Source organism: Phascolarctos cinereus, unplaced genomic scaffold (genome assembly GCF_003287225.1).
Source record: "Phascolarctos cinereus isolate Bilbo 61053 unplaced genomic scaffold, phaCin_HiC Scaffold_4;HRSCAF=312, whole genome shotgun sequence".
In the NCBI taxonomy this organism is placed as follows: Eukaryota; Metazoa; Chordata; class Mammalia; order Diprotodontia; family Phascolarctidae; genus Phascolarctos; species Phascolarctos cinereus.
This window is the reverse complement of record NW_027555847.1, coordinates 688362345-688434433: the sequence shown is the minus strand read 5'-3', so window position 1 is coordinate 688434433 and position 72089 is coordinate 688362345. Positions and strand designations below refer to the sequence as shown.

General features: G+C 40.8%; 1 protein-coding gene across 3 annotated transcripts; it reads right to left on the bottom strand.

The window, feature by feature from the left end:
• Positions 1–23138: 23138 nt before the first annotated feature.
• On the bottom strand, positions 23139–70964 carry STX2 (syntaxin 2). Of its 3 annotated transcripts, XM_021004349.2 has the most exons (11): positions 70813–70963; positions 50850–50924; positions 46946–47045; positions 39883–39957; positions 35793–35866; positions 35130–35238; positions 34800–34873; positions 34553–34690; positions 32555–32665; positions 29547–29674; positions 23139–25420 (listed from the first exon to the last, which is right to left on the bottom strand). In XM_021004349.2, the coding sequence occupies exons 1-10, from the start codon at positions 70840–70842 to the stop codon at positions 29594–29596; spliced, it is 867 nt and encodes a 288-aa protein (XP_020860008.1). In that variant the 5' UTR covers positions 70843–70963; the 3' UTR covers positions 23139–25420; positions 29547–29593. The 3 variants fall into 3 exon arrangements, with proteins under 3 accessions (XP_020860008.1, XP_020860009.1, XP_020860010.1); XM_021004350.2 differs by lacking the exon at positions 29547–29674 and having other exon boundaries at positions 70813–70962; XM_021004351.2 differs by lacking the exons at positions 23139–25420; positions 29547–29674 and adding an exon at positions 33202–33229 and having other exon boundaries at positions 70813–70964.
• Positions 70965–72089: the final 1125 nt, after the last annotated feature.

Sequence of the window (72089 nt, the reverse complement as noted above, 5' to 3'; positions counted from 1 at the left end):
CCATTTCCTGGATCTCTGGAAGCGTCTCCGGTCGACTGGCAATTATTGATCTCGCCAAGGCCGGATTCTTTGCTAATGCAGGCCTGGGAAGCCAATGATCCCTCCAGAGCCTTGTTTGTTTGTTTCCTGCACTTGCTTTTCTCGGGGGAGATGAGTACGAGGTTGCATGCTAAGACTGGATCTATACTGGTATGGTTCCCTTTCCCCTCTCCACTAGCCATGGCCACATCCTCTGCACCAATCCAAGAAAGACCCCAGACCTAATGAAACACTGAAATAAACCCATGTCCTAAATGGGGCTTACTCTGATTTAAACTGAGTGTGTGGCTATAACTAGGGCAGGGCAGGTAAGGTTTATTCTCCAGGGAACCAGTATCTAGTGGGGCCGGCTTCCTTTCCACCATTCACAAGACTGATGAACCCAAGCTACATTGGTCTGCTACCAGTGTTCATCCCTAGAAGGGGTGGATGGGAAGATAGGCACTGGGGGAGGGAAAAGATTGGGGTTTGGGACCCATGAAGGATGGAGGATGAATGGAAAAATTAGGCTGTTCCTCTCAGTGCAATAGGAGCTGTGGTCAGAGGGTGCCCTATGCCATTACTATACTCTATACTCCAGGTTGCCCAGTGTGCCATCACTGCCCCCATACACAACAATAACAACTGCTTTTAACCCATATTAAAACAATATTCCTAGCTGTGCCTCTTCAAGGGCTTAAGGAGTAAGTAATAAATCCATCCTGATTATCAAAGGAGTTAGTCTACAATGTAGAGATGGAAAGGGACCTTTACTCATCACACCATTGTTGTGGTTGTTCAGTCATGTCCAACTTTTCCTGACCCCATTTGGGGTTTTCTTGGCAAAGATACTAGAGTGATTTGCCATTTCCTACTCCAGCTCATTTTACAGATGAGGAAACTGAGGCAAACAGGGTTAATTGACTTGCCTAGGGTCACACAGCTAGTAAGGATCTGAGGCTAGATTTGAGCTCAGGTCTTACTGAGTCCAGGCCCGGCACTCTATCCACTGCATCCCCCAGCTGCCTCTTTTTTCAATAGATAAAACTGAGACCCAGTTAAGTGAAGTGACTTAGCCAAAGTCACACAGATGAGAAGAGAAAGATCCAGAGCATAAAGTCAGATTTCCTAACTCAGATTCTAGTTCTGTGGTCGTCACCATCACATGGAGCAGCAAACCTACATGGTGACTTCTTTTCCTGTAGGGAAAGCATATTTAGAGTTATCATTACCACTTCAGTAAATGGGCACCCAAAATAGCCTGCTCATAGTCAGCCTTTCAAATCCCATCTGCCAAAGTCAAATACTCTGACCATCAAAGAGGATGCGATGGCATGAAGTGTGAGTCATAGCCCTTAGGAGGAAGCAGGTTGCTGCTTCAGATCTCCTACGACAGGCAGTGTGGACGTCCTACTCAGGAAGAGGCACCCGAGGAGTCCTTGAAGCTAAAACACCAGGAGCATGAAATAATGACGTTCCCACCCCAGGTCTCTTCTAGCCCTCAAATTGAGAACAAACTATGTGGCACAGTGAATAGAGTCCTGCACCTGGAGCCAGAAAAACCTGAGTTCAAATCCAGTCCCAGTCACATCCTAGCTGTGTGATCCTGGACAAGTCACTTAACTTCTGTCTGCCTCAGTTTGCCCATCTGTAAAATGGACAAAATAACAATAGCACCCTTCCAAAGTTATTGTGAGGATAAAATGAGATAATATTTGTGCAGTAGATAGAATGCTGGACCTGGAATCAGAAGGGCCTCAGTTCAAATCCAGCCTCAGAATCTTCCTAGCTGTGTGATCCTGGCAAGTCGATTAACCTCTGCCTCAGTTTTCTCAACTGTAAAATGGTGATAATAATGCTACCTACCTCACAAGGTTGTTGTGAAGATCAAATGAGATAATATTTGTAAAGTGCTTAGCACATTTTTGATGTTATTATTCAGTCCTGTCAGCTTGTTCGTGACCCCATTTGGGGTTTTCTTGGCCAAGATATTAGAGTATTTTGCCATTTCCTTCTCCAGTTCATTTTACAGATGAGGAAACTGAGGAAAACAGGGTGAAGTGACTTGCCCAGGGTCACACAGTGAGGAAGTGTCTGAGGCCAGATTTGAACTCAGGTCTTCCTGACTCCAGGTCTGGTGGTCTACCCATTATACCACCTACCTGCCTGACACATAACAGTTGTTATATAAATATTTATTCCTTTTCCTTCCTCTTCCTCTCTCCTGTTTGTGAAGCATTTTACAGATTTCAAAGTGCTACATAAATGCTACTATTATTAAATTCTGTGATTCCGAATTAAAGATACAAAGGACCTTAGAAGGGAAGGGGAAGTGGAAAAGCAGGGAAGGGGAGGATAAGCATATATATCGTATCATAAGCATATACATATATATATATATATATATATACATATATATATATATATATATATATACATATATATATATATATATATATATATATGTGTGTGTGTGTGTGTGTGTGTGTGTGTGTGTATATCACCTATTATATGCCAGGCACTAGGTTAAGTGCTCTTTACAAGTGCCGGGGATACAAGTAGAGAAATTAGTCCCTGCTCTTAGGCGCTCCCATTCTGATGGGGGAGACAACATCTATAAGCGGGTCCAGCCACAAGTCATATGGGAAGTCTCACTGGGAAGCACCAAAGTGGATGGTCATGTATCTTCCTCAGTGTCATTTCCACTCTCTACAAATCTATTTCTGATGTTGAACCACTCGCCATTTCCAAGGACTGTAGTGTCAAGAATAAGGATTTTACGGCTGTTGCTGTTTCTGCATAATGTAAAACAAGACACATTGACTGGATGTGTACCTGCCTCTCTAAAAGGGTCCTTTTCATTCTATGATTATCTCACTAACCTGTGCCACTAACAGTGGCAGTGTGGCTAGAGTGGAGTGGGGAAGACCTTGAATTCAAATTCTCCCTCTGAGGCTCCCTAGTTGTAGGACCATGGACAAGTCCTTTAGCCTGTCAAAACTTGTTTCCTCCTCTGAGATCTCACAGATAAGATGAAAGGCTAAGAGAGTCAGGATGGCACGTATCAGTGAATAGAAAACTGGCCTCAAAGTCTGGATGACGTGGGTTCAAGTACCATTTCTGGTCATCCTGATAGAGTGATATTGGGCAAGCCCCCAAAGCAACTCTAAAAATCCAACAGCTGCAGGCTAGGGACTAATCTGTATTGGAAGTTCCCTGAACTAATGAAGCCACAGATATGGACAAAAATGAATGGATGAATGAATGAATGAATAGATAAATAAAATATTAAATAGATGAATGAAGATAGATGAGTAAACAATTAAATGAATAAATAAAAACAAATAAATAATATGAGAGTGTGGGATTAGAAGATATCTAATGTTCATTTTCAGTTTAACTCTTTTGACTCTATGAATAAATAAATGGATGAAGGTCATTCGATTTTACAGCTAGGATAGACTTTATAGAATATATAGTTTTACTGCTTCATTTTACAGGTTAAATTTACTCCAACAGGTACTAATTAAGTACCCACTGTGTTCAAGGCACCATGCTAGATGCTTGAGATACAAAAGAAAAAAAAATAAAAACAGTCCCTACTGGAATATATTATAATAATAATGTCTGATATTTTAAAGCATTTTTTACATCAGTTATCTCCTCAAAGTATTCTTGGGCACTCTAGGCAAAATTATCTCCATTTTGGATCTCAGAAAACAGAGACACTGGGTGGTTAAGTGATTTATCGATGGTTCCATAGTGTGGGACTGTCAGAGGGGGGACCTGAACCCAGGATCTCCTCTCTGAGTCAAGCACCCCAAGGTCCTGGAAGGGGAAGCAATTTCTCCAACATACCCACAAACACATCACAATTTCTCCAACATACCCACAATGTCTCCAATGTACCCACAAATACATCACAAAGTGAGGTTGCTTAGGATCATAGATCTAGGGTTAGACAAGACCTTAGAGGTCATCCAGTTTGACCCCCTCATTTTATAGATCAGCAAATGGAAGCTCTGAGAGTTTAGATGTCCTTCCCAAGGTCACAGAAGTAGTAAGGGTCATAAATGGAATTTGAACTCAGGTCTTCCCTTCTCCAAGTTCAGCATTCTATCTACCACACCATGCATCACATCTAGTGCCTTCCCTCAGTAGATAAAGGTAGATAATGAATTAAGAGTTTTGTTTCATGAGGATTTCTGAAATCCTATGATTTTAGTAACCAGATAACCAAACATTTCCAGAATCCCCACAGAGCCAAACTTAATGTTTTGGGCATCTGACCAAGACTGTTTTACTTTGACATGTCATGTGGTCTCAGATCTGGACAAGCCTACAGAAGTACAAGCATCACTCAGTCACCCACCTTCTTTTCCTGCCATGAACACCAGGGCCCCTGCCCCATTCAGAGGGTAAGGGTCAGAGAGCAGCTGCCTTGGCAAGATCACTGAGTTGCCCTTGCTCCAATCACAGTTCCCAGAAGCCAGCCCTCTACTTCTTCCTTCAGGAACCGTGAGTACAAAAAGCCTCAGGGTCACCTTGCTTTTAGAAAACTTGCTTTCTCAGAACCTAAGTTCCTTCAGAGATGCCCGAAGCTGTGTAAGGATAGAAACTCCGTGGTCTGCTTTGCTGGGAGCCTGGATCCTGGTATCTCCCTCCTCTTGCCCCGACCACATACACACATGCATACACACACCTCTTCTGGGTTTCTTTGGATGCTCCAATATCCTTGAACGGAAGAACAGTGACCAGTCTTTGAGGGATCCCCTTGGGTCCACAAGCCAAACGATCTGGCCCATCCAAAGTCCTACGGAGGCAATGCTACTCAGAAAGAACAAGATGAGCTGTTTTCCATAGCCTCCTGCTGAACAGCAGCGATGTCTCAGGCAGAATGGGAAAAATTATCCCTCTGGCTCTCATTGACAAATGGAAAAACACTCAAGTCTCTCACCCACAGGAGTGCCACCAGGAATTCTGATCCCCCCTCCAGCATCATCGGCTACAGAATGCCCAGCTTCCCTGGGGGGAGTCCAGATGCCCTAAGAGTGATAAGAGTCAGCCCAGTGGGGGAGTCAATGGAGCTCCTAGGGGCAGGAGAAATGTCAGGTACAGGACAGGAGTTTTCCTGGAGAGCGCATGATCCTGCCCACATCCACATGGGTGGGAGAAGCTGGTATCTGAAGATTATCCATTAGACTCCCAAGCAGAGGAGATCTGTTTGCCAGTGCCCATCTAGGCAGCGAATTCCCTCCCCCCAAGCCGTTCAGAGAAATGTGTCATGCCTTTCCTGATTGCCCAGCTCCTAGTGCCTTGTAGTTATTCTTTACATATTTATGTGAGAGATCATAGAATCATAGAGCTGGAGGTGGAAAGGAGCTCTAATTCAACTGCAGATGAGGAAACTGAGGCACAAGGTGGTTGAGTGGCATCAAAAGTAGAATCTGAACCCAGATCTTCTGACTCCCACTTTACCCTGCTGTCTCTCCCCATGTGCCTGCTGCCTCCTCCAATAGAATGTAAACTCCTTGGGAGCAGGGACCATTTCCTTTTTTTGGGGGGTGGGGGTGTTGCATTCCTAGCACCTGACAGAGTCACATAGCATAAATGCTTGGTGATTGATTCGGGTCTGAGCCCATTCTCATCCCTGTCCAAGTTAGAAAAATGGAGAGTGCGTGGTGTCATAGCTTAGATTTAGGGTTATAAGGGCCCTTTAAGTCTATTGAGTCGAATCCTCCTCATGTTACAGTTGAGGAACAGAGAGGTTAATGATTTGCCCAAGGCCACACCGAGAGTGAGGTAGCAGAGCTGAGATTCTGACCCTGGTTCTCTACCTTCAAAGGCAATGTCCTTTCTACTTATATGAAAGTCATTCAGTTTACCTAGTCCAATCCATAACCAATCTCCACTAAAAACATAGTCATACAGCCTTCATTTCCAATAAATTGGAACCCACTGTCTCCAGAGGTAGCCTGCTCTGCTTTGAGCCAGCTCCTGTTATTGGGAAATTCCTGACATCAAGCTTAAATCTGCCTCTTTGCATTTCTCCCAGTTCTACGCTCCCAGGGTCCCAACAGAAAAAAATTCTGATCCTTCTTCTAAACGACAGTCACTCAAAATGCAAAGACAACTATCGTTTTCCCCCTGAATGCTCTCTTTTTCAAACTAAGCATCCTACTTCCTTCAACCAGTGTTCTTATGCTAGAGGTCAATGATAAAAGGAAAGGAACCATACATACCAAAATATTTATAGGAACACATTTTTCGAGAGTAAAGATCTGGAAACAAAGTAGTTGCACCATTGATTGTGGAATGGCCAAGCAAGTTGTAGTGTGTTAACATAATAGAATAATACCCTACTGGAGGAAACGCTGAATATGATGAACATGGAAAAGCATAGGAAGATTTGTGAACTGATGCAAAGCAAAGCAAGCATAAACAGGAAAAAACAACATACTCAATGACTATAGCAATATACTTAAAATTTACAGCCAAGTAATGGAAAGAACAACCACAAAATAATGGATGCCGAATGCTGCAAAATTATGACAAAAGATCTTGTCCTCAAAGGAGAGCTAGAAGACGGCACATCCCTTCCTTCTTCACCAAGGTGGAAGCCTGTGGGTATGGAATACTACAGATAATGTCAGACTTTTTCCCATATGATAGTTAGTTTTGCTGAATTGTTTTCCTTTACTTTTTATTCTTTGTTATAAGGAAAAGAGGCATACGTTAATAAATGTGAGTAATTAAGAACAAATGATATCGATAAAAATTAATTTTAAAACTATGACAGCATGGTGGGGACTGGTTAGTGTACTACCCACTTAGTATAAGACAAAAGTGTGACATAGGAAGCCCAAAGCAAACAAATATTATTCTTTCTTATTGTTGTTCAGTTGTATCTGTCTCTTCATGACCCCGTGGGGTTTTCTTGGCAAAGATACTGGAGTGGTTTGCCATTTCCTTCTCCAGCTCATTTGACAGATGAGGAAACTGAGGCAATCAGGGTTAAGCAAATTGCCCAGGGTCACAAGGCTAGTAAGTATCTGAGGCCAGATTTGAACTTGAGTCATCCGAGCCATCTAGCTGCCCCAAAATACACTGAAATGGTTTACCATTTCCTTCTCCAATGGATTAAGGCAAACAGAGGTTAAGTGACTTGCCCAGGGTCATACAGCTAGTGCGTGTCTGAGGCCAAACTTTACTCAGGTCTTCCTGACTCCAGGCCCAGCTCTCTATGCACTACATCACCTAGCTGTCTAAATACTGTCCTACACTGCATTAAAAGAGGCACAGTACCCAAAGCAAGGTATATGGTATACTTCCTGCAGACCACACATAGCATATTGCATTTAATTCTGGGCTGAACACTTTAGGAAAGACAGACACATGCAGGAGAGGAAGGAGGATGGCCAGAGGACCAGAGACTTTGCCATGTGAGGACAAGTTGAAAAGAAAACTCACTGTTCTGCCTTTCTTTCTATCCTCAGTGCTTAGCACAATGTCTGGCACATAGGAAGGACTTCATAAATGCCTACTGATTGATTGATTAGCCTAGAGAAAAGAAGACTGAGTGGAGAGGGGGGCACATTAAAAAGGACTTTGTTTCATTAATGAGGCAGCCTGTCATCGTGTGTAGGGCACCAGGCTCAGACTCAGAACTGGATTCAAATCTTGCCTCCAGATCCTAGGCAAGTTACAGAAAATCTTTCAGCCTCAGTTTCCTCAGATGTAAAATGGGGATAATAACAGCACTTATCTCCCAAGGTTGTTGGGAGGCTGATGATGAAATGAGATATTATATACAAAGTGCTTTGCAAACCTTAAAGTGATATATAAATGCTAGCTATTGTTATTAATTTGTGTGATTCTGGGCAAGTCACTTAATCTCTCTCAGCCTCAGCTACCTTATCCATAAAGTGGGGATAATAATAGCTCTTGTCTCATAGGATTGTTGGATCAAATGAGATAATATATGTGAACTTTGAAAACTTTAAAATGCTATATAAGTGCTATTATTGTTATCAATAATAATAACTAATCATCTGTGTGGCCCTGGGCAGCTTACTTGTCTGTGCCGCAGGAGGCTCCCACCAGCTAGTTATAATCAGAACTCTTCAGTCATTATTAGTCCTATATTTCCAGTGATGAAACTCTCCAGCCCTGCTCACAGTCAAAGACTTTTTTGAGGAAAACTGCCTAAGGATGTGTCAAATCAGGAAACTATTCATTCCTCCAACCCATCTGGAGAAACAAGAGCAACTGTCATGAGTCTGAAATTAAGTGGGGAAAAACAGGGCCACCATGGTGTTGCAAGCAGAGTTCATGTGCTGAAATAGAGTTGGGGGTCATGGAGTCTCTGTTCTGTCCAGTCCAAATCCATTGCCTTCTTCTTGATCCAGATTTGGGATCCTCCCTGTCTTTTAGAACCATAAGAATCCCAGAATGTCAGAAGTGATAGGGACATCAGAGGCTATCCTGTCAGACCTTCGCCTATACAAGAATCCTGTATAAGAGGTCTGGTTTTGGAGTCAGGGGACATGGGTTCAAATTCTGACTGTTACTACCTGTGTGAAACTGGGCAAGTCCCTGAACCTTTCTGTGACTCGGTTTCCTCCTACATAAGAGGAAGGGCCTGCTAAGTCCCTTCCAGCTCTGATGCTAGAATTCTTTGACTTAACTTCTTTGAAACTCAGTGTCCTCATCTGTAAAATGATGTGGTTGGATATATAGCTTCTAAAGTCCCTTCCAGCTCTAAACCTACATGTTTATGATTCTATGATAATAATCAGCTGAAGTAAAGCATTTTACACACATGAACTCATTTGATCCTTGTAACAATGCTATCCTTCCTCTCACTTTATAGAAGAGGAAACAGGCTGACATGCATGGTAAGGTCAAAGACATGGAGAAGGATGGGACCTTAGAGGTGAACCATTTCACCTCGTTTTTTACAGGTGAGGAAACTGAGGCTCAGAGGAGTGAAGTGTTTTACCTAAATTCAAGCAGGTAGTAAGTGGTGGACGTGGGATTCAAACCTCGGTCCTCTGACTCTGAAACTCTTCCCACTGCACCAGGGCACTCTCAGTACTAATGAGGGCTAGTAGCACTTTAAGGTTTGTGAAGCACAATAGATAGCTAGGCTGACTCCTGAGTCTCGGCTTTCTGAGGCAGCTAAGTGGCAAAGTGGGCCTGGAGTTGGGAAGATCTGAGCTCAGATCAGCCTCAGACTAGCTGTGTGACCCCAGCCAAGTCGCTTAACCTCTGCCTCAGTTTCTCCATCTGTGATACAGGAATAATCATAGCATCTACCTCCCAGGATTGTTGTGAGGATAAAATGAAATGAAATGTGTGAAGTGATTGCATATAGTAGGTGCTTAATAAATGCTTGTTTCCTTCCTTCCTGACTCCAAGTCCAGCCCTCACCTAGCTGCCTCCGAAGTACAAATCTGACCATATTCATATCTCTCCTGCTCAAGAAATTTCAGTGGTTCCTCATCTCCCTTAGCATAAAACACAAACTCCTCTGTTTGGCATTTAAAGCCCACGCCAATCTGTCTCTATGTATCCTTTAGATCATAAGCTCCTCGAGGGCAGGGACTGTCTTTTTATTAACTGTATCCCTAGTGCCTGGCACACAGTAGGTGATTAATAAATGTTTATTGGATTGCATTCCTGGATGATTACATGTTATTCTCCCTGACATACTTGAAGCCCTTCAGAACCTGCCCCCCCTTCCAGTGCTTTGTTTTGGTTTGGTTTGGGCTTTTTGAGGCATTGGGGGTTAAATGACTTGCTCAGGGTCACACAGCTAATAAGTATCCAAGGCTGGATTTGAACTCAGGTCCTCCTGACTCCAGGGCCAAGCTCTATTCACTGCACCACCTAGCTGTCCTTCCCAGTCTTCTTATATCTTACTTATTTGTTGTTTAGTTGTGTCCAACCCTTCCTGACCCCATTTCGGGTTTTCTTGGCAAAGATACTGGAGTGGCTTGCCATTTCCTTCTTCAGATCATTTTACAAATGAGGAAACTGAGGCAAACTGGGTTAAGTGACTTGCCCAAGGTCATACAACTAGAAAGTATCTGAGGCCAGATTTGAACTCAGGGAAATGGGTCTTCCTGACTCCAAGCCCAGCACTCTACGCATCTAGCTGCTCTCTTACTTGCTCATGCCTCCAGCTAACTTTTCAAGCTAGTGACACTGGCTTCCTGGCTATTCCACAAGCAAGACCCTCCATCTCTCAGCTCTAGGGAATTTTCTCTGGCTGTCACCCTGCCTAGAATGCTCCCCCTCCTCCTCCCCACCTCCTAGTGTCCTTGGCTTTCTTTATGTCCCAACTAAAATCTCACCATCGATAGGACACCTTTCCCAATCCCCTTTATTGCTAGTGCCTTCCCTCTGAGGTAAAGTGCTTCCTCTTTTGAGAGGCCTCCCAAGTGTTAGAGATTCACCCAAATCACTGTGCATATGTGTGTGTATGTATGTGTGTATGTCTATACACACACACACATACATACATACGTGTACTTATCTATGAACATGTATATCCCCCTGGTAAATTATAAACACTTTGAAGAGACTAATAATATGATAATTTAAATATACTTAATCATGTAATATACAAACATAAAGTTACAATAAATATAATAGTAGTAACAGCTAATAATAATAACTCACTTTTATATTTGCATCCCAAACTTAGAGCTGGGAGGGATCTGAGAGGTTTTCTAATCCAGCCCCTTCATTTTACAGATGAGGAAACAGAGGCTCAGAAGAGGAAAGGAACTCATTCAAAGTCATGCAGCTAGTAAACAGCAGATCAAGGATTTGAACCCAGGCCCTTGGACCCCAAATCTAGCATTATTCTCACTGCAAGGGAAATATGTCTTGGAGAGACTGTGGAGCATGCTCAGCCTCGGCTTCTTCATCTGTAAGTGTGTACACATTTGATAACTGGCTCTGGTTGGCTGGCCATACGGTTGGGAGGAGCCTTGTTCAGTTGGCTGTGAAGCTGGAATCACTGGCATCTTCCAAAGGCCTGAGTCAGCTCTAACCATTTTGGTTTCATTCAGGGATTCCTTCCCCAAGAGCATCTGGGGAGAGACTATGTAATAAGGGGAAAGGCCCTTGAGCTTTCCTGCCCTGTGGACCCAATGGTCCCTCAGAAATGCACTTCAGTCCTTTTTTTCCTGTTCTAGGAGAAGAAAGTACAGTCTCTGACCTTGGAAGTTTCAACAGTCAGAACCACAGAAATCTGGAAGCTGGAGTCCAGGCTGAGTTCTGAAGCCAATGAAGCACCATTACTCCAAGGAGCAATCTTCAGGAGTGACCTTCAGGACTCTAGCCTCCAGGAGAAAGATTCAGCCCACAGTCGTGACATCTCTGAATTTAGTGGGACCAATGCCGGGTAGGAAGTGAGCTAAATTTTGAGTCTATACTCCCCCAGAGACCAAGATGCTGCCAGGGGACAGCAGACTGCAGAGGTTTGGGGCAAAATGCTTGTATGTTTTTTCTATACATCTGAAGTAAACAACCCTTTATTGAAACTAATTGATGCCAAATGGTTAAATGGAAATGGGGCATCAGTAGCTGGCCCTAACAATGGGGGGAACACTGGTGGGGGCTCAAGCCAATGGTGTTGGAGAAGAAGGTCCTTTATAGAACCCTGAGGGTTGATGTGAAAGGCCTTGCTCTGAGATAGCGGGCCAGAGCATACTTGTTACACGTGAAAATGGAAGAAACTACTGTGATTGTTGTCGAGTAGACCTGAACTAGAGCCAAGCTGAAATCCATGAGATGGGTGAGGTTTAGACACAACCGAGATCAACCCTGCATCCCTCTCATAACAGGGTAACGCAGGCCCAGTTAACGATTTGACAGCTGCTCCTGTGATGAGTAATACATTGGCCAAGACGCCTCACTGGAGTTGACTCTGCAAAGTTATTTTTAAATGTATTGTAGCGTGGACGCCTGAAAGCTGCTGGTGGCATTTCAGAGCACTGATAACATAGGAATATGAGGCATTGCAGCGTCAGGTGGCCCAGTGATTTCAGCAGGGCAGCACCTTCCCACTCCAGGTTTGGGGAAGGGGATGAGGGCTTGCGGAATGCTCCTAATAGCATATCATGCTATCAGCAGGTCTTATGGCAAATCCTGTCTCAGATACTCACTAGCTGTGTGACCCTCGGCAAGTCTCTGCCTCAGTTTCCTCATCTGTAAAATTGAGATGATAATAATAGCACCTATTTCACAGGGTTGTTGTGAGGACCAAATGAGTCAAGATACGGAAAGGATTATGTAAATATTTGTTACTTTTATTATTAAAGTCTCAGAACCTGGGTTCGAATACCGGCTCTGCCCACTTATCACCCGTGTAATGTTGGACAAGGACCAGTCATGGCAGCTTACTCTCTGTTTCTAGCACAGGTCCCTCTTTGCAACGGCTATCTCCCATACCTGCAATGCCCTCCCTCCTCACCGGAATACCTGGTTTCCTTCAAGACAGCCCAAACTCTACTTTCTATTGAAACCTTTCCTAATTCCTTCAGATGGGAGCGCCCACCCTCTCTCCCAAAACTACCTTGTATTCATTTTGCCTACATAATTTAACATGGCAGCACTGTCCATTAGAATGTAAGCTTCTTGAGGGCAAGGTCTATTTTACTTCTGTCTTGGTTTCCCAAGTGCTTAGCCCAATGCCTGACACATACTTGGAACTTAACAATTGTTTGTTGATTGACTGATTAAAATCACTTTACCACTCTGGGCTTCAGTCTCTGCATTTATAAAATGAGGGGGTTAGATGGCCCCTAAGGTCCCTCCCACCTGTAAATGTGTGATCCTAAATTAGGGTGGCCTTAAGCTTTGTTTCCAGGCTTGAGATTATATTCCCTGGGAACCAGTCTCCCCTGGCTCCCACTCTCTTCCCCTTCTGAGACACGCACATACTACTTCTCTCTCCTTCCTTCATCCCCCCAAGACCCAGTCTTGATGCTTCACCTTAAAGAGGACTCTAAGGCCATCTCAGAACAGGTAAGTCATGTACTCATGCTGAGATGGACTTACTGGAACCCATGCCTACCACTAGAATTGTCCATGAACACCTGTTTCAGATGGTGGGTTGTGTGACATGCGTTACTTCTCTTAGGAAGAACTCACAATCTGTTCATTAGTAACCACAGAATTGTTGCATGCACCTACTGGGCTTTCCAGAACCCAAGAGGAGAGGATCCCACCTCTACTCATTGGCCTAGGGATCTAAATACATGCTGCTCATCGGCCTAACAGAGAGTAGCTACAAAAGTATAAGGTTCAAAAGCATGGGTTGTTTGAAGACTGACCAATCATCACTGCACCTAATGATCTGGACTCTTTGATACCACCTTCATGGAGGCTTCCTTCCCCAGTAAGACTCAAAGACAGTTGCTTTAACAAAGGGAAATGGGTAAGGCAATGCCTTGACACACATTTAGTAACATCCTAGAATACCCCAGGAGTGCAGGAAGCTGGGGCCCAAGGTTAACCAATCAATGAGAAATTATAAAGCTCCAGGCATTGGGTTCAGCATTAGGGATATAGGGACAGAAGTGGAAAAAGCCCTGATCTCAGGGAGCTCACATTCTAATGGAGAGCTACCCCTTTAGGATTGCTGGAATGGAGCACATAACTGTGATTTCCACCTGGACCTATATATCCTTCAATAAATATTTCTAGGATTTAAATTGTTAATCCTTATTCTCATGTGACAGCTAGGTGGTGTAGGAGATTGAGCACTAGATCTGGAATCAGGAAGCCCTGAGTTCAAATTTGGCCTCAGTTACGTACTACCTGTGTGTCTCTGGAAAAGTCACTTAACTTCTGTCTGCCTCAGTTTCCCCTTATGTAAAATGGGGGAAATAACAGCACCTATCTCCCAAGGCAAGGATAAAATGAGATAATATTTGTAAATCATTTTGCACGCCTTAAAGAACTATGTAAATGTTAGCTATAATTATTATGCAGCTATTTCCAGCACCATATAATTCAAACCCAAGCACTGATTGGCTGTTCTGTCAGGCTAATAAAGGAATGGAGAAGTCATTTTGTTTTCTTTTTTCCTTCTTCTATCACTCTCTTTTAAACCCTCTGAAATCTGGCCCATTCAACAGAAATCAGTCACTCCAAAATCACCACTGATCTCTTAATGGCCAAATCTTTTGGGTTGTTTTCTTTTCCCCATCCTTATTCTTCCAGAAATCTCTACAATCTTTGACACATTGATCACCCCATTCTCCTGGATAATCTCTCCTCTTCAGGTGTTCCTGGCAATGATCCTCCTCTGCTTCTCTCCTACATGCCTGGCCTCTCCTTTTCATTCTCCTTTGCTGATTCTTCATCTAAGTCATGACCACTAATAGTAGACACCCATCTCCCAAGACTCCTGGTCATTTTTCTCTTCCTCTCTATCCAATGCCACTTAGGGATCTCATCATTTCCCTCAGGTTCAATTATCATCTCTATGGAAACCATCCCTAGATCTTTAGCTCCTTCCCTGGACTATCTCTTGAGCTATGGTTCCATATTACCAATTTTAAACATCACCTGGATATCCCAGGGTAACTCAAATATATCACGTCTAAAACACAAATCAGTATCTTTTTCTCCCCACAACCCCACTCTTTCGAACTTCCCTGTTATTAGGAGGGGCAGTTACCCACTTCAAGGTCAGCCTCAATTCCTCACTCTCACTAACCCTACATATACAATTTGTTGTCAAGTCTTACTGTTTCTACCTGCTTTTTCCCTCCCTCTAGTTTTATACTTTTAAATGATGCTTTCCCTTGGGCCTTCTGTACTCTCTTCACCTCACTCCCCTCTCCCTTCCAAGAGAATCAGTTAAAAAGCTCTTGAAAAGGATTCCCCCAAATGAGATCCAAGATCCACGGCCCCACACCCTGTTACATTTCTGCTCCTGAAATAGTTTTAACTTCTAATTTCAGATCAGTGGGGGTGTCCATCTCTTTAGCCTTCATTTCCGTCAATGTTCACTGTTTCTTCCTATTATATTTCAGACTTCCTTCCACTGAGAAAACCCAGGAAGGACTTCTACATCGACATCTGACCCAAGACTTCACAAATTAAATCCCAAACTCTTTCAGATAAGCCTGCCTCTAGACAATTAGAATGTTGAGCAAGAATTAACCAATTGATAAGCATTTATTAAGCACCCACTGTGTGCCAGGCACTGAAGATAGCAAATACAAAGAATGAAATAATCCCTACTCACAAGGAAGTCTAAAGAGGAGTGGATGAATGAATGAATGAATGAGAGAAGCATTTAAGACTTATGAACAAAGTACTGTGCTAAGCACCACGAATACAGATTGAAAAGGGGAAATAATTACACATAGATAAGAGTAATGGGAGGGCTGGGCCCCTTATTGCTAAAGTACATAGCATCTAACTATAAGAGAATAAATTGTAATTAAGTACGAGGGAAAGGGGGAAGGGAGGCAAGCATTTGGGAGGCCTAGGAAAGGCTCCATGAAGAAAGTGGCACTTGGCCTATGTCTTGAAGGCAGAGGGATTTTGTAAGGCAGAGTGGAGAAAGGAGGGCATTCCCCACATGGAGGATGGTCAGCGTAAAGGAAAAGAGATGGGAAATGGAATATCCTCTGTAAAGAACAGAGCTGGAAATGCTGTTTGTGGACAAGTTGTGAAAGGCTCTGAAGGCTAAACAAAGGAGACTGGTTGATTGATTGATTGACCGATCCTAGAGGCAATAGGGAGTGAGTTTATAGAGTCGAAGAGTGACGTGGTCATATCTGCTCTTAAGGAGGATCACTTTGGCAACAACATGGAGAATGGATCAGGGAAAGACTTGGGGCAGGGGGACCCATTAGCAGGTGGTTGCAATCATCTAAGAGAGGTGATGAGGGCCTGAACTAAGGTGAGAGGTACAGTAGAGGGAAGAGGTAATTTGGAAAAGATAAATAATTAGATATGTGAGGCGAGGAAGAGTGAGCAATCAGGCATAAGACCCAAGCAATGAACCCTGCAGACTAGAGGAATGAAGGTGCTAACAGAAAAATTGAGGATATAAACACTGAAGTCAAATCCACCCCCTGCTGAAAGCCAACAATACTGTTTTCAACCCATCATCTGTGTATTACAATTAAAAATAACTAACTCTAGAAAAAGTGTTTTATAAAAAGAATATTCAGAAAAGATTCAATGTATATTCCTTTTTCCTCAGTATAAACCATAACCAAATACACATGTATACTTTAGGGTAGTGACAATATCTCGTAGTTTCTAAAACACAGAACACTTTTTGTCTCTGCACCTTAGCATGGGCTATCCTCTGTGCTTGGAATGGAATCCCAACTTCATCTCCACCTCTTGGAACCCCTATAAGCTTTTGCTCAGACTCAGCTCAGGTGTTATAGCATACCTGAAGCCCTGTCTGATCCCTCCATCCCCATCCCTACCCCCAATTCCTGACCCGACACTCTCCCCTCTCCCCCACAGCCAGTACAACATAAGCTCTTTGAGGGCAGAGAATGATTTGTATTATATATTACATTCTCTTCCCTCTCCCCCACACCCACTAGAACATAAGCTCTTTAAGGGAAGAAAATGATTTGGTTTTGACTCTATCCTACACCAGAAACGTCAAACATGCAGATGGTATGTGGCTCACAACACTTAAGTATAGCTGAATCAGATTAAAACATATTTCCTGATTTTAATATGGTGATGTATTAATAATAATAAAAAAGAAATATACAAATGTGGGTTTTTCTGTCAATATGAGGCCCACAGGGATATACATAGTAGCCCACCATTTCTATTTGAGGCAGTTAGGTGGCGCCATAGTGCACAGAGCGCTGGCCTTGGAGTCTGGAAGGTTCATCTTCATGAGTTCAAATCTGGCCTCAGACACTTCTTAGCTGGGCGACCCCGGGAAAGTTGCTTCACCCTGACTACCTCAGTTTCTTCATCTGTAAAATGAGCAGTAGAAGGAAATGGCAAATCACTCCATTATTTCTGCCAAGATCCCAAATAGGGTCATGAAGAGTACAGAACACATTTCTATTTGAGTCTGACGCCCCTGTCCTTCACTATCAAAGTAGTTGTCAACCAACTTTTGTTTGGAGTAGACTGGATTTTGCTGTTTCACTTATTCAATATTTAGGATTTAAGCTATTGGTGAACAGGGATCGTGCCATTCATTGTCTTTCTAGCAGGGGTTTAAAGATGCCTCCATCCACAAGCAACTCGGATGAGTTCCTTACCCAAAGTCACACAAGTAAGAAGTCCAGGATTTAAACCCAGATCTTCAAACACAAAATCTAGAACAGGAATGGGGAAACTGCGGCCTCGAGGTCACATGCGGCCTTCTAGGTCCTTGGGCGCAGCCTTTTGATTGAATCCAAGTTTTACGGAACAAATCCTTTCATCAGGGGAATTTGTTCTGTAAAGTTTGGATTCAGCTAGAGAGCCACATGTGGACTCAAGGCCACAGGCTCCCCACCCCTGAGATAGAGCATGTCCTTTCTAAGAACGCATCTGTGCACATCAGGGAAACCCTCAGCCAGTGCTTAGACACCTACTGACATTGCTTGTTTAACACCACCAATTTTAGATCAGAGATTTAGATTTTAGATTGGAAGGTAGGGCTAGGGTCAAAGAAAGAGCATGGTATTTGGAATCAGGAAAGGTCTGAGTTCAAATCCCTCCTCTGACTTTTCAAATCCAAGAGGCCCTCAAAATTACAGCAAGAGTTGCTATTCACTTGACAAAAGAAAGAGCCATTTTGCAGAAGTATACTTCAAATAATTTTCCTTGGACAAGGGCTAATTAAATTAAATTGCAACTTTCTCAGAACTAGCATATTTCACAAAGTAAGCATACTGGGATCAGATCACCTATAGATCAGATCAGATCTCCAATTAATTTTGCTTTCTTGCAAGAAGACCCAAGCAATGGGACTGGGGTGGAGCAGGTGGGAGAATAGGGATTGGGGTATGTCAGGCATTGCTCTAAATTTCATCTCACAGGACAGCTAGGTGACGCAGTGGATAGAACACCAGCCCTGAAGTCAGAAGGACCTGAGTTCAAATCCACCCTCAGATCAAACACTTGCCACTTGCCACTTACTAGCTGTGTGACCCTGAGTAAGTCACTTAACCCCAAATGCCTAAAAATAAAAAAAAATATTAATTAAATTTAATCTCACTTAACAGCCAAAGTAAAAGGACAGCAAGATGTCACATTAATTAAATTATCTGCTAGTCTTTCTTCCTGGACACTATGAACATGTCAAATCCATTTCCATAATCACTCCTAATGGCAAACAGACAATTAGCCACCAAATTCAGCTCCGTACCCCACTACAATCAACCCTTTGCTGACTGATGAATGTGACCAAAACTGTAAAAACTTAGCATTTAACACGAAGATAACAGCTCTCTGTTGAGGCCTGCTGGCACTTACCACGTCCATTTTGTTCCTCGTAAAACCAATCCTGTTCCCCAACAACAGCTGAGAAGAACAACAAAACTCAACATCCAAGTAACACTTGTGTTTCCCAGTGCTTGAAGACTGCCTTTTGTTTTCAGGAACTGTATTTTTCCTTAAAGAAACTTGGCCTCGGGGAGTCCAGTTTTCTCTTAGGTTGAGACTGTTCTGTAGGCACAGACTTAGCATGCTTTCCTATGTTCTCTAAAATAGAGCCAGTGACTTCGTAGCAAAGGAACCAATCACCGTATGTAGGGGAAGGAAAAAAAAAAACCCGAGCCGCTTTCCCAGGTGCAAGGATTGGCCCACTGACCCAAGTCAGAAGAACCCCTGCATGTTTATATTTAGCCTGGCACATGAGTCACATAGAAGAATATCAGAGCACATTTAATACCAACTCATAGCTGTTTCTGAAGCTTTTCCAGAAGGCCAAACCTTATTAAATATCCTGTGGCTATTCTTTTTATCACTCACCAGAATGATTTTCTAAAATAAGCCCGCTGAGTGTATTTTTTCCCCAACGCCTTATGAAATTCCTCCCCCCAAAACTCTCACTCCTTCTCCTTGCCCGATATCATAAGATCATAAGATTTTAAGCTCAAAGGAACCTTAGAGATCGGCACATACAACCCCCTCATTGTTAGGATGAGGAAAGAAGAGGCCCACACTGTGGAGTTTACAATCTTTTAAATCTGCACAGTTTTCAAAATTCTAGGAAAGATAGGGGTCTGTTCTTAATGAAACATGGGTAAAAAAAAAAGGTATCTAAGTGATCACCAGCAAGTCACTTGAACCTCATAGTATTCCAAGCAACTCCTAATGATGCTGAGTTGAAGAAGAGTTGTTGATCTCCATTGGTGGACGGATTTCTACGTAGGGAGTCCCCTAAACCAGAAGTATCGAACACCCCACTTAGACATGCTGCCAGGCGACACTCCCAGATTAAAATGTAATTGAGATGAAGTAGAACATAGATAATGCTAAAATGTGGTTTTCTAAGTCAATATATGGCCTGCCCAGTTCAGTGCCCCTCCCTTTTTCTATGAGTTTGATACCACTACCCTAAACCAAATAAATAAAAGGGACAAAATTCACCCCCCTCACTCTACCCCCCCCAAAAAAAATACCTTATTTTAATTTTCTTTTAAAAACGTGAACAAGGGACCCAATGATTTTGGAACTCTATATTAAGGTTCAGATTGGAAATATTATCAAAATTTTTAATCTAGATATGTAAGAATTTCTTGGTCCTGAATGACTTTGCACCACATTGTCTCATTTTTTTCTCTAACGTTAGTTTTGCCAAAATGCTTTTCAACATTGTTGGAATTTTGTCTCATTTTTTTTCTCTCTTTAATGTCAGTTTTGACAAAATACTTTCCATGATGTTGGAATTTTTTTTAAATGTTAAATAATGATAAGGGTGGAAGAAATATTTGGGGTGGGCGGGACACTAATAACTAATGACACAGTTGATAAACGATGATAAATGATTATTCTACTTTCACTGCCAAAGAGAATGGTCTTTAGACTGGAAAGGACTGAACAGAAATAGCTAACGGGGAACAGTTATCCAAGTTGAGTCACTGGGAGCACCAAACTGCCCCTGATGAGCCCATCACCTGGCCCAGGTACACTGCATCTTTGGGTACCAATGATCTCTTAGTTGACAAATCCAATGGCTTTTTCTCAATCCTCATCTTTCTTGACCTCTCTGTGCATGATGCTGTCAATCATCCTCTCTTCCTTGATATTCTGTCCTCTCTAGGTTTTCAGGTCACCACTCTCACCTGTTTATCCTCTTACCCATCTGACTCCTCCTTCTTGGTCTCCTTTTGTGAATCTTCATGCAACTCATCCCTACCAACCTTAGGTGTCCTACAGGGATGTGTCCTGGGCCCTGTTCTCTTCTCCAACTATTCTATTTTACTTGGTAATCTCATCAGTTCCCATGGATTCAATTATCATTTTCATGCTGTTAATTCTCAGGTGCATTTATCCAGCCTTAGACTCTGTTCTGACCTCTACTCTTACATCACTAACTGCCTATTTAGACATCTCAAGTTGGATTTCCCATTGACATCTTCAACTCAGCATGTTGAAAACTCAATTACCTTTCCTCCAAAACCTTCTTTCTAATTTCCATACTTCTATGGAGGGCATCACCATTCTCATTCACCCAAGCTTGCAACCTATGCACTACACTTGAATCTTTGCTCTCTGCCCCACCCTCTGCCCTGGACCCCATCAGTTGCTACAGCTCATTAATTCAATTTTTTTAACATCACTTGGATAATGTCCCCTTCTCTCTCTAACCACTCTGTTGTAGGTCCTCATCACCTCCTGCCTGAACTCTACAAAAACCTGCTGGTGGATCTGCCTGCTTCAGTCTCTCCCTACTCAACTTCATCCACTCAGCTATTAAGAGTGCAGGTCTCAGCCCTCAGCCCTTCTATCCAGTAAACTCCAGTGGCTTCTTATTACCTACCTCCAGGATAGGGTAGGAAAACTGGCCCCTATTATTACCTTTCCAGTCTTCTTACACCTTACTCCACTCCACTCTGCAATCCAGTGACATTGGCCTCCTGGCTGTTCTTCACACTCAATACTTCATCTCCCAACTCCAAGTATTTTCTCTGGCTGTCTCCCATGCCTGTAATGCTCCCCCTCCTCATCCCTGCCTCCTGCCTTCCTTGGATTCCTTCATGTCTCTGCTAAAATCCTACCTTCTGTAAAAAGCCTTTCCCAATTCTCCTTAATACTAATACCTTCTAAGAATAACTTGAATTTATTTTGTACATATTTTGTTTATACACATTTTTTTTTCATGGCATCTTCCCATATAAGATAGTAAACTCCTTGAGGGCAAAGACCATTTTGGGGGTTTGGGGGTTTTTTGTTTGCTTTTCTTTGAATCCTCAGTACTTAGCACAGTGCCTGGCACACAGATGGTGCTTAATAAATGCTTGTTGAAAATGACTAATATGTAAATGCTTTACATGACTGCACGTGTATAACACATCAGATTGCTTACTTGTCTTGAGGAGAGAAGAATAGATTTTGGAACTCAAAACTTTAAAAAAAGCATTAAAAATTGTTTTTACATGTAATTGGGGAAAAATAAAATAATTTTTAAAAATTAAAATAAATAAATGCTTGTTGACTTGGCTTGATTAAAAGAATTAGCAGTTTTGATGACCAAGCCACAGTGACCTTTGAAAGATTGTGGAAAGTGAAGTAAATTCTACAAGACGGGAGAAGGGCAACTGTTCTGATTTTTCAAAATGGAGAAGAGGGATGAGCCTTGTTCTGCTCAGTCCCAGAAGTGGAAGTAGGAGGAATGGGTAGATCATGCACAGAGATAATTTTAGGTTAGATCTCAGGAGAAAACACATACACAGAAACAAAAACAAAAACAAAACCTTCTCCCAAGGCAGCATGGACTCCCTGAGGTGGTAGTGAACTTTCCCTCCCTGGAAGTCTTCAGGCAAGGGTCTAGTCACCACTTGGGTGTGTGGTAGACAGCAAGCTTATTCAGGCATGGGTTGGGCTCAACATTGCGGACTAAGACTGCGATTGCAGGGTGAAATCAAGAACCACGGAAGATGCAACAGCACATCGAAGGTCGATATTTCTAGTATAAATGTTTAAGTACCAAAATGGTCCAATGTAGAGCTATGCATTTATATAAAATGGTTGCAGATTTGCAAAGAGCTTTTTATGAGTCATCTTGTTTGGTCTTCCCAATCACCCTGTGAGGGAGGTGCTTCTATTGTCCCACTTCACAGATGGAGAAACTGAGGCTTAAAGAGGTTAAATGAGTTGTCCAGGGTCACACAGTGAGTAAATAGCCGGGGCAGAACTCAAACTCAGGTCTTTCTGACACCAAGTGGTCCAGCCTTTCTGGGATGTAGCCCCAACAATCTGGTGAAAACTATCTGTGACTAGTAAGATCTCTCCAAAGAACCCAAAACATGGCACTGACTTCTAGGATGTGAAAATGCCAGAGAAGCGAGTTCACCCCTCTCTTCTGCCACTTCCAACCAAACACACATATCACTTGAGTCATGAACACTGTTCACTGTGAGCACCAGCGGTGTCAAACCCAAACAGAAAACAGATCCCTGCTAGTCCCATACTGACTCAGAAAGCCACAAATTAATATTATCTATATTGTGCTGTTTTTATTTTATCAAATGTTTCCCAGTTATATTTTAATATGGCTTCTTGCTGGGTGGTCTGTAAGCTTGACGCCTCATTATCCAACTCTCCATAAGCCCTTAGTAAGGAGGTCCAGATGAGTTATGGTTGTGATATTAGGGATAAGCACTTTAAAGGCTCATAGATATATTTTAAAATTAATAAAAACAAAAATGCAAATTCACAGGATCATAGATTTTTAGCTAGAAAGGGTCTAAAACATGACTTGGTCCAAACCAAGGGGTCATTGTCCAAATAAGGAAACTGAGGCCAAAGAAGTGATATGTCCTAGTTGACACAAGTAGTCAATAGCAGATACCGGATTCCAACCCAGCTCCTCTCTTTCCAAACGTAGGGCTCTCTCCGCTGTTACTAACTTCCAGATATGTAATAATGGCCACAGACAAAAGTATTTTTCTTTAACAGAACAATTTATTAATGCAGATGCAATAAAATATTTCTCCCATACAGCTTTCCAGAAATAAGAATGCAAGCACAAATTTCATGTGTGACCTTCTGCAAACTTTTTTTTTAATAGAAACATGCAACATTTAGGGAACAATGCAAACTACAAAAAGTCACAAAGAAATCTACAAATACATTCTAAAATTCTAATACCAAGTACGTGAAAGTGATTTGTGTACATCAGCGTGCCACCTATTGATTGATTTAAATATCTAAAAATAAATCAAGATCATTTCTATCAACTCAAACATAAAAATTTTTTAAAATCCAATACTTCAAATGAGGTCAGAAAGACACCAAAGACACCACCAGAATGAGAATTATTATGAATGCCAAGTTTCAATGCGATCAGGCCCAGAAGAACCAGGACTCACAGGCACAGACAACTGGTTGTTCAATATCACAAAGTTCTACAATTGTACATAATTCTGACAAATAAATGGACAAAAGCCCATATAAAACAATTTCACTAACGAGGATTCTAGCTAGAGAAGCTTAGTATCCAAATATCCAAAGGGCAAAATATAGGTTAGATTAATAAACATATTATGCTTGATGCATCTGTTTAAAGATACTCATTAATTCCAAAATGTACAATCGTGTATAAAAAGTAAACAAAATGCAGTACTATAGAATGAAGAAGACATATTTGAGAATGCACTCAGGAATGTGAATGAAATTCATAATTGTATTAAAGAAAGAAACCTGCCTTTAGCCACTTCATGGTAAACTATTGCACCCCTGTACTTCCATCTTACAGTTTGTATACAAATGCATCTAACACCATGTACATTCAAACAAACATCTGGGAAGAGGCCCGTATCCACCCTCAGCCACACGTGGTTCTCCCCACCACCACCACACAAGCTGACTCTCCTTTGGAAATGCTCTAAACATTTACTCTGAATGTGAAACTAGTGGAAGGGATGTACAGTCAGCAGTAACGCTTCACCCGCTTCAGGCCACACCAGAAGTCCTTCATACTGAGAAATTCCAAAGAAGCTAAGTAATGAAACTCTGGGCCTTGAAATCATCATTGAGTTATGTAAACTTCAAGAAATTTTAAAGGATCAGTGGTCTTCGGGTAATCAGACACGAGCATACCCAGCATTGTAAGATTCAAATAAGCAGGGAAATGACCTCACTGGCAAAGGATGACTTAAGAAAAAGATCATTTCTTAGATCTGTGCGACCAGTCTGGTTGTTTCACCATATTTCCATTTCAATCTGAATTCTGTAAACCAAGGAAACATGTAAACAGTGAACAAAGAAAACAAACCATTATCATTACAGGGTAGTAACTAATTTATTATCTTGGGTTACAAAACAGGAAGAAGTAGAGTTAAATACAAAAATCTAGGCTTTTCTAGAGGGCATTAAAATCAGATTGAATTAATTTGCAAATCACTAATAACAAGATTTGCTATTGGTTAATAACAGAAGGCATTTGAATTACTATTTGGGTGTTTCATGTCCACTGTTCTGGTGATGATGGCAACTTTTCTTTATTGACAAACTTATTTAAGGATACTGTACAAAGAAGGATTAAAAATTAAATGAAGATTTTATACAAAGGCAATGTTTAATATATAAAATAGGATAAATAAAGATGTTAATGTATTAAGTTAATATATTAAAATTGTCAACGTTTTACAAAAGAGTTGTTTGGATAATCAGAATTATTTTGCCAACAAGAAATAAACATAGTAGAAAAACTTCTCTTAATGAGCACACACAAGCTGTGGGGGGAAAGGAAGTCACAGAGCTGGAACCCAACTGCTTCGTAACAGCACGTACTCCTAATTAAACTTCATATTAATTTAACACTGAAATGTCAACAATTGAAGTCTTCGATCATTTCTTATTTTAAGGCCACTAAAGCATGTTTCCCATTGTCAAATTCTTGGTGTCTGCTATTTACAATCAAAGGACATTTGTGATTAACTCATGACCTCCATTCCGTTTCCTCTGGTCGATTTTGTGCACATCACTTTCTGGAGTTTTCCCCCTGAAGTCACTAATAGTGAGTCGGCAGCATGAATACCACTAGTCTCAACGTGTGTGGTTCATTCGTGAAAAGATGGGGCGTGGGTTTCACCACAGATGTGCTCTGACGCTCCAAAGATAATCAGCTCCTGAGATGCATTTGCTATGACAATGTTGTTGCTAGGATAATTCCAAGGATCACAAGCAAAACAATTACACAAATAATTATGAACATCATTTTCTGTAAGATAAAGAAAAACCTCAGTTAATTTATCAAATTGTTTCAAAAATGGATTGCATCAACAGGAAATAAATTACAAGTCACTGCCTTTGACAACATCTGGCTAGAACAGTGCAGAATATAGGCTCAGTACCAAGAACAACAGAAAAATAATGAAGTCAAAACAAGAAGAACCATAAGGAATGTATATTTAAGCAGATCTTTAAAAAGTTTTACTTCAGGAATATGGAAAGTTGTCCATTTGAGTACTACATCTTAGGATACCCTAATGCATGCATTATAATGCAAAATGACCACTCATACTCATACTGGTTCACCCTCATACTTTGTGTGTGTGTGTCTGACAAAAATGGACTTTTTCTAGGTCTTAATACTTCAAAACTGTTTGAAGTTGGTTTCTCCCAATTTTGTTTATGGCCTCTATTTTATCTGCTACAACATCTTGTGAAGTCTATGCTGGTTTGCTTAATAAATGCTTTCTACTGAACATGATGAAACTGTCTAGAAAATGCTTCCACCTGGATAAATGATGACATTTTTTAATGCCTTCAATGGGTTTCTATTTAATTTGGCTAATAAAATATTACTGAATTTGGTTGTAAATGTGCCCATTTGATCAACTTTTCAGGTTAAAACATTTTCCCTTTAAGTAAAATGTGACAAGCATGGGACTAATGATTTCCTTTTTATAGAAACATGCTTTGTACGGTGAGTCCCATCCATCTCTGGCTAAAGGCCCCAGTACTTCCCAAAGGATGGAGGGAAGGAGGGTTCATGGGATCAAAAATCTATTATACTGCAGGATCTCCCCTTTCCTTTTAGACTCCATAGAACAAATACTTCTTGAAAGTAGACCCTCTTCATCTTTCTATCTCAGGGCCTTGCACAGAGAAAGCACATAAAACATTTTTGTTGAATTCTACTGAGAGATCAGCATTTGAACTAAGGGTATCAAACTTCATAGGGTTGGGCCAAGGTAGAAAATGGCCACTTCCATCAATGGCCACACCCCACCTCCCAGGACCTGACATGTGACCTGGCTGCTGACCTCAGGCCTCCTCTTCTCACCGACATTTCACGCTGCTCACAAGTCCCTTGAATACACTTTTACCAACTGAGAATTTTTTCCAATTGTTCCATCATTAAAATCCAGACCTATTCAGCTGTCTTAACTGTACCTTCTTTGCATTATTAAATCTGTATTTCATTGTTAACTGCAATGTATTCCCTTGTCTCCAACAATTCATAGCTCTCATATCCTTCAAAACCCAGGGAAACCCTCCCCTTGTACAGTAAGCCTGCCTTCTCGACTGACTTTGTCCTATCTACTTTCCACAGAAACTTAGGGAACAAAAACTTACCCCACTAGTTTGACCTTCAGCTGTATTATTTCTAAGTGCTCCACTGTATTATGAGTATGTGTTTTGTTTCCCCTTCAAGACCATCATTTGTTTAGGGGTGGAAATCAATTTTCTTTCTCTTTTTTCTCTCCTCCAACATCCCATACCATCTTCTGCATACAGCAGGTGCCCTATATCAACACTTCTTAAACTGGGGGTCATAACCCCATAGGGCCGCAAAAAAACATAAGCAACATAAAAGGTGTCTGAACATAAAGCTACCAAAAATTAATTCAAAATCAAACATGCAATGAATCCAAGTTGTTCCTGGCAGTGTTTGCCTGTGTTGCATGGCACAACTTCACCACAGCCTTGGTTCTGAACACACAGCATGCTCACTTCAGGCCATGCAACACCAAAGAAGGCTGCCAAGATGGGAAAAGGAGAGTAGACAAAGTTGAAGCAGCCCTGCTCTAGGTGAAGGACAAGGGCTGCCTAAAGCAGGAAGTACTCTTCGGAATGATGTGCCAATCCATCCGACAGCATTCAGGCACGGTGAAATACATCTTGCACTAAACAATTGTGAATATATAAACTGCACTCAGGCACTATGAATACATCTTACAAAAATCCTGTTCTCATCCCCTGCTTATGGCTCCCAGAGTAATGCTTGGCTTTAACCTTTTTACCTAGAGATCTGCATTTTACTTTGTATCAAGTCTAAATAATTTTATAAAAAGACAAATTTCTTCTGTTCCTCACATACAAACGTGAGAAGGTGTGTACTTGGTGTTTTTACAGTATTTTCGTTAGAGTTATACTGATTCATCCATATTTTCTTGAACTGGTGAAACATCTGGCTAGGGTTAAGGGTTTAATTTGTGAAACCTCTTTAGCACTAAATGCTGGCCAACTGTAGACTTTTTACTCTAATGTGGGTGGCTCTTGGGATTGATTCTATACTGGTTAGGAAATGCCACCTTGATCATGAACATGCAATAATATGCAATTAACTATTTTATTGATATAGATCAGTGCTTATCAATCTTCTTTGTCTCAGGACTCCTTTACATTCTTAAAAATTACTGATGACTCTTCCCCAAAGAGCTTTTGTTTATGTAAATTATACCTCTTGTCATTTACTACACTAGAAGGTAAAATATCTTAGCATCATTATGATAAAGTTTTGACCTCACAGACCGGGTTCTGTGAGTACAGGGGTCTCTAGACCACACTTTGAAAACTGCCAGCATAGACCACAAACTGAGAAACTCTTTTCTGATATCACATTTTAGGAAGACTTCTTTGGAAAAAAACATCAAAACACAAGGATTCTGTTATTATTGTGGAACTGTTTCCCAGAGTTTTCATGGATCATAGGATTTATGGGGGGGAGAGAAGACTAGCAGTCATCTAACTTAACCCACTTTCACTGAATAAATGAAGCATCCAGGACCCCAAGAGATAAAGTGGCATGCCCGGGGCGACACCAGTGTCAGCCAGTGGTAGAGCTAGGATTCAAATACAGATCCTGTGGACTTTAAACCTATGCTTTGGTCATGATGCCCTGTAACTGTACTGCTCAAGTGTCAAGGAATTCTGGATAAATAACTATGCTAAAAGTATTCTTACAAATTCCAACAAAGCTAGAAATGGGACCTGCTGATAGCACCGCACCAGCCTGTTGCTGAAACAATGAGGAGGAGAGTTTTGCCACTAGAATATATAACTAAGGGCATATCTTAAGAAAGGAAAATTACCCATTTCAGAGGCAAATCCTATGAGTAAGATAATTTATTTTGCCTCTCACACGAAAATCCATTCTAATGCTCATGGCATATATGACAGAAAAAGTACCCCAAAATGAAAGAATAGGGTGAAATTTCCCTTGTATTCCATCACATTCTTTTTTTTGTAGTTATGAAGTTAGTAAAATTTTATTAGAAATTGGTTTGCAAATAGTGTCTTCTATAAGAGTTAAAATGTTGAAATAGTATTATTAGAATATCTTAGAAATATTACCTCCATTTACCCCTACTGAACAAAATTTTAGATTTTTCTAAGTAATTTTTTAATATTAATGATTTTTTTCAAGTGAGTAATGAAAGAGGGTAGCTATCTGGCACAGTGGATAGGGTGCCAGGCCTGGAGTCAGGAGGACTCATCTTCCTGAGTTGAAATCCAGCCTCAGACATTTATTATCTGGGTGACCCCTGGACAAGTCACTCAACCTTGTTTGCCGCAGTTTCCTCATCTGTAAAATGAGCTGAAGAAGGAAATAGCAAACCATTCCAGTATCTTTGCCAAGAAAACCCCAAAATGGTCATGAAGAGTTGGACATGACTGAAACCCCTGGACAAAAAAAGTAATGAAACACATTTATGTGTAAAAAGACGAAAGGTACTCTAGATTTAAAAGGACCTAAATATAGTTCTCAGTAAAGATGTCACTATTATCATATTGAAATAAGTGATTCTGGGGCCAAACTCCAGAAGGCCCCCCTTTTAAAAAATAATAAAATTCCATGTAACAAAATGACTCTCATTAGAAAGTGAATTATTCAGAGCAAATGCACTACTTTGGGGGCACAGATTTCAGTAAGACAGACAAAATGACTCTAAGGTGATAGCATTTGCACCATGCATTAGAAAGGAACAGGTGAGGGGGCAGCCACCAGCCAGGCTTTCGTTACTTTTAAAGGGGAACTAAAAGGGGATTATCACTACTGTGGCAAATTACAAAAGTTAAAAAGTGACAAAAACACAGTTAGCCAATTAGTTACTTACTGCCGCAATGGCAGAGAGGCAAGCACGCTGCAGGTATCCACGCATCATCATTTGCCAACTGATAAACCAATAATTAGGGCAAGCAGGGCAGCCAGCGCCAGCGAGACAGCAACAATTAGCCACTTTTTCTGTCAAAGAAAAGTAAGCTGATTATATCACAATTAATTTTCAGCCTCAGGATTAAGACCCCTTCTGTATCTTAATACAACCCAAAGGCTTGACATAACTCAATTCAAACTCCAGGTAATGACTCCTTGAACCCTGTCTGACCTAATTCTCAATTAAAAAAAAAAAAGCTATCATTAATTTGCTACAGTGAGACCATCAGGCACAGAAACTGCCCTATGATTATGAATATTGCTAAATCCCTATTCTCCTGAGATCCAGGCTACGCATTTGATAGATATATGAAAGTCTTTGCTACCTCCTGGTAGCTTGACAGTGACTCTGGGTTCTTAAAGGCTGTGCTAATAAAGCGGATGTCCAGGTAGGTAGGGTAAGCCCAAGCTGGGAAGGCTCTGAGTGCAGGCCCAGAGCTGGCACTGGGGTAGGGTGGGTCTGAGCTGGGAAGGTTCTGAGTGCGGGTCCAGAGCTGACACTGGGTAGGGTAGGTCCAAGCTGGGAAGACGAGTGTGGACCCAGAGCTGACATTGTCTTCCTGCCCCCAAGGGCAGCGGGGCTGAGCTGCTAAGAAGCTCTTCACCAGATGGACCACAATTCAGTGATGAATTCTCCAGCTCGAGTAATTACTGGAGAATATTCTACTAAGGTGCAGGGCAATGGTTCTCAAAGGGCATTGTATGCCACCAATGCTGTAGGATATTGTGTTATTACTGATAAAAGGAAATGCATAAATCATTGATGTGCTGATGACTTGCCCTGTACATGCCGTATGATAAAGAAAGCATCTACAAAATCCATAAAACTTGCCAATTACAAAGATGCGCTACCCACAAAACACATCAGACCTTAACCCTATGCAGAACTCAACAAACAGCATCGCTCTTAGTGCAGGCAGCCTGCAGCTGCACAGGCTGGAGTCTCATGCCCTCACACATCCGCTGGGCTGGGATTCCTCCTGGCAGAGAAGACCAGACCTAAGACTCACAGGTGTAGACGCAGGGTGAGCCACATCAATGAGGAGGTATCCACACTGACCAAACCCCACTGGCGGACTGCAATAACTAGTGATCTTGAGCTTTATGGGAACAACAACGTATTTACGCCTTTTAATCTGTCTCTAAAGTCCTAAAACTATAAAACACAACTTTGTATGTTGGCTACACGCTTTGGTACTACCTACCGAGTCACCACGTTGAGCCAATTACACACATGCTGGCTGGTATAGCACGAGCCAAACAAAACTCCACTGCAATCTCAGCAGCAATGTTGCAATATAAACAAGATGCCTGTGAATGCAACACCCAAGTTCTGGAACAGGAACAACGGCGAGGCTAAGACGCTAATGAAAAAGCTGTCAAAAGCTCTAGGTTGGAAGGTCTAGCTGTCTTGGCAGAGCCATGGAATCAATGCACAAGAACAGGCACCCCAGACCTGGCTCCTTTATACCCTGAGGATTAGGGATCCCAATGAACTTAATAAGGCTGTGTTTACCCAACCAATTAAAAAATAAAAATGCAGTCAATATGGTCTGTTTAGGCCATGCCAACAATTTAGGACTGTTCCCACTGTTAACTTGCTATCCCTACACCTATTTAAAGAACCCTGTAGATTCTCCTGCCATAACCCAGGAAGATAAACCAGAGTAAAGCTGAAGGGCTTGGATGTTACTTTAAAAATCATTATAAAATCAATCATCAATTATAAACATTTTCTTGTTTTTAGTGTTTTTCTAGTACTACTGACTTCTCTGCTTAACTATCTGGTGACAATATCATTATTTCTGCCTATTCTCAGTCTGACACCCCCAGTGAACTAACAGGAGAATCTACCACCAAGAAAGACATTTTCATTCAAAGTTATCTCCCTCACTTCCAGGTGCATCTGAAGGACAATGGTCTGACAGTGTCCTCAGACGGTGCTCTGAGAATGACTCTTCTTAAGAAGATGTTTTACACTAGTCTGTCTCCAGCATCACTGGGGAGCAAGAAGTGAAACGGAGATACAGGACGGCTTCCCAGATATCCTGAGTCAGCTCTTCACTATTTAGTGCCAATAATTTCTTTAAAGTGTTTTGAACTCCCAAACACATCTACAATCCAATATGAATATAAACATAAATTTCAGAGCTAAATGTCACTTGTGCATTATTGTAAAATGCCTTAGATTATCAGTGCTACTGCATTCCTCTGTTACACAGAGACAATGTTACATGATGGGTGTCCAGCTGTAAATTCAATGACAGTCAAGAAAAAAATGCTTTAGGCTAGTGGTGCATTTGCCATATTGATCTTTTAAGTAAAAAAAAAAATTCTGAAGGATTCCTCAACACTTGTTAATAATAAAATAAACAGATTTCCAGCAATGCAGAAGTTCACTAAGGACAAATAATCCGAAAATCAAGGGAACAGAAAGCAAATAAAATACATAACAAACTATTTATTAAATCAAAAAATTAATGAGAAAATATTTTAAAGGAAACGTTTTATTCTGATCTAATACTGCATTACTTTGCAACAGTTTTTACAAAGACAGACATAATAAATGCAAAAAACTTTTTCTACTTTAAAACAAATAGCTGCTTCAGTCTACCATGTGAGAAGGGAAACATTACTTGTTTATTTGCAAAGTGTCTGCACTTATTTTGGGTACCAAAAATAGGTGTACATTCAGCAGTATTTACCTAATAAACTTCTATGCTTGTTAACAAAAATAATGTCAACGTATCCAATAAATGCATTATGTGTTAACCTAGAGCAGAACAGGCATTCAACTTTATTTCTTCAATAAACTTTCTAACAAAATAGCATTAGTGTGCTATAAGCACAGACCAGTTTGTAGCATATTATTAAATGTCCATTTTTAGCAGCTCTACAACATAAGCTTACCCTTCTGGCTTTGCTCTGGTATTTAACAGCTTTTTTAGTTTCCTCTTTAGCATGCTCCACGTAGTCTGAAGCATTCATCACATTCTTTTCTATGTTGTTGATCATTTCGCCCTAAAAATAAAAATTTTAATTTTAGAAGAAATGAACTTCCAGATGCATACCCAAGAGCAGCCACATAACATCAATAATGATTTTGAGATTAGAATGCATCTTATGGAAGGGATGCCTCAAAGTTTTCATTCACTTAGGAAGGAAGAAGGCAAAATCTATTGACCAAAAACAATGGTACAAAATTCCATTCCAATTTTTAAAATTAAGGATAAGGTTTCAATGTTGATAATTAAAGGCATATGAGTTTTTCTAAACATGGAAACAGTAAAAATAAGTTTAAGGATGAGTATAAAGATGGAAAGGAAGCTAGCTTTGGGTTAAATATTTTACTACATGCACAAACATACTCTAAAAACACACATATATACACACAGAGAATGGCATCTTTTCAAATGGGTGTAAAATTTTCACTATTTACTTTTTAAAATTTAACTATACTAAACATAGCTTACACATTGACACTAAATTGGCTGAATTAATAAGCAAATTTTTAAACAAAGAAATGTGGTGAAATGATAGGGGAGAAAATACATTACCTGGTTTCTGTCCATTCGCGGACATAATCTGCAGCAGTGAATAGCAAAGCATTGAAGAATGATGTACAAGTAACTCATTCATTCACAGATTTAAATTTCCCAATATAGACCAAACTAGATTAGATCAATACAATTACTATCCCCAAGTGTGTCCATGTAGGAGAAGTTATACTAATGATTTCTAAAAGTAACTGACAAATCTATAAAGTGCTAAAATTTTTCTAATGACGTCCAATGAAAGAATTCTTTTCCTTCTGTAGGATCTGTATGATAAAAGAATAACTCAACAAATATCAATATACTCTAAGAATTCTCATCTAGCTAATCTGTTTCCTTTGGGATAATTCAGGAATTGGGAATTAAGTAGTACCATCTGCTAATGCATCCATTTTTGGTATCATTAATGAAAATGGACACTACACAAAATAGAGAGGGGGAGAAGGAAGTGAAATAATCCCTCCCCCAAACATGCACATATATACAGTAGTTGTTAACCTCTTTTGGTAAAAATGCTGCTAGCATGTGCCAATTTCTCTCAATCAACTTTATGGTTTGTTATTTAAAATAAAGATGTCATATTGAAAAGGTCACAGAAGTTTGCATGAAGTGAAGTCTTGTCATGAACCCCCTCCCCGATAAAATACCAGAAATGTAAAGGGACCTAAAATCATTGACTTAGGTAAAGTTCTGATGAGGACCTTCTCAGCACGAGAATAATGGCTGAGGGTCTCACTGCCTCTATACCTTTAATCCTAAAGAACTATTCGGGCAAGAACCCACAAGAAAGAACAATTTACAAGAATTTTTGCCAAAAGTAAAAGTGCAGATTGGAAATAGGTTTCAGTAAGAATCCATTTATTAGGGAACAGTTGATTATTGTATTTAGGGGGAAAGAGAGGATGGAGAAGGGGGGTATTCATCTTTAATGGACTCAATGGATCCATGCTGAGCTAAATCAAGACCCTTCAATGGTGTGCAAAAGTCGAGAGCAGAATCTGTTCAGGGCCACACAATCTGACCTCTGGGGTCATCTAACTTTACATTTTATATTTTAATCAATTGCTTAGAGAAACTGAAATACTATTCACAAAATCTCCATGTTGGAAGGGACCTCAGAAGCCACCTGGTGCAACCCACACAAGAATAAGGGACCCCTCCTCAAGCATCCCTGGACAGGCAGAGATCCAGCCTCCACTTGACCAACGGGGTCCCATAAGGAGGTACCTCCTCTTATTCTGACAGAACAGAAAATACAGGCATACTAGAAGCTATTATTCAACCAAACAAAAAAATCACAGGCATGAAAGGAAGATTTCCTTTTAAAGAAATTAATTCAAATCAATTTAGTTACCTGAATCTCAACAAACATAGCCATATCCATAAACATTTCGTGTAGCTCTCGTATACTGGACTCCAATTTCATAATATCTTTGTGACGTGACTCAATTTCATTGAGAGCTTGCCTAGTAATTTGAGAATCTGATATAATCTTTGGAATGGAGAAACAAGAAAGAAATGCTAATGAACATATGGTTGGTTTGCAATATTTTTTAAAAAATAAAATGCATATCCAGTCCTAGTGACATTTGTATGCTTACATCTGAAGTGAAAATAGAAGGATTCCCACTTTCCAACATTTCTTCTAGTTCCTCATCAGTGGTAGTTTTTCCAGCTAAGAAGATATTAACATAATTTAAAACACTTTAATTAAGAGTGCTGCACTTCAAAAATGATGTCTCTCTCACCACAACAAAAATAATGACTCCCGCTTATAAAGCACTTTTCTCACAACAACCCGGTGAGGTAGTACAAGTATTATTATTCCAATATCACAGACAAGCAAACCGAAGCTTAAACAGGTTAAGACACTTTTTCATGGTCACACAGCTGATGAAATTTCAGTCACCATAACAATGTTATTTACTCACTTATTTCTAGCTGACGTTGTATCCGCCCTTTGCTTCGTTCCCGAAACAAAGTCTGTGTTTCATTATACTCTGTCATAACTTCCACAAATTTCCGAGACAGTACAGAATGCTGTAACAGGGATAAAATTGATCAAAATGTTATATTTCTTGTCTCCATTAAGAAAATGGAGAAATACACATCTTAAATGTATTTATTTACACTCCAACTGTTACTAGGCATACTCCAGGACCCAGAGTGGAGTTATGCACTTGTGTGGACTACATACCCCTTGTTCAGTTGTTTCAGTCATGCCCAACTCTTCATGACCCCATTTGGGGTTTTCTTAAAAAAAATACTGGAGTGGTTTGCCATTTCCTTCTCCAGTTCACTTTACAGATGAGGAAACTGAGGCAAACAAGGTTAAGTGACTTGCCCAGGGTAACACAGCTTGTAAGTAACTGAGGCCAGATTTGAACTCAGATCTTCCTGACTCCAGGCCCATCATTCTATCCACTGCACCACCTAGCTGCCCTTTCTAGATACTTAATAACTAGCTGATTTATTAATTCTATGCATATTACAGCCCCTACTTTGGAAGCAAAGACTGTGTGAAGATAAACTTGCAATCAGAGAGGAATGATCTCCGAGCTTTTATTTACATCAAATGAAGCGGATGGTCAAACCTGTGTTTTTCGTATCCGAAGATCCACTGATGTTCGGTTGGCATTCTCACCTTGATCAAAACTTTGTTCGATAGCTGAGAATAAAGAAAACAGCTTTCACTTTTTTGTTTCAAACGAAATCACTGAATGCTGCTCTCAGATCGCTTGTTTTCTTGCAGGGGATCCACTTTTTTCTGATCTCCCCCAAATAAAACTAAGTTGATAAATTACTAAAGAGAGATTTAAAATTATCATTTAAGAGATTACTCTTTATTAAATTGAAAATCTTGACTTTGATTTTAAAAAGACCTGTGTTTTTCCATGGTCACAGAGGAATCTCTATTTTAACTCACACAAAGAACTCAAACACCCCAAAAACCATTGCTACCAAAGTTGAGTAATACAAACCATAAAAATAAGTCACATCATTTTTAAATGCCCAGTCTAGATTTCTCTTTTGAATTCTTGGGGAAAAAAAAAGCCACTGGAGTGGCAGAACCAAGACGGTGGAGAAAAGGCAGGGACTCATCTGAGCTCTCCCAAAACTTCCCTCCAAACAACTTTGAAATAATCCCTCAAAACAAATTCTTGGGGGCAGCTAAGTCAGCGGCAGCAGCTTCTGGGGCACTCAGCTCACAGACAGGGGTGCCCTATCTGGTACTGGATGAGGCCCTTTGTTGCACTGCCCATACACGAATTCAAGTCACAGTCCTGGGTGGGTCATAGTTCCAGGGTGAGGAGGAGCACCAGTACACTACAGCTTGTGGCCACAGGAAAGCAAGAACCCTGGTCCCAGGTCCAGAGTGAAAAATGCTTGTAGTCACTCACAGACCACAGCACAGGCCAGGAGGAGAGTAAACACACCTCTCATTAAACATACTACCTTGGAAGAACTGAAAATTTACAGACCTTCAGAACTAGCTCTGAAAATAGTTGCATAAAAAACCTGAAGTAGATAGTGCCCCATCCACCCCAAGAGCAGAGCCCAACTTTAACAATTAAAAGTCAGCCTGGAAAAATGAACAAACAGTAAAAAAATAAATCTGACCACAGAAAATTACTATGGTTACAGCAAAGATCAAAACAGAAACTCAGATATAGACAACAAAGTCAAAACTGCTCTATCCAAAGCCTCAACAAAAGATGTGAATTGGTCTCAGGCCCAAAAAGAATTCCTACAAGAGCTCAAAAAGGATTTTAAAAATCAAACAAGAGAGACAGAGGAAAAACTGGGAAAAGAAGTGAGTGATGCAAGAAAATCATGAAAAAAAGAGTCAACAGCTTGATAAAGGAAGCACAAAGATACTGAAGAAAATAACATCTTAAAAAAACAGAATAGGCCAAATGGTAAAAGGAACACAAAAATCTACTGAAGAGAACTCCCTAAAAAAGCAGAATTGACCAAATGGAAAAAGGTTTGCAAAAGCTTGCTGAAGGAAATAATTCCTTAAAAATTATAATTGGGCAAATGGAAGCTAACGATATCATGAGATATCAAGAAATAATGAAACAAAATCAAAAGAATGAAAAACTAGAAGAAAATGTAAAATATCTCACTGGAAAAACAACTGACCTAGAAAAAAGATCTGGGAGAAATAATTTAAGAATTACTGGACTACCTGAAAGCCATGATCAAAAAAAGAGCCTAGACATCCTCTTTCAAGAAACTCTCAAGGAAAACTGCCCTGATATTCTAGAACCCGAGGGCAAAATAGAAATGGAAAAAATCTACCCATTACCTCCTGAAAGACATCCAAAAATGAAAACTCCCAGGAATATTATAGCCAAATTCTAGAGTGCCCACGTCAAAGAGAAAATATTGCAAGTAGCCAGAAAGAAACAATTCAAATATCACGGAGCCACAGTCAAAATAACACAAGATTTAGCCGTTCTACATTAAAGGACTGGAGGGCTTGGCATCTGATGTTCCAGAAGACAAAGGAGCTAGGATTACAACAAAGAATCACATATGCAGCAAAACTGAGTATATTCTTTTGGGGAAAAAAATGGCTATTCAATGAAACAGAGGACTTTCAAGCATTCCTGATGAAAAGACCAGAGATGAACAGAAAATCTGACTTTCAAATACAAGACTCAAGAGAAGCATAAAAAGTTAAACAGGAAAGAGAAATCATAAGAGATTCAATAAGGTTAAACTGTTTATATTACTACATGTGATGATGACAGTAACTCTTAAGAACTTTGTCATTATTAGGGAAGTTAGAGGGAGGATACATAGAAAGAAGACATAAGATGAGCTGAATATGATGGGATGATATTTTAAAAAAATAAAATGAAGGGGCAGGAAAGGGAAAGGTAAAAAGGGGCAAATTATCTCACGTAAAAGAGGCACAAAAAAGCTTTTATAGTATAGGGGAAGATCAGGGAGGTAGACAGGAGCCCTTGAACCTTATTCTTATCAGAACTGGCTCAAAAAGGGAATAACACATATACTCTGTTAGGTACAGAAATCTATCTTACCCTACAGGAGAGTAGGAAGGGAAGAGAATAAGAGAAAATAGAGAGGGGAGGGAGAGAGGGAAGACTGAAGGAGATAAAAGTCAGAAGCAAAACACTTTAGAGGATGGACAAAGGACAGAGTAAGATAAATGGGGAAAATAAGATGGAGGGAATACACATTAATCATAACTGTAAAAAACTTTCTATAGCATGTTTCTCTGATAAAGGTCTCATTTCTCAAATATATAGAGAACTGAGTCAAATCTATAAAAATAAGAGTCATTCTCCAATTGATAAATGGTCATAGGATATTAACAGGTAATTTTCAGATGAAGTAATCAAAGCTGTCTATAGTCATATGAAAAAATTCTCTAAATAATTATTGACTGAAGAAATGCAAATTATAACAACTCTGAGGTACCACTCCATATCTATCATATTGGCTAATATGACAGAAAAGGAAAATGACAAATGTTAGAGGGGGCATGGGAAAATTGAGACACTAATGCACTACTGGTGGAGTTGTATACTAATGCAACCATTCTGGAGAGCAATTTGGAACTATGCCCAAAGAAACTGTGCCTACCCTTTGACCCTGCCATATCACTACCAGGTCTGTATTCCAAAGTGACCAAAAAAAAAAAGGAAAGGACCTATATATTCAAAAATATTTATAGCAGCTCTTTTAGTAGTGGCAAAGAATTGTAAATCGATGGCATGTCCTTCAACTGGATGAAGGCAGAACAAGTTATGGTATATGACTGTGATGGAATACTTTAAGAAATAACAAGCAGGATGATTTCAGAAAAACCTGGAAAGGCTTACATGAAGTGATTCAAAGTGAAGTGAGCAGAACTAGAAAAACATCATATACAGTAACAAAATATTGTATGACGATCAACTGTGAATGACTTAGCCACTCTCAGCAATACAATGATTCAAGACAATTCCAATGATGATTTATGATAAAAAATGTTCTCCATTTCTAGAGAAAGAAATGATAAAAGTCTGAATACAGATCAAAGCATACTTTTAAATTTTTTTCTTCATTTTTATTGGGGGTTTTTTTCGGTCTGTGTTCTCTTTCACAACATGACTAATATGGAAATGTTTTGCATAACTGCATATGTATAACCTGTTTCACATTGCTTGCCACTTGAGGGAGGAGAAGGGGGAAAGAGGAAGTGGGAGAATTTTGAATTCAAAATTTTAAAAAACAAATATTTAAAATTGCTTTTACACGTACTTGGGGGAAAAATATTTTTAAAAGGGCCACTGACTATATATAATATACATGTGTGCACATATGTATACATATACATACACATAATCACAAATTACGTTGAGCTTAAAACAGAAATTTAGTAAAAGCAGCATCAGAAAATTAAATATGAGACTATGAAAGATTATTACATAATCAAGTGCTCAAAGTAACACAACTCAGTGATTGATACTGTTGAACAAGAGGTAGCAACTGGCATAATGATAAGAATCAATGACATTTAGCACGCATGTTCAGTTCTTCACAGCACTCAGTTCTTCAAACATATTAAAATGGATAATAGAAAAGGACTGATAATTCAAGCAAAGACTTTCCCAAAAAGTCAATATTAAACATTTACCTAAAAAGCAGTTAAACTTTCAAGCTTACCTTTTAACTTGGCTCTAATTTTATTAGCAATTCTCTTGATTTCTTTGTTCAGTTCTTCTAGCTCTTCTTTTGTCCCTTTAAAAACAAAGTGTAATCCGAGATATAAAATTTAGAGATCAACAGTAAACGTAAAAGAAATACAGCACCACTAGTTGTTACTGCACAGGCTACATCACCAATGCCGCATTGGCATTCACCCCACTTAAGATAAGGTGCTAATAATCCAAGTCAGACTTACTCCAAAAACAGAGCTCCAAGCCGTCTTGAGTTTCTTCAGTTTCTACCATGTTCCTCATACACCTACTAAAGACAATCATCACTACACCTTGCTGTCATACGTGGTCATTCTGTGGCACTGGATTAAACACCCAGTACAAAGATATTTTCCAAATGGCAACCTATTACTAACATCTGAGCAGGTGCTAATACATTATGATGTTAACATCTGTATACAGTCTTACACTGGGGGCCAAATACAGTCATCCTGATCTATATCTTGCCACTGAACCCAGACAGCTTCAGGGGAGAAAGTGAGGCTGATCACCTTGCACAGCCTTCCTTCACTTAAATCCAATTCACTTGTATGTCATAGCATCATCTTCCTGATGTCATGGTCCTCTTCAAGAATAAAGGACAAAAAACAATGGTTTTACACAAATTAACTCATTTAATCCTCACAATACCCCTATGGGGTAGGATGTGCAAATACCATTCCTCTTTTACAGGTGAAGCCATCAAAATCAGCAGAGGGCCAGACTTCAAAAACCCAAGCCTTGTGACCTTTCCATCACATCATGTAGCCTAACCATGATGAAAGTAAATCCCACTCTGCCCATTCCTACATTTATTCATTCCACAAATATTTTAGGAGAATCTGCTATGCACATGGCACTAGACAAATGCTGCTGCCTCTGGCCTTTCCCTTTAGCCAGCAAACCATTCCATTGGTTTCTGCCTTTTCCTTCCTTCCAACTGTTTCCTGGAGGTGCTTGGCAGCTACTTTGGGTTAAAATTAGACAATGACTACTTACTGCACAGGTTTCTGTCTTGTATGGATCCTAAGTTAATGAGGAGTACGTATGACATCTACTATAGACTCTATCAGCAATCACTTGTCATAGATCTCCAATGAGGTGTAGCATTCAAAAACCAAGGGAGATAGATAAAAGTTAAGAATACTGATGACAGGCATATCTAGAGCACTAAATGCTGTAAAAATAGAATTTAAAAAGGAAATATTTCACCTTAGAGAAAAGAGAACAAAAATATCTTGCATTTAATTTTTAATTTCCTCTTTTTCAAAATTTGAGTTCTTTAAAGACCAGTTAAATATTTGGCCATTAGCTGCTCTGTGCAAAATTCTGATCGATATTATTTTTTAGAAAAGAAAAAAAATCACCTAAACAACAACAGTAGAATTTAAATCAGACCATACATAAATACTATACTAAAAACTTAAGGAACTCTAAACTTACGTATGGGATGGCCCTCTCTGCTATTACTTGGCAATAGAGGTTTGGAAAATAATGGACAATGAGAAGAGAGAATGATTAATATTTATTTTACATAATGATACTGGACATCTAGAGACCATCGATTAGTGAATGGCTAAACTGGAATATAAATGTAATGAAATATTACTGCACTATAAAAAATGCTGAATATGAAAAATTTAGAGACGCACAGAAAGACTTTTAATTACTGCTGCAGAGTGGAGCAAAAGGAACTAGGAAAACAGTAAACATGACTAAAACAATGTAAGTAGGGAAAATGCTATCTAATTCTAATGACCTAAAAGTGAGATGAGGGGCTACAGGGATAGAACATTTCCAATATTCTCATAATCAATCTATTGGTTAGCATGGGTAAAAATAATTTATTTTCTTTCTTTTTTGGTTCTAAGGGATGACTCGCTGGATGGAGTGGAGGAAAGGGAGACATTGGAAATGAAGGTAATACAAAAACAAGAGATACCAATAAAATTTGGAACTTCTTAAAAGATAAGGCATCTAAACGGAAGTAAAATGTTATTCAACAAAACGTAACTCACTTGAAAACATGGAGACTCACGTGAGAAGTTAAGTTCCATAGAATCCTCAAATCTCAGGAAGGACAAAAGGCACAAGAAACCATCCCGTTCAACCCACATCGGAAGTGCAACACAACAACAAACCCTCCACAACACAGGGAACAAGCGGGCGTCTAGCCTCTGCCTTCAGACCTCCAACGAGGAGGAGCCCAAGGCTTCCCAAGGCAGCCCAGGCCACTGTGGGCCAGCATTTGCACTGCTGAGTTCTTTCTTAAATCAAGTCTGAATTGGCCTCCTTGCGACATCTAGCCCTTCTTCCTAGCTTGGCCACGTGGGCAGGCAAGCAGTCCAAGTCCAACATCTCTGACCTACATGACAACTCTGGAAATACTGGTCCACAGCCATCATGTGCCTGTTCATGGTCTTTTCTTTTCCAAGCTAAACACCCTCAGCTATTTGGAGCAATCCACATGTGACATGACCTCGAATCCCTTTAAAAATCCCATCTGCCTTCCTGTAGACACTGTCCAGCTCTCTGGCTTACTGCTGCCCCTGCTAAAATGTGGAAGACAAAACTAAGCACCACACAAGCTATGTGTACAGTGGGGCTGATGCCTCCCTAGGTCCAGTCACATGAATCTCCATGCAGAATAAGGTCATGTGACAACCGGAGCTTTCTTGGCTGCTCCACCATGGAGCTGACTCACACTGAGACTGCAGTCCACTAAGAGGCCCAGTTCTTTGTGGATGAACAGATGTCAAGCCTCCTCCTTCTTATACTTGGGAAGTTTATTTCTGGTACACCACAGTTAGAATACATTTATCTATATTAAATTTCATTGTACTAGATTTTCCTCAGTGTTCTTTATGCTGGGATCCAAGGTGTTGGCTGTCCTTCCCTGATTTGGGCTAAGTATGCCACTGACAGAAACATGCCAAGCAAAGGAGACTGAGACACTCCACTAGTCAATCAACAAGCATTTATTAAGTGCTTACTATGTGCCAAGCACTGTGCTAAGCACTGAGGATGCAAAGAAAGATAAACACAGACTTTGCCCTCAAGGAGCTCCCAGTCTAACAGAAGAGAGAACATGCAAACAACTATATACAAACAAGACATACACAGGATAAACTGGACATCATCCCAGAGGGAAGGCATCGGCATCCAGCACGGAACTAGGAAAGGCCTCCTACAGAAGGGGAGTTTTCATCTGCATTTTGAAAGAAGAAAGGGAAGCCAGGAGACAGAGGTAAGGAGGAAGAACATTTTAGGCCTAGGGGAGAGTCATATAGGGCCGGTGCTGCTGGGTCACAGAGAACATCCATAGGGATAAAGTACGAGAAGACCTGAAAGTCAGGAAAGAGTCGAGCTGTGAAGAGCTTTAAAGGCCAAACAGAAGGTTTTATTCTTGCTCCCAGAAGTAACAGCAAGTCTTTTGGAGTTTACTGAATGGGCAATGATTACTTTGGTCAGTGAGTGGAGGACAGGTTAATGTCAAAATCATATAAAATTCACTGGAGAATTTAGAGAAATAATTCGTTCATTAATCAATATCAAATGAGGTATAAAACATGGAGACAAGCTCACCAAAGAAGTTTGCCCATGGAGACTCTACTATTCCATGTAAAAATGGAGGAAGAAGTTCCTATTAACTGATAAGTTATCCCAAAGCTCCTGTCTGCACACAACACTGTGTTGGCTGAATCAAGCCCTACAGTGCTACCCGGCCTCCCTTCCATACTTAAGATCCACAGTCATTCTTCATGATGGAAAGGCTATCCATATCCAGAAAGAAAAAAAAAAACTATGCAGTCTGAATGCAGATCGAAGAATATTATTTGTTCTTTTTTTTTGATTTGTTTCTTCCTTCTCATGATTCCTCCCATTGGTTCTAATTCTTCTTTACAACATGACTAATGTGAAAATATGTTTAATATAAATGTGTATGTACAGCCTGTATCAGATGCATGTCATCTCAGGGAGGGTGAGAAAATGTGTAACTCAAAATCTTGTGGAAGTGAATGCTGAAAACTAAAAACAAACAAACAAATAAATAAATATTTAAAAAATAAAATAAAAAAGATCCACAGTCATTCAAAAAAGATCAGTCCTTAATATGGAAATATGTTTTACATGACTTCACACGCATAATGGGTATCATATTGCTTGTCTTCTCAATGGGTGGGAAAGGGGCTGGGGAGAATCTGAAAATCAAATAATTCAAACTTTTAAAAATAAATGTTAAAAAAAAAAAGGTCAGCTGGTACTAACCACAGGAAAAAAAGCCAGTTCATATAACCATATTATGACTTGCAGCCCATCTGTTTGTCCTTCAAAGTATCTTGTATAAGCATTTAGATGGACAACAAGCTGGGCTCCGAATTGACCACGAGGACAACTGGCTGGATTACATTTGGGAAAGTGTAGAATGGTTAGAATGATTCCATGCTGTTTTCTGCTGCCAAAACAATCAATTAACACCAGGGATATTACATGGATGTGAACCATGGAAATACTGTGATCTCAGGAGCATCAAAACTGTAAGTGACTAGACAAAGGGTACCGGAAAAAATATGTGGTAGATTTACTGCGGGGCAGCTAGGTGGCGCCATAGTGCACAGAGCACTGGGCTTGGAATCAGGAAGACATCTTCATGAGCTCAACTCTGGCCTCAGACACTTACTAACTGTGTGACCCTGAGCAAGTCACTTAACCTTGTTTGCCTCAATTCCTAATCTGTAAAATGAGCTGCAACAAACCATTCCAGTATCTTTGCCAAGAAAACAGAAAATAGGGTCCACAAAGCATCAGAGACTGTTAATGACTGAACAACAAAGACTGCATAGTTTGAAGTATATCCCCAAGGTGACTTCACCTAAAGTGAGGCATCATTAGATAGAAGTGACCATAAAAAAAGATGAATAAGCCCCACTAGGAAAGACAACAGGTAGATATCCCGAGTGTTGCTCTGGTTCCCATGAAACATGAGACCCAGAAGAAGATCTATGGAGGGTATAGAGGAGGAAGGGTATGAGGCAGGAAGATCACTCTCCTATCTCAGATTCATACAATCACAGAGGGTAAAGTGGACTTTCAGGAATTTTCCAACAACTGTGCCACGATGTACAAATAAGTCCTTAATCAATCTGGGAAGATGACAGGGCCTTGAGTTGCTGAATGAAAACAAAAAGCACTATGCAGATACACCTGTGTCTGAATAAGAGAATCACACTGCTCAGCCTATATGTAAAAACAACAAGCTATTCACTAGGCCAGTGCAGGCACTAATCCTATAGCAGAAGGCTGCAAGCAGGAGAAGGGACAGGGAGAACCGTCTCTCCTCTCCCACCTGACATCAACCATGTCACTGGAGCTACTGAACCAGAAGACATGATATGCCGCAGGAGCACAGACACACACTGAGGAGAAACACAGGGATGGAGAGATGGTCTTCCGAGACAACAGGCAGCCCCAGGGATTCTTATAGTGCTGGGGTATCAGCTATGGAGACAAGAAAAGAGCAGAGGCTGGGAACCCGGAAGAGCTCTACCCCCAAGGGGAGCAAGGTGAGGCCTCTCTGAAGAACAAAAGGCTCACCGGCCCCCGGGCACCAGGAGCAGTGATGGGGCACATGATGACTGTACTTTGAGTTGGAGCCTGCTCTTCTCCTAGAGAAAGCAAGGGCTTTTGTGAGAGAGAAAGCCCAGCAGAGGGGAGGAAGAAGGTGCCACACAACTCTTGCTAGCCTGTTTCACACAATTCTTGCTAGCCTATCTCAGTAAATTCCTTGGCTCAAACCTAAGTCACTGTAGTGACTTTTTTTTCAGTTACCCAAAATCTGCCTTCTCCCCCTCTCACTCCTGTCCTACCACACTCCCATCGAAAAAAGAAAAAATAAAGCCCTTTTAATAAATACAGACAGATACAGAAAACAAATTTTCCTGTTGTCCCTGTTGTGTCTTAATGTGCATTCTGCATCTATCACCTCAGCATGGAAGGAGGCAGGTCACATATTTCATCATGAGTTCTCTGGAATCCTGGTGGATCACTGTGTTGACCAAAGTTCCTAAGTCTTTCAAAGCTGTCTGTTTTCATAATATTGTTACTGTGTAAATTGTTCTCCTGGTTCTGCTTACTTCACTGCACCAGTTCATACAGGTCTTCCCAGGTTTCTGAAATTCCTTCATTCCCTGGTTTATCTTGGCAGGTAGACTCCCAAGTATTTTAGATTGTCTGCAGTTAATTTAAATGGAATTTCTCTTTCTGTCTCTTGCTGCTGGACTTAGAAAACCACAAATTATTAACATTATCGATGTTCTATTATATTTATTTCATTAAATATTTTCCAAATGCATTTTAATCTGGCCCAGCATGTGGCCTGTGTGACTGACACCTCTGTCTTATCAGTTGTAGAACAGGTTTCCATCTGCATTGGCAGAGGGAGGTTCCTCACTGGGACTGCTCTATACCAATGAAATCAAAGGCCTACTCCAAAAAAATTATTGAAAAAAAAAGTCATTGCTTGTACAAACTGATGCAAAGTGAATGAGCAGAATCAGGAAAACATTGTACACAGTATCAGCAACATTGTGTGAGGATCAACTTTGAATGACTCAGCTCCTCTCAGCAATGCAATGATCCAAGACAAATACAAAGGACTCAGGAAGGAAAATGCTCTCCACATCCAGATAAAGGACTGACGGACTCCGAACACAGATAGAAGCTTACTTTTTTCGTTTACTTTATTTTTTTCGTGTTTTTTTTCCTTTTGGTCTGTTTCTTCTTTCACAACTGTGACTAATATGGAAATATGTTTTATACGATTACACATATAACCTATATGAAATTGCTTACCATTTCAGAAGAGGGGAGGCAGGAAGGGAGAAAAATTTGAAACTCAAAATCTTATAAAAATGAATGCTAAAAATTTTCTTTATAAAGAATTGGGAAAAAATAAAATACTACTTTAAAAAAAGTAATTAATCCTATGTATTTTTTCAGAAGATTATCAGTTGTAAAATACAGAAACTTACTTCCATCTGGATTTGGTGCCGAGAGGATAATGCTGTGATTTTTTTTTACTTCTTCAACAATCTGTGCTATTTTGGATATATTATTTCTAATCTCTTCAACCTGGAAAGAGAGATATTGGTAAATTAAAATTTATTGTGAATTTTTACATGCAGTATTTCAGAAAATAAATTTTCAAGCGAACCTGAGAAATAAAAGGCTAAATGAGAGCCAGTTTCTCACTTATTGATAATCTTTGATTTAAAATTAAAAAGAGAAATGTCAGCACATTTAAGCTTTTCTCTTCCTGCTGAGGCAACATCAGTGACAAGCATAAATTATTTATGGCATTTCACAACCTAGGATGAAATATGACTTATAATGAAGGATCTGATAATAATAATAATAATGATAATGATAATAGCTAGCACTTACAGAGCTCCTACTATGTGCCAGGCACTGCGCTAAGCACTTCACAAATATTATCATATTTGATTCTCACAACAACCCTTGAAGGGAAGTATATTATCCCCATTTTTACAGATGGGGAAACTGAGGCAAACCACCTTTTTTTTTTGTTTGTTTTTGTTTTTAAAGTAACGTGCCCAGAGTCAGACAGCTAGTAAGTGTCAGGGGCCAAATTGGAACTCAAGTCTCCCTGACTCCAAGCTCAGGAGTCACCTAGCTGCCCACATATAGTATTACTGGCCCTTACAGTTCAAGGAGGAAATTAATCATTTCAATCAAATACATCAGATACTATGACCATCAGCACCGATAAGTGGATTAAGGTATGTATTTACTAAAGTTTCCCCAGAGGCCCAAGGTAGCTTCACGTATCCAAACATAATTCATTCGATGTTAAGTTTTGGCCACGTGGAGAACAGTCAAAGGTAAACATATCAGTGACAAAGCGCTATCAACTTTCACTGCTCCCAAGTCTCGGGGTCCTGACAGTCAACAACATTGCCACTTCACAGGAGTAATTTAACTTATTTACATCAATATTCACATAGCATGGTGTCTAGTCTGGCACCATGTCACAAGACAGCTTGTTCTGGTCAGTGCCTTCACTTAGTAGCTTCCTTTATTTAAAGGAGAAATCAGTTTCACTTCCAAAAGTCATGTGATGGAGAATATTCAAATGTGCAGTTCTGCTTATTTTTGATAACAATAATTTCCTACACTAACGTTCTACTTCAATACCTTAGCTGCACTCTTGAAGGCTGTATCAGCAGAGAGGAGGCTGTGGCCAGGGCCAACAAAGTGAAGACGCTTTGGCTGTAAATCCAGTCATACACGATGGTCTCATCACCTGAAGGTCAGCCCAGCTAAATTCAGAAAGGCTATCACCAGAAATCTGGTGTCTAGACGATGGGCATTTTTTAGGCCATAGGAACTCAGGAAGACCATTTCCTAAGGTCACAGGATCACATATTTTAAAACTGGAAAGGATCCACCATGAGGGTCAAGTCCAAGACCCACTTTATACATGAGAAAACTGAAGCCCAGAGAAACAAAGTGAGTGAGCTGTCTAAGGCTACAGGATTCAAGACAGAGAGCCAATAAGGACTGCAGGAGTCATCTAAATTTTATATCAGAAGAAACTGAAGCCCAGGGTGCTGAAGGGCCTGACCAAGACAACTCAGGCAGAGCCAGGATTCAAACCCTGGTCCTCAGATTCCAAGTCAAATGCTCTTCCCACTGCCCCATGCTATCTCTCTACCACCGTCACTATGGGGAAGTAAAACCAATGAGGGGTAATTTGTATTTTTATCTGTCTCAGAGGTCACTGTTACTTTTTTAAAAATCGCCAGTGGCTTGGGTGCTGAGCTTTCCTCTGTCTGCCTCTCCACATTGGTTTCTAGATAGGAGACAACCATTCTACCCCAGAGCCTTTTTTGAAAGCCTTTTGAGGTGTTAGCTACTCCAATAGTTTACACTCCACTGGAAAAAAACTCAAGAACCCAAGGCTAAGAAGAGACTACAAGGGCAGCAAGAAAGGACTCTGATATCCATTGGTGGAGAAAGCATGGACGAAATCACAGATCTTTAGGCCCTGATAATATTTCTAATTTTATACAGTTTGTGGCATTTCTATACTCCTTCATTTATTAATAGTGTATACTAATTTTATTATTCACATAAAATCAAATTAAATACAAATGCTTTCCAAAAACTTGCATTTTAAAACAAAGGTTTACATATAAACAATGAAAGTTTTGAGTTATTTTATACACAAGCTTATATGGATGTTGTCATCCTCAACAACTCACAGGCAAAAGGAAATGCAATTGTAAGCTTGCATCAGAGGAAGCATTAACAAAATTTTCTATTAACTCTGCCTGTCACTAGCATATGCAGCAATAACCAGCTACAGGCCTAAGGATTCCATATCAACATCAGAATGACTGCAGTACAGCCAGACACCATTTACTCACATTCATTATTAACAAGAGAAAGATTCTTTGCCATTCCCATCACAAATTATATTCACTAAAACTGGATTTCTTTCAAATCACAACTTTCTTTTCCACAGTATGCTACACTATCTTTAAAACCTAAATGACATTTTCATAGAATGAACATCTGCCATAGCAAATATCTCCTCTACATTAATCCCAGTGGTGATTTTTTTTAAAAAGAGCAGTTAATTTACTTCACAATCAAATTAGAATAAAAGTTCACTTTATAAAGCTAGCTACTGTTAAACTAACAATTTCATAGTCTAGGAATAATCTGCTCTTATTTTTGCATTCTTCACACTGATGGCAAGGATCTATTCCCAAAAAAGACTCCAAATGAACAGCATGCAATGAATTAATGCATCTTCTCACTGAAATATGACAGCAAAGCTTAATGCTACATAAGGTGGTTCTTTTCAAGAAACATATTTCAAAAGAAACAAGTGGGGCCAGCCACTAAAAGATTTACAGACAACACGAGCAAAGCCCAACATACTAATGACACCTTACAAAGGAGATACAAGAGACTTACTATTAGATTACTAATAGGTGCCAATAAAGCAGTAAAATAAAACAGTGCATTGTGGAAGCTGGCTACAAGAGTGAAATCAAGAAATCAAATACTTTCTAGTCCATTTTAATTTCAAATTAAGTCATCTTTATTTTTATATCTTTAAATACTTAATTTAATTTCCTGTTCTCTTCATTATGCAAAAACAGCAACTACATGGTTGAAATGAAATGGTCTTGGGAATTTAGTATGTAATTAAATTCACACATATTAGGAAATGTATGTATTGAGGAAAATCGGTATCTCTGGTGTTGATAATGTATCTGGAATGCCTATATCCAGGAATACAGTAATGGGAGTAACCATAATTCAATGTATTCCAATATAGTGTGATTCTTTCAAAAAAGAAGTCTGATTAGTCCTTCACATATGATTAAAATTAGCATTTTTTTTGTTTTTTGTTTTTGTCTAGGCAATGGAGTTAAGTGACTTGCCCAGGGTCACACAGCTACTAGGTATTATGTGTCTGAGGCCGGATTTGAACTAAGGTCCTCCAGAATCCAGGGCTGGTACTCTATCCATTGCGCCACCTAGCTATTCCTAAAATTAGCATTTTAAAAAACTGAAGCTTCCAGAAAAATGGAAAATCAAGTTGACACATCTCTCTTTGACATTCAATAAAGCTAAGTTATCTGCTTAAAGGCTTAATTTCAAAAAGACAGAAACAGTACGTCTGATCAAACATTAATTAGGTTTGAGTCATGTAAAAACAGTAAAATCTATATTTTCTCCCTAAATTAACTATTAGAATACTACTTCTGATTTCAGAAGTTTTTATTCAAACAGCAACTTGCCAAAATCCTATATTCTCTGCACCTGAGAACTGCACGCTTACAAAAACTGACCTACTTGAACATGTTCCCAAGCTGTCTGTTCCTTTAAGCATCTTACCTGGTGGAAGAAATCATCCATGAAATGGTCCTTCTCAACGACCACAGTTGTTTCTCCATCTTCATTACTCTTACACTGAAAGGGGGGGGAAAAAGTGTTTAAAAGGTCAGACACATACTAGGACATGCATCAACTCAGGAAACAAAACCACAGTTTATAAAAGTACTTTGCTTATTTATTAGAACCCCAAAATGTAACCAACTGGCAACTTCTTAGAGAGGAAGCAGGTATAGTAGACAGAACACTGGCCTGGGAGTCAGGAAGCCTTGAGATCAAACCTGGCCTCAGACACTTCTAAGCTGTGTAACCTTAGGCACATTATTTTACTTCTATAGACTTCAGTTTCCTCATCTTTAAAATAAGAGAGTTTGACTCTCTAGAAGGTTCCCACTATTTTAACCTCTCATAATTTAACTTTGTAGCGCTTTATCTCCACATTACAGTTGGCTGGGGAAAGGGGACATGGAGGGGCCAGGAATTCAAGGAACTGTATCAGCTGAACAGTTTGGAAGCATTCATTTTATCGACATAAACCACCTCATATTTCTTCTGTCTTCAGGAGTCCAAAATAAATATAACTGTCTCCTCTTCTCTCTAGAGATATCAATAATGATACATACCATCAGCTGACTTTTCTATAAAACAGTTTTTTTAAAAGCCATTTTCTCAAACACCAACTAAAACTGAGTAATTTTTCTTAAGGATTACTTCTCATCACACTAAAAACTAAAATAATGCCTTTGGTGGTAAACAACAAAACCAAGCTATTAGGAAGCAAAATTAAGGGAATACTAATGAATTTCTAGGTATGGACCAGAAACAGACTTTAACAACTGATATTTTTAAAGGAATATGGGGCACCTTTTCATTATAACCTATACTTATTTATTAAATTCTTCTTGTGTACAAAATACTGTGCTAAATGTCGGGGAATACAAAAACAGAAATAAGATACTCAGAACCCATTATCTTTCCCCTCTATACACTCTCTCCCTCTTACCTTCTCTAATACTGTCAAGGGCACCCCCATCCTCCCAGGCCCTCAGGCTCCCAACCTAGTAGTCACCCTGGACACACACTGTCTTTCACCCCCCCATATCTAAGCTGTCGTCAAGGTCTGTAGATTTTACCTTTGTAATACGTCTTGAATACATCCCCTCTTCTCCTCTGCCAATCCCCCTGGTGCAGGCCCTCATCACCTCACACCTAGATTACTGCAATAGCTGCTCATGGGCCTGCCTCAAGCCTCTCTCCACTCCAATCCATCCTTCATTCAGCTATTAAGTGATTTTCCTAAAAAAACACCAGGTCTGATTGTATCATACTCCTACTCAAGATTAATTCCTGTGGCTTCCTCATGGCCTGCAGGAGCAAATACAAATGTTCTGTTTGACATTTCACAGCCCAGCCCGCTCCTACTTTTCCAGTCTTCTTATACCTTACTCCCTGAAACGTTCTCATCCATCCAGTGACACTGGCCTCCCAGCTGTTCCATGAACAGCTGTCTCCCATGCCTGAAATGTATTTCCTTCCTTAACCTTATCTAACTTCTCTGGCTTTCTTCAAGTTCCAACTAAAATCCCACCTTTTTTTTTCTTTGTTTTAAGGCAACTGGGATTAAGTGACTTGCCCAAGGTCACACAGCTAGTAAGTGTCAAGTGTTTGGTCTGAGGTCACATTGGAACTCAGGTCCTCCTGACTTCAGGGCTGGTGCTCTATCCATTGCGCCACCTAGCTGCCCCCAAAATCCCAAGCTGCCCCCAAAATCCCACCTTCTACATGAAGCCTTCCCCAACCTTTCTTACTTCCTGTGCCTTATCTCTCTTAATTATTTCCCATTTATCCTGTATACAGCTTGCTTTATAAAAATCTGCTTGCACGTCAGCTCCCCTGTTAGATTACAAGTTCCTTGAGGGCAGGAACTGTCTTGTGCTTCTTTTTGTATCCCCAACACTTAACGTGGTGCCTGGCACATAGGAGGAATGTAATATTTAATGACTGATTGACTGATAGTGTTGGCCTACAAGAAATCAGAGAATCTCAAAGTTGGAAGAGACTTCAGAGGTCATGAAGTCCAACCCAAACTGAAACTCTTCTTTCCCTCTCCACCAAAGTTGGAGCAGTCATCCAGCCCTTGCTTAAAGACTTCAAGTGAGGGAGAATTCATTTACATTTTACCTGGGATAGCAATCTGATTATTCAATTCAATTGAACAAGAATGTATCACCTGGGGAGGAGGGCAGTAGAGACGTGGCAGGACAGGCTTCCTGTGAAGATGCCACAACGGAGTCGAGCACTACAGAAAGCCAAGGAGTTTCTGAGGCAGAGGAAAGGAAGATGGAGCCCAGCCTGTATGGAGGTGAGCTACCAAGCTGGGAGCCGGAGTGTTGTTTCCAGGGTGCAAGAAGGTCAGCATGGCTAGAACTTAAGACTGCTGAAGTAGAGCAACAGGTCCGAAGCCAAAAGGCAGGATCACAGTTTTAAAGATGGAGTAATAGGAGTGTCCATAATTGCTAGCCACCATCCTCCGGCACCCTCTCCCCCTTTGAAGTTCTCTCCATTAAACTCTCCCACTCTTTTCCAATTATGGTAGCTGTTGTGCACCAGTGGCCAAGTCACTTTCCTTCCTTTCTAAAGGAGTTCATCACCTAGCTCACCATCGGCTTCTTCTTCTACTGCAACTCCTGTGCTTATCCTAGAGGACTCTGACATTCAGGTCAATGCTCCTTTAAGCTCCCTGACTTCCCAACCTCCCCAAATCTCCTGACTTACTTTGCTGGTGGTGGTGTTGCTGCAAGGCAATTGGGGTTAAGTAACTCGCCCAGGATCACACAGCTAGTTAAGTGTCAAGTGTCTGAAGGCAGATTTTAACTCAGGTCCTATGCTTTATCCACTGCACCACCTAGCTGCCCCTTTGATTTAATCTTCCACCTCAGCCCCTTACAGGGATGGTCACACATTCTCAATCCCATTATTACCCACATGTTTCTTTTCCTCCAACAAAAATCCCCATATTCCTCTATTCCAGCTCTTTACCCTCATCATGACCTGAAATGCCTCTACCAATCAGTACTTTCTCAGGACATTACCCCAGCTCTGACCTCATCTCAAGCCTACACTGTCCTCTACTACCTTTACCCCCTTACCTCACTGCCAACTTCAACCCCAGAGGACTCCCACCATCTACCTTTACTGCTCCTATGCCTTCCAAACCCTTTTCTCTTGCAAACTTCTCTATTTCAGTCCTTAAGGACCATGCCTTAAACTCAAATCACTGGCTGTCCACTGATTGGCCAACAGTAGGCTCCAATCCAAACTTTATTTGGTCATTTAAACAGATTGGGCCCTGAAGGCTCAGAGTATATGTAAATAGCAATTGTTTCTGTTTGGCCAGAAATGCTGAGGATCTTCCCCTCTCAAATTGATTCCCCCCTCCCCAAATAAGTAAAAGAGGTCATTCTTTGCCTCACTTCTTACCTAGTCATTAATCATTTGAGTGAACATTACTTCAATGAGACTGAGGCCTGGGAAAGACCTTCACTTAAAAGGCCAAGGTCTCCCACTACATCCTGGGATATGGCCAGTTGTCCTGATTTATATCTGGCCACTGGACCCAGATGGTTCCAGAGAAGAGAATGAGGCTAGCGACTCTGCATAGCCCTCCTTCAATTAAATCCAGTTCACTTGCAAGTCATGGCATCGCATTCCTGATGTCATGGTCTTCTTTGAGAACAAAGGACAAATAACATTTCAGTCAAGAGCACCTTCCAGGCTCCTAGGTTTATAAAGCCTCAACTTTATCTCAATTTCTCATTCTCCCTCAGTCTTATTTGATTATCCATCAGTTGCCAAATCTTGTCCTTTTTCTATCTCCACAGTTTCTTTTGCATTCAGCCCCATGGTCGCCACTCACACAGTCACCATATTAATTACCGACCTCATCACATCTCGTCTTGACTATACTACCTCAAGTATGGGACCACTCTAGTATATCTCATACAAAGCTGCCACAATCATTTTCCTTAAGCACAGATCTGACCACGTCACTCCCCTACTCCTTCAACTCCAGTGGCTCCCTATTGCTTCTAGGATCAAATATAAATTCCCTCTCTTTACCCTTTGAAGCCCTTCACAAACTAGCTCCACCCCATCGTTCTGCCCTCATTTAAGGCATTTTTTTCTACCCTCAGTCTCCTTCCCAGCTCCACTAGTCTTGTCTCTCCCTCACACACACACGGCACTCCATCTCCTGTCTCTGAGGCTCTGCCCTGTCATCTCCATCTCAGAGAAGCCTTCTCTTTCTTTCAGGCACATTTCTAGCACCATTTACCTGGGGAAGCCTTTCCAGATCCCCCCAACTGCTGGGTACTGCTTTTCTAACTACTTTTGTTTTAAGAGGCCATCTAATCCAGCCTCCTCATTTACAGAAGAGGAAACTGAGGACCAGAAAGGTAAAGTGCTGTCCCCAAAGTCTCACAGGCAGTAAGGGACAAAAGCAGCAACTGACTCTGGGGCCTCACCTTCCAAGACTCCTGTTCTTTGGACTGTCCAGTTCTACTGGATGACAAGAAAAGTTTTGAAGGCCAAACTGAGAAGTTTTTATTTAATCCTGGAGGCAAGAGGGAGCCACTTCAATATATTAAGCAAGAGAGGTCCCACGGTTAGATCTCTACTTTAGGAATATCAATTTGGCAGCTTTTTGGAAGATAAGAAACATCTAAGACAGCCAAAAAGTGGTAAGGTCAACTGAAGAGAAATATGTATCATAGTATAGCAAGGACACAACCATAACATAACAATATAGGGGAAAAAATAAGGTGTTAAGCAGAAATTAGTATTAGACTATTAAAAGTCAAATTATAAAATAAAAAAGGCCATGACAATGTCCACTGGTTAGAATGTTAAAACTGGGTAATAAAAAATGAAGCTACTGGAAAATAGGTGGTGTACAGAAATGTTCTCAATTCTTTCCCCTTGGGACTAGGGAAGACTGGCTGGCTTGAAGCTAAGTGGTGATATGCTCTAAACTTTCCACCATTACCTCTGGTAATCTGAAGGACAAGCAATCTAGAATGACCTTGGCTGGTCTCAATTAGAAGGCACTGTGCAGTGCCCCATTCATTGACTGATTTAAGCAAACTGGACAAAACAGGGAAATAACCTTTGATTTTACCATAAACTATACAAAAGGTATATGAAGAAAGAATTGCTGAATTCATCTTACTCCCAACTTGAGCTACATCATTTTGACCATGTTTGAAAGACTAATTATCTTCTCAATGTTTTCAAATACTCTCCTTTATAGCCTAGTGAAACCATACTTAATGAGAAACTTGTCTGAGCAAATTAGCTCAGCTACTTAAAGGAAAAGCTAAAGGAATCGGGGTCTTTTAGCTGTACCTAGGAGAAAAAAAAGGCACCTTAAATGTTCTTCTGTCTTTAAACAGATGAAGGATGTTTATACCAACACTGAATGACTGATTGTTCAAAACAACTTTTTTATCATGATGATGAAACCCTAGCATGGGAAACCATGGGAGACTATCTGGATCTCTCCTTCGCCCTTATTTGTACAAGTCATTTCCCTCCCATTAGACAGTAAGCTCCCTGATAGAAATGGTCACTTTTCATGTTTTTATTAGCACTGAACACTCTGGAAATACACAGCAGAAGCTTAAGAACTATTTGGTAAGCTAAAATGAAATGGCATGGTTTCTTTCCATCTATGACAATGGCTAAGAAGAGACTAAGGAATTCCATGTACTAGAATGTTTCAGGGCCTAGAACAAGAGACCTCTGTAAGGTTTGCTAGAACTTTCTGAGTCTATACACTAGGATGACATTATTTAACCACTAGCAGTCAAAGGGACATCCAGTTGGATGGTGAGGAGTTACACTGATGCATTATCATTCTTATCTGACCCCTTGTTGAATTTCTGAGGTTTGCTTGTTTGCTTGGGTTGTTTTGTATGGGGGGAGGGGTGGGGGAGGTAGGGGGGATTCTCCCATCATGTGAAACAAACTACTTAAACACCATTTTAGGAAGGACCCCAACCATGCTTCACATGGCCTAAACTCTCTCTCTAGACTCCTCTCCTTCTCTTCACCTGCCACCATGTCTCCTCCCATTCCCCTCTCCCCAGAAACCTCTACTCTTAGTTCTGCTTTCATTATTGGTGGCTGCCTTACCCAAGACCCTAGCCATGCGTCTTCTCACTCACTCCTGGACACACACACACACACACACACACACACACACACACCCCACTGTCTCTCTGTCTCTCTCTCTCTCTCTCTCCCCAGCTCTCCTTTATCTGTTGTCTTCCCCTATTACAATGTAAGGGGTGAAGACTATCTGGAGGGTAGATAGAGGCTGTCTTGTTTTATTTGTATGCCTGGCAATTAGCATGGCATCTGGCTCAGTGCTCAATAAACGCTTCATTCTAACTTATTGAGCTAAATGGTTAATGCAAGTTTCCTTTTAGTTTCACATCACATATACGATATAGTGTGATCCACAAATCAGAAGTCATAAGAACTGAGTCTTATCACCAGCAACACTATCATTTACTAGCTATCTCTGACACCAGACAGTTAACTTTTTAGAACCCTAGTTTCCCCTTCTGTCAAACGAGACTAAACTTTCCCCATCAATCTACAAGTTGGTTGTAAAAATGAAAAGAAAAAGACAATTTGAAAGCACTTAGTAAGTTATAAAGCATTTCACAAATGATAGAGGTGCCAACAGCACAAGTAGCTTTATAAAAGAAAAACAACAATAGTCTATACTTCTCCTTGGGCCTTTCAATGATGTCCCCCTTTCAGTGGAGGTCATCACGACCTCGCTGGTCAGCCAGGGCCACAACCTCACAGTCTACTCACCTCTTCCCATTCCCTCGCCACCAATGTACAAATCTCATTGATTGTCCCACCACATCATCACTAACCTCCATCCCCTTCTTTCTACCTATATATATATATATATATATATATATATATATGACAAAGTCTTTATTCAGGCCCCCACCACTTCTACACAAGAGCTTTGCGTTTGGTTCCCTGTCTCCAGTCTCTCTCCTCTCCAATCCAGCCTCCATTGAGCTGCCAAACAGCTCTTCCTAAAGCACAGATGCTTTCCTAAGGCACATGCCATTCCCCTATTCAAGTGGCTTCAGTGGCTCCTTCTTGCTCCAAGGATGAAACATATCTAGGTCCATGCTACCACTCCAGCTTGACTGCACATGACTCCTCTTCATGCATTCTACGTTCCTCCAAACTGGCCTCCTTGTATTCCTTGTTCACAACATTCCACATCCTTTCTCAGAACCTTTGTACAAGGCATCCCATATGCTTGGGAACTCCACTCCTCTAAATTTCTAGCTTCCTTCAAGGCTCTTCTCAACTGTCACCTCCCACATGAGGCATATCCTAATCCCCACTCCCCACCCCAGCTTCCATCATCTTCCTCCCACTTTCACCAATATTACTTGCATACTACATCTATGTGCAATTGGAACATCTAGGGACATGCTGTTCCTTCTGCCTCTAATAGACTGTAAGCTCCCAGAGAAACCAGGCAGACAGTTGCATTTTTGTCTCTGTATCCCAAGAGCCTAGCAAAATACCTGACACTTTTTTTTTTGTCCAGACCTAAGACTTCATCAGTGTAGGCAATTCTCTTTGATGAAGGTCCCTCTGTCAATGCACTTATTCTACAATTTACAGTCTTAGAAAGTTGCCTGGGGGTACCGAGAGGTTAAGTACTTTGTCCAGAGTCAAACAGATGGGACGTGAAGCCAGTCTTCCTGACTCTGAAGACAGCCCTCTATCCAGTAACAGCTGCCTGCCAACCTCCTTAATAAATATTAGTATAAAGCACACAGAAGATGCAGGTTCTGGTCCAAACTCTAAGCTCATGTTTGTGAACAAGGCCAAGTCTGTTAATATCACTTAATGTTAGCAGAGTGGTGTAGAATAAAGCCCTCCCTAGTCCAGAGCTTCACATTTTAGCAAGGGCATTGATAAGTGGAGCAAGAGTATTCAGAGGGAAACAACTAAGATAGGGAAGGATCTTGATATATGTCATATAAATAGGCTCAGCTGAAGGAACTGAGGATGTTTAACCAAAAGGAAAGAAAAGATTTAGGGGATACTTGCAGTGTGGGACAGTGGAATGATCTTGGGTCCTGGAGTCAAGAGGCCATGAGTTCAAAATCTACTTCTGACATGTACTACTTGTGTTACCCTGGGCAAGTCATTTAACCTGAATTCTCTCATCAGTAAAGTGAGAATACACTATTTAATAGGTATGAGAATGGGACATTGTATCTGTCTCCTACACCCAGAATTTTCTTCCCCTTCACCATCTCCTGGCTTCCCTGGCTTCCTTCAAATTGTAGCTAAAATCCCACCTTCTGTAAGAAACCTTTCCCAATCTTCTCTCTGTTGACTATCACAGTTTATCCTGTCTATAGGTTTTTTGGACACAGTTGTTTTCATGTTGCCTCCCTCACTAGACTGTGCACTCCTTGAGGGGAGAGGCTATCTTTTGTACCCCCAGGGCTCAGCACAGTACTTGCCACATAGGAAGCACTTAATAAATGCTTATTCACTATTGTGGTCCATTCTTCCCATTCCAGACAAAACTGGACACAAATTAAGCAAAATAAAGAGCTGTCGATTCTCTTCCAAGCTAGCCAAGCTCATTCTAGGGCTTCAGTTTCCCCTCTTCATATGTGATATGAAAGCTTTTGGGGCTTAGGACAAATTCAGACTATTCCAGAAAGTCTCTTCCCTGTCCACTCCACTCTGTGCTGATGTCTCCCTTCTTAGAATTCTAGAGTACTCACCTCACACGCTCGCTCCTTTCTGCCCTCGCTAGACTACGCTGTATACAAGAGTCACTGTTTCACATGTTTGTATTTTGTTCCCCTGACTTCCCATAGGACAGGGATTGTGACTTTTGTAACTTCTCCATGTCCTAATTGCTACAGTGCTCTGCACAGACCTGCCGGTGGAACGAATGTATCCTCTCCTTGGCTTTGAAATTTGTATCATTACTTCAGGATTCCTCCACCAAAGCCCTACCTTAATGAGTCATCACAGCATGGAGGAGATCCACAGTTCTCTGAGGCTATGCCAGCTGGGCAGTGGTTTTACCAAGCCTGTAGAGTGGCTTAAGAAGGCTCATCAATGGAAGACTACCCAGAAGATGCTTCATTTTGCTTTGTTACAGCAGGCCCTGAAACCATTTGTTAAAGCAGACAGGAGTTGTGATCTGAATAGGTAGAAGGCCTGCCCACTTCAATGAAATTTCAGATTTTTTGGAGTATTCTAGAAGAGTTTCATGATAAATCAATAGTTAAGTGACTAAACTGCAGATAAAGAGTTACTGCTTCTCTAGTTGTAGTCAATGAAAAGCCACAGGATGAGAAGATGTCAATTAACAAGTACTCATTATTTACCTATTATATACCAGACACTATGCTAGGTTTTGGAAATGATGATGATTAATGAAGAAAAAGAAGAAAAGACAATGCTAGAGTAAAGATGTGAGTCTAAATCCTTGACTTTTATTAGCTGTGTGACCAGGGTCAGATCACTCAATGCCTCAGTTTTCCCATCTAGAAAATGGGAATGATAGGAATTAAATGAGATAATATATGTAAATGGAGCAGCTAGCTGAAGATAGAGCAGAAGACAGTGCAGAAGATAGAGAGCAGGGCCTGAAGTTGAAGAAGATTCATCTTCCTGAGTTCAAATCTACCCTCAGGCACCTTCTAGCTGTGTGACCCTGGACAAGTCCCTTAACTCTATCTGCCTCAGTTTCCTCATCTGTAAAATGAGTTGGAGAAGGGCACCTGTATCCTTGCCAAGAAAAACCCAAATGGGGTCATGAAGAGTCAGATACAACTGAAACAACATGATAATATGTAAAATGCTTTATAAATCTTAAAATGTTATACAAATGTTATTATTACTGCATAAGAATAAACATGTATGAACAAAAGTACACATATATCATATATGAATGAATTAAAAAAACATTTTTTAAATGCTCAGGCTGTTCCAGACACTGTGCTAAGTGTGAGGAACAAAAATACAAAAAATAAGACAGCACCTGCCTTTAAGGAGTTCATATTCTAATATTCTCATAGGGAACAACACCACATAGAGGAAGTGGTAACCGGAGAGGGGAATTTTGGCCTGGGAAGTCACAGGGCTGGCGATGGTAACTGACTGAAATGTCTCCACTAGCAATGGTGGGATGAATCCCAGAACCAGAGATGGAAAGCTAAGTAGGAGAAGCATCTGTTTGGGGGTGACAAGACATGAAAGTGGCCAAAAAGCAGCATAAGGGATCTGGGTCAGGCTTGATGTTATGAATTCTTATCAGTCAGAAGCAAGTCAGAACCCTGGAGCCAGAGCTGGGTTGAGGTCAAGGTGTAGCAGCAACATGGCATAAAGGTGGCCAATAAATCCATAAATATAATTTTCAGGGAGGAAGGAGGGATCAGGAAAGATCTGATAGAGAAGGTAAGGCCTGAGCTGAGATGTGAAGGAAACTAGGGCTTCTAAGAGGTAGAATGAGGAGTAGCTCCATTCCAGGCATGAGTGACAGCCAGTACAAAGGCCCGGAGACTGGAGATGAGTGTTGTTTCTGAAGAACAGCAAGTTCCTCCAATATGACTGGAAAGGGAGGAATGTATAATAAGCCTAGGAAGGGTTGGAGCCAGATGATGAAAAAGAAAAGTTTGTATTTGACCCTGGAGGTACTAGGAAGCCATTGGAATGTGTGGAGTAGTGGAGTGATGTGATTAGACATGAGCCTCAGGAAGGTCACTTCATGGACTGGAAAAGGAAGAGGCTTAGGCAGGAAGACCAGTTACAAACTTACTATAGGTGTACAGGCTCTGAGAGGTGATACGGAACCAAATCAGGAGGGTGGCCACATGAGAGGAAGAGATCAATGCGAGTAAGACTGTCCAGGCAGAAAAAACAAACCACGGCACCTGAATGGTTATGTGGGGCAAGGAAGAGGGAGGATTTGAGAACAACTCTGAAGTTCTGAATGTGGGTATCTGGAAGGAGAGTGATGGTCTCAGTAGAAACAGGGATGTCTAGAAGAGAAGTGGGACTAGAGGAAAAGTGGAGTGTGATGTGCATTCAGTTCAAAATCTCCCACAGAAAGTTGGTCCATCTGCTGAACCCCTTACCCTCCTATATGTGGTGTCTCCCCTACTTAGAATATGAGGTCTTTGAGAGCAGAGATTGTCTAGGAGGCTTACTTGTATCCCTAACCCATAGCACACTGGAACAATATCTGCTTAACTAATACTCTTCCATTCCATTCTATTTCTGTCACACCCAAACCCTCTAAAAAAACACTTAGCGAACAGGGAGTGGAGCTCAAGTGAGATACCAGGGTTGGATATATACAGAATAATGATAATAGTAACATTAATAATAATAATTACTATTTACATTGTGTGTTAAGGTTTGAAAAGTGCTTTACATATGTTATTTCATTTGATCTTCACAACAATCCTCTGTGGTAGGTGCTATTATCATCATCCCCATTTTACAGATGAGGAAACTGAGGCTAACCGCTTACTTCACTTATCCAGGATCACAAATAACAAGTATCTGATGCAGGAAGTACCACCTAGCTGACTCAGATCCCTTTAGGCATCATCTGCAAAGAGCCACTATCTAAGCCTGTGAGAGCTGATGAAATAGCTAGCAGTAACCCTGGGGATAGATACTTCTATCTTCCACAGAAGTCATTCTGAATGCTGCTACTGCTCTACCCTCCAACCTGGACTGCCACAGGCTGTGCCTGTCCCAGTTTGGTCCCTGTGGGCAATGCCTTCTTTTCTTCACTCTAACCATTCCCTCCCAGGCCTCAGATCCTTCTGTAGACTCACCATCCATACCAAGTCTCCACAGCACAAATATTCTCCTTCTAAACATTTGGACTTTCCTTCTCTCTGAGAACTGTAATCAAATCACCACTACCATTTTTTTATTAAAGTTTGATGTGTTAATGGACTGCTCTATTGCCCAATTTCCCATCTTTGTGACCCGTGACTGCCCATACCATAATTCCATTTCCTGGCCACTGGTCCCCCCAGATGTGTTGTCCTCCCCAATTGAATGCAAGCTTCTTGAGGGCTGACCTAAATCAAAGGTCAGCAGAAAAAGGCCTGGGCAAACTAAGAACTGTTTTCATACTTTTAAATAAAGTTTTGTTGTTTTTAAAAATATAACAATTATTCTTAGCTCATGGGCCCTATAAAAAACAGGCAGTTTGCAGACCCCTGGTCTAGACTTTTTTGTATTTATATTCCCAGTACTTAGCACACATTCCAGCTCTGTGGCATAGTAGAAAGAGCCCTGGACTTGTGTGTCAAAAAAACCTAAATTCAAATCGACCCTTAGACAGTTACTGGCTATGTGGCCCTATGCAAGTCATTTAACCCCAGTTTTGCTCAGTTTTCTCATCTATAAAATAGGGATAATAATGGCACCTCCCAAGATTGATGTGAGGATCCCAAATCACTTGGCACAGTGCCTGGCTTATAGTAACTGCCAAATAAGTGTTGAGGGCAGATAGTAGCTACAGTGCTGGGCCTGGAGTCAGGAAGACCTGAGTTAAAATCTGGCCTCAGATACTTACACGCTGTGTGATGCTGGGCAAGTCACTTATCCCCTGTTCACCTTAATCCATTAGAGAAGGAAACAGCAAATTACTCCAGTAACTTTACCAAGAAAACCCCATCATGAACAATAACAAAGTACCTACTACTGCCAAACCTTATGCTAAGCACTGGGAGTACAAAGAAAACGCAAAAAAGACAGTCCCTGCCCTGAAGAAGCTCACAGTCCAATGGAGGTAACTACAAGTTAACAAATATGCACAAACAAGCTATGTCATTATTATTCTGCTGCATCTGACTCTTCGTGACCCCATTTGGGGATTTCTTGAAAAAAGATACTGGAGTAGTTTGCCATTTCCTTCTCACTTTACAGAGGAGGAAAATGAGGGTGACTTGCCCAGGGTCACACAGCTAGTAAGTGTTTTAGGTCAAATCTGAACTCAGGAAGAGGAATCTATCTGACTCTAGGCTCAGTACTCTATCCACTGTTGTCACTTAGCTGCCCATAAACAAGCTATACACAAGATAAAATTGAAATAACTGACAAACAGAACACACTAGAATTAAGGGGAAGGGGGGGCTTGCTTTTAGTCAGAGCTAAAAACTAAGCCAGGCCTTGAAGTGCTAAATCTAGTGGGGTTTTTTTTTCATTAAACACTGTTGCCAAGATCCACATTAATTTAACAAATTTAGAGAGAAAAAAGAAATCCCTGCTTCCTAATTAGATAGTCAAGAGTATTTTGTTATCTATTATTAAACCACAAGTGTAAATACATTTTTTACAATATTTTCTTTTTCCTTTCATTATATTCTTTACTTTTGAACCTTGTAATGGAAAATTTTATGAGTACGATGTATGAAACAGCCCCTAAGTCTCCTAAGAATTAAAAACAAGTATTATACACAGGGTAATGGAGAAGTATATAATGGGTGTGAGCAGGCTACCACACATAACCAGAAGAGAAACACCAAAGAATGGGGTATCAAAGATGGACTGCCTAAGAATAAGATAAGGACTGCATAAGAATAAGATGGGCCAATCATGTGGTAAGAGCAAGAGATGAGAGATCCATGTCTGCCAGACTACCCAGTACTACCACGACATCAGGACAAAGTATGGGAGAACATTCATTCAGTGGACCGCCAGTAGCAACCTTTAAGGACATGAATGCGCTATGATCTCTGAAGCTAAAGAGTACTTCTGAAGTGATTAGATCAAAGACCCATATGTGAATATTGAGCATGTAAACATGGTGGATTTTTTAAAGGATTATAATAATACTGTAAAAAACTTTAATGAGTTTTCATTGATTTTAGAACATTCCCTGACACAAGTATTCCCAAACTGCTGTTATATGTTGATGTATTTTTTTTAATGCATAAAATCTCTCAATTTTTTTAATTCTCTAAATACCTATATCTCACAGAACAGGCTTGTGGTTTTAAAACAACAGGATTACCAAGTGGAAATTTATTTCCCAGAGGTTAAGTTCTGGGTATTCCTTTCTAAAGAAAGGATGAAATAAAGGAAGACAAACGACCCAGGACATGTTTATGCATGCTAAGGGTACCTGTATTACAGTCAACAAGACAAGAGAAACTCCAGTAGAGACCCCTTTGGGATTCCCTCATTCGATGGTAAACAAAACTGTACCAAGGTAGAATTAGCAGCCAGAATACTGCAACCTTGAAGGAAATCTGAAACGATCCTTTAAAGTTTATTCTTTTCAAGTAAAATAGTTTCGATGACACATTAAGATAAAATCTTCTATTTAAAAAAATAACTTTTCAAAACATTTCTAAATCTTAATGTATGTTTAACTTCATTTGAAACCTGGACTTTAAAAGATTATGGGGCATTTTCCCCCTTATTCTGAATTGTATTTATACTAGCCTGGTACATTTAGCAATCCACAGACCTGAATTTCATCCTACAAATGCAAAATAACTTTCACCATTTCCTCAGGTTTAATGGAGCAGTGAGCATCATACATATTTACTCGGTGTGATCAGCAAGACTTCATCTTTTACAGCAAGAAAAGCGAATATACTGGCAACAATTACCTTCTAGGATGAAAACCTTAAGATTCACATCCTCAGAAATATTTATTTCACTATTTTTTTCCCATAGTTTAATCTAAATTCTAAATGCCTGTTTGATCAAAAGATTTAGAAAAAAATTAAGACACTTTTTTTTTTAAGAGTTTCATACAAACCATTGCCAGGTCTGTTCTCAAAAGACTTTTTGGTTTGGTAGAACCTTCAACAGCTGGCGTTCCCCTTATATATGTCAGGAATCCAATTACTACCTTCAGACCACTGTGAGGCAATGAAGGTGGACTTTGGTGAAGGACTAACATTACATTCCCCACATTCAACTACCCATAACATCACTGGAATATTTTCTCTACTGTACAATAACCAAATGTTAATATAAGGGAGTAAATAATAACAACAAAATATTTGATCTAAATTACAAATACAAATTCAAAACAGTGGTGAAGATTAACTTTCCAACCTAGAACACAATTTATAAGAATTGTAGAATTCTACGAAACTAATCAGTCTCACAAAAATGAAATGATGTAAAGAATTCCCTCTCTCCCCACAAAAATGAAATGATGTAAAGAATTCCCTCTCTCCCCACCCCCCATATAGTAAGGTGTGAAGCTACTTATTGATGTAGCCAAATGAATTGTCCTCCTAAAGAGTTAAACACATGTGCTTTGGGGAAATGAAAGCTTTTCAAACTTAGCAATCACAATATCAATGTTAGGGTTATACTTTTGCTTTCCTGTCTCAATAGAGGGCTGACTTTTCAATCACATTAACAAAGAAACCTCTAACACAGACAGATCTTGGATTCTCCAAGACTACAGAGAAAGGTGAAGAGCAGATTCTTGTCAAATTGAGAAGTGGACATTAAAAGGACAAGTCGAATCTACACTGCATAAAGTATTACCCCTATGCACAAAGACATTAAGCAAATTAATTCTCATGTTTTCACATGAGTTTAACAGAAAACTTTTTTCTCAGCAGAAATTGTTCAAATTTCAACATTAACGACTAAATGAGAGGAAGCATGGTAATGTACAGAAAGCTAGTCTGAGCCTTGACGAATGGAGTTCAAGTCTTGCCCAGATAACATTTCTTATCTGTTTGACCCTAGGAAAGTCACTTAACTTCTCTTTGCCACACGCCCAAGATTATAAAATGCAGAGCAGCTACCACTGGCACTGGTAGGCGTTTCCTCCTACCCAATGAGATCCTGAGTGTGGTTCAAAACCAAACAACAAACCCACCACTGTGAAAACCTAGAGTTTATAGGTCTCTTTTTGTACAATCATATGCATTTTGTTATTATCGATAGCAGGCAAAACAGCATATTTTTGTTGTTTAGTTATTTTTCAGTCATGTCTAACTCTTTGTGACCCTATTTGGGGTTTTCTTAGAAAAGCTGCGAGAGTGGCTTGCCATTTCCTTCTCCAGCTCATTTTATAGATGAGGAAACTAAGGCAAATGGGGTAAGTGACTCAACCAGGGTCACACAGCTATTAAGTATCTGAGGCTGGATTTGAACTCAGGAAGATGAGTCTTCCTAACCCCAGGACCACTCTATCTACTTCCCTACCTTGCTGCCCCTAAAGACATATTTAATGGCCTAAATTTGCCCTTAAACTTTGCCTAAAGAAGAACACCAGACATTCTTCTGGGGGACTGAAAACCCTTCCTCCTTCCCATCCAGAAGTATATACACAGCATATAGGTCTGTATATCTATACCTACATCCATCTGTATACATCCAAAATAACTTCCAGGGAAAATATTTAAAAGCAAAAAAGACATGAGGACTGGATCAATTTAAAGTTACCTCTCAATTTATTATGATTTATTTTCTTTATCCCCTACAATGGATTAAGTGACTGTTTTTGCTACAATAGCCATAACAAACTTTTTCAGTGCCATTGAAAAATGCCTTCTATATCATAAATTAATGAAACCCAACAGATAACAATTCACCATGGCTAGCAGAGGATACTTCACAAACAACATTTCGTAAACATTAATTGGCTGACTATGGGAGAGGCAAGACAGTTTATGATTGAGAAATGGAAAAAGGAAAGATGCTTCCTTATCAAGGCACTCAGTCCAGCACAGGAAATATTTCTAGTGTGTCCTAAACTCTTCTTTGGGATGTGGATAATTCTTATATATGACTGCCTAATAGTCTCCTAGTAACAAACCATTTAAGAAAGTCTCCTTTCTCTATTCCACTCATATGAATTTATGTATCTACTAATATTATCTGTATTAGCAAGGAAAAAAAGAAAAAAAGGAAGGATAACAAAAAGGATAGTTTCAGAGAATCCTAGGAAGACTTGTATGAATTGATGCAGAGTAAAGTGAGCAGAATCAGGGCAAAAATTCTTACTCTTTTAACACTGGAAAAAAAAACCCAAACAAACAATTTTGAAAGACTTAAGAATTGTGGTCAATGCAGTGGTCAACCATAACTGCAAGGGAATGAGGTTAAAGACATAGAGAGGAAGGACTGAATATGCAGAATGAGACATATAGTCTTGGACCTGAGTAATAGTGAACTCTGTTTTGCTTGCCTATGCCAATTTGTTGCAATGGTTTGTTTTTTTTTTTTTATTTCCCCCAGTAGGAATAAAGTGGAAGGAAGAGAAAATAAATGCTTATTAATTGAAAAAAATAAACATAACTTAAAAAATAAAAGTAAATTTTTTTTAAAAGTTAACACATGGAAAGTCCTTTAAAAATAGAAATGCTGCATTAATGTTAAGTATTATTTGTGTAAGTTTAACAAAAAGAATATGACCACCAAGTATTTTCTCAATGACTCCAAAAAACTCATTTTAATGCATTTTTTCATAAAATTATTTTTATTTTCAACTTGCCACTGTTCCCTCACCAAAAAAAAAATGGCTGTACTCAATATAATTTACTGAATTCCTACTAGGTACAGAATACTATACTGGTTGCTATAGGAGGATAATGAATAAGTACCCAGACCAAGTTCTCAAGAAGCAGGCACGTATATAATGTATACGATCACATTCTGGCACTTTTACCAACAATTTATCAACAAGGGCAAAGTGATTCTGAACAACAAAGTCTATCTGCTTAGGCGTAGACAGACCAGGTAGGAAGAACTTGCTCAAGCCCTAGCTCTTCCCTGAAACCTTTGGCAGCTACAGCACCCGTCTCTGAACTCCTTATTGCTGTTACCCCCTCTTTCACATGTATTTGACCTGCTCCCTGTGCCTATCTGCCCTGTTTCTCCCACTGCACTGCTAGCCTGAGAGCAGAGACCCTGGTACATTTTTCTTGTGGTTTGTAAAGGGAATTTACGAGGGTTCAGAGGCCCTGTAATCCAGCCACTGGGGTGCAATTAATTCATATCCCAAACCTGTCTACAGATTCACAAAATACCAAGCTACATGCTGTGAATCCAAATAAACTATAAATTAATAGAGTTAAAGCTTGAAGGAAGCCTTAGGGATAATCTAGTCCAACCCTCTCACCTGATGAGAGAGGAAACTAGGGGTCATAAAGAAGTGACATGCTCAAGGTCACAGGCAGTAATCCAGGTCCTTTGATTTCAAATCTAGAGTCTCAATTTAGGTTTTAAAAGTGGAACATGTCTTAAGACATATTTATATATAGGATTTAAGGGTACTCCTCCCACCCTATTCCATAACTAAAATCAGATTATCTCTGGCTGGAAAAGTATCAAAGCCAACTTGTCCAACTCCTCAACTCCTACTTACAGTGCACCAGACAGAATCCATCATGTCACAAGGCAGCCCAATTCATTTTTGGGTAACTCTAATTACACACAGATCCACAGATCTAGACAGGACTATCTAGGTCATCTGATCTAATGCTTCCATTTTACAGACAAGAAAACGGAGGCCTAGTTACACTGGTAGTAAGCATCAGGCTTTCAATCCTTGTCTCTATTGACTCTATTCAGTTAACAAGCATTTATTAAGCACTTACTACACGTAAGGCACTGTGGACACACACACAAAGGCAAAAAGAGACCCTGCTCTCAAGGAGCTCATAGTTTAATATGAAGGAGACAACATATAAATCACTACAGAACAACTATAAATCACCATACAAGCCCTACAGACAGAGGCTCACCTCAGAGGGAAGGGGGGAAGGGTGAGGAGGGCTGAGGCACCACCTAAGTGACTAGGTCCATAGGGGCCCTACAAAAGATGGAAGGCCATCTCAGAGAGAAAAGGGCAGGCAGACAGGCTCACTCTCCAACAGGGGATGGGGAGAACATCTAAGTGACCAGGTCCATAAGGGCCTCTCAGAGGGAAGGGGGAGGGGAGAGAGGCACTCCCTTCATGGCAGGGAGGGGGGAAGAGAGCATCTAAGTGACCAGGTCCATAGGGGCCTCTCAGAGAGAAAGAGGAAGGCACAGGGGCACTCCCTCCATGGTGGGGGGGGGAGAAGAGCATCTAAGTGACCAGGTCCATAGGGGTTTCTCAGAGGGAAGGGGGAGGGGAGGGCACTCCCTCCATGGGGGGGCATCTAAGTGACCAGGTCTATAGGGTCTCAGAGGGAAAGTGGAGGGCAGAGGAGCACTCCTTCCATGGGGGTGGACATCTAAATGACAGTGAGAGAGGGGGGCACAGAGAGCATCTAAGTGACCAGGTCCATAGGGGTGTCTCAGAGGGAAGGGGGGGCAGAGGGAGCATCTAAGTGACCAGGTCAATAGGGGTCTCTCAGAGGGAGGGGGGCACAGAGAGCATCTAAGTGACCAGGTCCATAGGGGTGTCTCAGAGGGAAAGGGGGGCAGAGGGAGCATCTAAGTGACCAGTTCCATAAGAGCGGACGGAGGGCGATGGCAGGGGCCGTGCACTCGCAGGAAGAGGCTGGGGGTCCAGCCCGGCGGTGCCCAGGCCCGGAACCCGCCCCCGCCCCTCTAACGGACCGGGCCGGACGCGAGCCCCCCCAGGACTGCCTCCCGGCCCGCTCGCCGCCGCCAGCCTCCGGACACCCCTCTCGCTTATCGGGGCCAGCAGAACGAGGCGCCGGGCGGGCTCCAGATGTGCGGGGCCCGGCCCGACGGGTCATCACAACCCCGCGCGCCCCCACCGGAGGACCCCGCCAGGCCTGCTCCTTGGGAGGAGGGAGCACAGCCACAGAGGTGTGGGGGTGGGGGGGTCCTCGCCTCCCCCGGGCGCTCCTCCCCTTCTCTCTCCCCTCCCCCCAGCCCAGGCAATGTCGGGCCCACCCAAGCCGGACCCCCTCCTGCTCACCGCTGTCAGGTCCGGCAGCCGGTCCCTCATCCCGCCCCGGCCGGCTCCGCGCCCCCTCACGCCCCGGGCCGCTCTCCCGGGGCCGCCTAGCTCCGCTCCGCTCCTCAGCTCCCTCCCGGCGCCCGCAGCCCGCAGCCCGCAGCCCCCGCCCCTGCCCGATGCCACGGCAACCACCGCCAGCAAGCTCTGCGCATGCCCGGCCGCCCCGCCGGCTGTCCCCACCCCAAACAAACCGTGGCGGAGCCTGCCTGAGGGCTGCAAGCCCGGGGGCGGGGATGGGGCTGGGACCAGGCCTAGGCAGATGTGCTCCCCGAGGGCTGCGAGCGTCGGGGGAGGGTGGGGCGGGGCTAGGTGCATGCCACTTGAGGGGAAGGCAACTTCTTTGTTGTCTTTGAGAAAAGTGCAGTGCAGGGGACCGGCGCTGGATAATTAACGTGTATGGACAGCTGTAAAGACTGGACCTGTAATGCCTGCAGTGTAGGGAACGCCTGGATGAGTAAACTCCTTTCACCTTCCCCGAAATTTATACTTTTAACTGGAAAAAAGGAAAGGAAGGAAATAAGCACTTAAAACGCCTACTAGGTGCCAAGCACTATGCTAAGCGAGTTACAAATATTATATGATTTGGTCTTCAGAACAACACCCAGAGGGAAGTGCTGTTACGATCCCCATTTTACAGCCTAAGGAAACTGAAACAGACAAGGTCAAAGGACTTGCCCAGGGTCACACAGCTAATGGAAGTCTGAGCTCAGATTTGCTCTCATGTCTTCCTTGACTCCAGCCACTTCAGGACCTAGATGCCCACATGATTGCCACCCTAGATAGGTTAAATCACTTGTGCAGGGTCACACAACCAATGTGTACCAAAGGGAGACTTGGATCCAGGTCTTCTTGCCTCCACAGCTAGCTATGTACTTCACTATGCCATACATATGTATATAAACACACATAAACACACTTGTGTATGTCTATAAGTTCCTACGTATATATGAATATAGATGTATGTATGTATGTATTGAACTCCATGAGGGAAAGGAACTGTGTCATTTTTGTCTGAAGACCTACCTGGGCTTGACTTACTCCCTATAAGGTTGCAGGCTAATTGCAGGGCCTCAGTTTCCCCATCTGTAAAATAGTAATATTACAGGATTGCTAATGTTACTTCCCACCCAAAATTTTATAAAAGTACTTGGTAAACCTTGAAAGGATGGGGGGGGGAGTGAAAATTACTCATCCTACCAGGTCATAAATTTCATGAGAACAAGCAGTACATTACA

Excerpts from the sequence above, each read along its gene's own strand:
- STX2 (XM_021004349.2), bottom strand. The coding sequence starts at position 70,842 with ATGAGGGACCGGCTGCCGGACCTGACAGCG. Across the intron at positions 32,666-34,552 it reads CTATGTTTGTTGAGATTCAG|GGCGAAATGATCAACAACAT; the intron begins GTAACTAAATTG and ends TTTTATTTTTAG. Across the intron at positions 29,675-32,554 it reads ACCAGAGCAAAGCCAGAAGG|AAAAAGTGGCTAATTGTTGC; the intron begins GTAAGCTTATGT and ends TTTCTTTGACAG.